General features: G+C 41.5%; 4 protein-coding genes across 7 annotated transcripts in view; all 4 read left to right on the forward strand.

Annotated features, from left to right (window-relative positions):
- The window catches only part of lpgat1 (lysophosphatidylglycerol acyltransferase 1), an 80,280-nt gene extending 73,968 nt beyond the window's left edge, over positions 1-6,312 (forward strand). For 2 of the 3 annotated variants that reach the window (XM_050058099.1, XM_050058100.1), the window contains exons 7-8: positions 699-805; positions 3,505-6,312. In XM_050058099.1, the coding sequence (XP_049914056.1) occupies positions 699-805; positions 3,505-3,656 (259 nt within the window). In that variant the 3' untranslated portion in view covers positions 3,657-6,312. Of the gene's footprint in view, positions 1-358; positions 646-698; positions 806-3,504 lie in introns of those variants that run through there. The other variant, XM_050058101.1, reaches the window with a different exon arrangement.
- Positions 6,313-18,783: 12,471 nt separating this feature from the next.
- On the forward strand, positions 18,784-24,003 carry nek2 (NIMA-related kinase 2). The gene is made up of 9 exons (XM_050058139.1): positions 18,784-19,146; positions 20,887-21,104; positions 21,190-21,430; positions 21,524-21,606; positions 21,697-21,823; positions 21,923-22,157; positions 22,721-22,775; positions 22,904-22,974; positions 23,238-24,003. Exons 1-9 carry the CDS (start codon positions 19,051-19,053, stop codon positions 23,441-23,443), a joined length of 1,332 nt encoding a protein of 443 aa, XP_049914096.1. The 5' UTR covers positions 18,784-19,050; the 3' UTR covers positions 23,444-24,003.
- A 742-nt stretch (positions 24,004-24,745) lies between these two features.
- slc30a1a (solute carrier family 30 member 1a) lies at positions 24,746-30,755 on the forward strand. The gene is made up of 2 exons (XM_050058264.1): positions 24,746-25,801; positions 28,111-30,755. The coding sequence occupies exons 1-2, from the start codon at positions 25,228-25,230 to the stop codon at positions 29,010-29,012; spliced, it is 1,476 nt and encodes a 491-aa protein (XP_049914221.1). The 5' UTR covers positions 24,746-25,227; the 3' UTR covers positions 29,013-30,755.
- A 35,496-nt stretch (positions 30,756-66,251) lies between these two features.
- Positions 66,252-72,089, forward strand: part of rd3 (retinal degeneration 3, GUCY2D regulator) — a 13,659-nt gene continuing 7,821 nt past the window's right edge. The window contains exons 1-2 of one of the 2 annotated variants that reach the window (XM_050057762.1): positions 66,252-66,465; positions 69,646-70,045. In XM_050057762.1, the coding sequence (XP_049913719.1) occupies positions 69,699-70,045 (347 nt within the window). In that variant the 5' untranslated portion in view covers positions 66,252-66,465; positions 69,646-69,698. The remainder of the gene's footprint in view (positions 66,466-69,645; positions 70,046-72,089) is intronic. The other variant, XM_050057763.1, reaches the window with a different exon arrangement.

Genomic DNA, 72,089 nt, shown 5'->3' on the forward strand with positions numbered 1-72,089 from the left:
CATGTGACTGCAGTTGGTTCAGATCGAGGTCGGAACACATTCTCACCACAAACGCACCGCACCAGAGTTCATTTGTAACGGAACCGAGACCACCTCTTCAAGAAGGTCTCGGTCTGGTTGTTTTGGTGCGCACCTGAGTGTGACTACTGTGTTGACTCCTGCCCAAACGAACTTGAGTTTGATTGAACCGAACCAAACAGGGCAGGTGTGAAAGCAGCCTTAGATAGTGCATGTCTTCCTGTTTGCTGTCCCTACTTTTAAATATGCCTGGCTGTACCGCGACACAGATTGAAGATATTTAATAGCGCTGTATCTCTATGCCTTAGTGGCAAAACTGATTTTAACTTTTTCCCCTTAGATTTTTCCTCCCACACACTTCTAACCAAACCATTTTGTGGAGCTCCGTGACTTGTCTGTCTCCTGTCAGCCTCCCCTCAGCACTTCTGCCTCACTCTGATGAGCCCGCCGGCTAATGAATCCCTGAAACAAGCTGAAGCTACAGCAAACACACAGACCGCCGTAATAGATTCCAGGTTGAAATAGACCGCTCTGCTCAGGGACCACGGCTGACACCCCGGGTTTGGACTGCAGCTTCCACGACGGATCAATGCAGGCAGTTTCTGCTGAGTGAGACTTCAGTAATCCTTTTTTGTGTTTCATCTCTCTCCCTGTCTGCCTGTCTCTCCCGTTTCCATCAGGATGTATCCAATAAAAGAGGTTCCTGTGGAGGCAGAGGCACTGACTGACTGGCTGTATCAGAGGTTCGTGGAGAAGGAAGAGTTGCTGACCCACTTCTACGACACAGGTCTGTCTCACCATGTCACTTTGTTAAAGTTGAATTGAATTCTCCTCAATTCTGTGTAAAGAAACATAAACTATAATGATCCTTCAGCTATGGGACATATATCTTCTATTTAGCTAAAAAGGCTAAAAAATGCATTCAATAGAAAAAAAATTGAACCCTCTGAGTGGGCGTTTCATGTGGTAAAGGTTGACTGACATTTTAGGGTCATTGTTGCTAGGGGACACACTGTCATACAATATATCCAAAGAGTAGCGTGGGTAATGAACCACTGGGAGATTTTACGTTACAGCATTTGGTTCAATCCACTGTGCTGTTAATAGTAAATGGTAAATGGATTGCACTTGTAAAGCACCTTTCTAGTCTTCCGACCACTCAAAGCACATTCACCCATTCACACACACATTAACACACTGGTGGCCGAGGCTACCACACCTGGTGCCGCCTCCTACTCAGTAACCGCCCAATTTTCCACCTCGTAGGGTAGACATATTGGCAGAACCCTTTTAGTTTAAACAGACCAAGGCGTTGAAGACTTGTGGGAGGAGCTGTTGATGACTTGTGGGAGGAGCTGTTGATGACGCCACACGTGCGCCCCACTGGCAGTGGATAAACAGGAAACAGCTGATAGCAGGAATTAGCGAGCAGCTAGTAGCAAGAGGGAAACACAAACCTGACAGACACTGTAAAGATGAGCAACTGGGGAGACAAGGAATTACGCACCCTCCTTGCCCTCGCAAACGAAGAGGCCATTAACCGTCAGATCACGGGGACGGTAAAGAACGAGCCAACTTATGAGAGAATCGCTGTAGGACTGACCAGCTGTGGCTTTCCTTAGAGTACCTCACTGTTTACGTCACACGCTGAGCTACACGTTTTGTTACTTGCTCACGTCCCCCATTGCCCTGAAAAAGGCACATTCTGTATAAACAAAAGTAGGTAGGTGGCATTTTGCTGCACTCCCCGATTTTGTTTTTATACTGCCAATGCTGAAAGAATACTGATTGGGCTTTCCTGCAAATTTGCACAATTCCTGTCTAAAAAGGGCTTGAGATGCTCTGTTTTAGCTCCTGTCTCTTAAGCCCCCCTCCTGAAAAAGACAAGTCTGCTCTGATTGGTCAGTGTTTACGGGGCTTCTGTATCTCAATGTCTCGGCACCACGACAGTAAGGGAGAATAGTGGCATACCCATACCCTAAAAAATCACCAATAAAAGCCTCTAAACCAAAATCTTCACAACTGGACATGCTCCAGCAGAAATATGACCTGAAATCAGGGAGAAATTAACAGCAACAACCAATAGTCCATGTTTCAATGATGTTAGCTTGTGGCTAAATGTAGCAGTTTAGGCTACGTAATGTAAACACTTGAAGTAGCGTGCCTGGAGCAGACGACCATATAAGGAAATCAATCACAAGCTGATGTCATCTTGTAGCTGAACATATAGGCCCGTTTCCACCGCAGGAACTTCGGGGTAAATTTACGGGGCCGGGGCCGTTGGTGCGTGTCTCCACCGCAGGAACCACCCCCGAGGGACAGAGTTCCGGAACTTTTACAGGGGCTAAACAAGTCCCTGCCTCGGGGTAGGTACTCAGAATGGCTCCGAAAGACTCCTGGCTGGGGCTTGGGGATTACTTGGTGCTGACTGGATACACTCAAGGCGGGATGTGACGACAACAGAAAGCAACAAAATAGCTGGCATTTTTAAAATTCAGCAGACGAGGGTTAGCTCGTTAGATATAGCTTCCGCCGCCATGTAAAAAAAAAAACTCACTAAATGGCCCGTGAAAAAATTATTCTTTCCAGCGGATATCTTAGTTACAAAATGATTGAGCTAGCAAAGCAGTTTTGTGTTGATATGTGTGGTATTTATTCAGTTTTGGGAAATCACAATGTCTTGAAAGCATCAGCTAACAGGGACAGCTAACAGCAGCAGCAAAGCTAACATCAGGACGTCATCTGTTAAAAGCCTCCCGTTGTCGGATACGACATTTAACTACTCCAGTTAGCTCAATCATGTTGTAACTAAGACATCCGCTGGAAAAAATATTTTTTTTCACAGACCGTGACCAGAGTTATTACAGACACCGCTATCGGCTAACGGCGTCCCTACGTCGCCCCGGTCAAAATGGTTGCGCAACGATTACGTCACATCCAGAGCCCGTAACTTTACAGGAACCCTCCTCGTACTTCGCTCTCTCAGTGGAGACACGGCGGTTGAGAGGGCCGAGCAAGAGGACATTCCTGTAGTAGTTCGTGTCCCCCAAATAGTACCAGGAACTTCTTCAGTGGAAATGGGCCTTATGTTTACCTCATTATTTGGGCAGCAGTAGCTCAGTCCATAGGGACTTGGGTTGGCCACCAGTTCAAGCCCTCATCTGGATCAAGCATGTAGCGTGGACTGGTAGCTGGAGAGGTGTCAGCTCCCCTCCTGGGCACTGTTGAGGTGCCCCTGAACAAGGCACCAAACCCCCATCTGCTCAGGGCGCCTTTTCATTAGCAGCCCCCTCACGCTGACATCTCTCCATGTAATGCATGTTTACGTCCTGTTTGTGCATGTGTGTGTATTTCGGGTCTGTGTGTGTGTGACAACAGAGTAAAAGAATTGAATTTCCCTTCGATTAATAAAGTATATCTTCTTCTTCTTTCATCTTATTAGAAGCGTTTGATAATCTGACTGGTCTGTGTTTCTGTCCTCCACAGGATCATTCCCCGCTCAAGACGGACAGAAGGAGGCAGTGTCCCGGCAGATGACCCTCGACCCCGTGTGGCTGTGCTTTATCCAGACGTTTGCTTTCGCCTCCGGCTACATGTGGTACAGTGTCCTCCAGTACCTCTACTGCTGTTTATTTTGAGCACGCTGACGAGGCGAGCGTCTGTATCGGACCACTGGAAAAGCCTCAGGATCAGTTGGTGTGTGGCCCAGCGTCATACTTGCCCCCCCCTACGATGGATGAATGTACATTTGCAACAGTGGAGAGACTAAACAACAGGAAACTAAAAAGAAAAAAACATATGAGAAACACACAGACGACAGATACAATATGAAACTGGTCACAGGCATAGTTAACTGCACACAACCCTAACACCACACACTCGCTCCAGCGGCCTAGCAGAATAATCTCTCACACTCGTCACGACTCACATTTTGATGTTTACACGTCCTCATACACGTAGACGCTCACACGTACATTACTTTTTATTCGAAGTGAACGAAATGAGGCTCAGGACTCCTCCAGAGGACGCTCTGGACCGGACTCTCTCTTCCCCTCCTAGGCTTTAGCCGTAGTAGTTTTACAGAGTATAAAGTACGTATGGACGTGTGTGTGAGTGAATATATGTGACTAGAAGCATAATGTCTGCCCTTATTCCTGGCGAGAGTTGATGAAGCCCACTGGACCTCTCTTTTCAGCCCGATGACTCGCCGGCCGGCCACACCTTCCAGAGCGAGCGGCCGTATGAACGTTGAGGCCGCGCCGCCGGCTGCTCCTCTGGCCTTCATTGCACTAAGGATCCATACTGCCCTAACTGCTCCCTGTCCCAGGAAATATTCCTGCGTGGTAGCTGTCAATGTTTTAATTTCTTTTTGTTTTTCTTCCCCTTAAACCTGCATATCTCCACGACAACGGCCATTGTATTTGTTGTTGATGTCTTTTTGTTGACTTTTTGTTTCCGCCTGTCTGTCGAGGCAGTATTCTGAGCTCACTGAGAAAAAAGGGGGATCATGTTTACACTGGCGGCCCTGCTGAAAGCCTAAAGGGAAGGCGGCTATGATGCGGCGCTCGATTTAAGGATTTGGTGTCAGACGTTGAGGAGATGGTGCCGTTATTTTAAATAAAGGAAAAGGGGCACGCAGGGCGAGAATTGCAGTCTGATCACCTTAAAAAAAAAGTTCCTCTTTGTGGATTCACCCTCTGCTCTCTAACATGCATACACACACTTACACACACACACACACACATGTGCACACACCGCCATGTGCAGCTACACACAGCAGAGTGTCTCGAAAAGGATCATCTCAGCAAGCCAGACTGAGAAGGAAGGCAGAGACTCTTCTTCCCCCATCGGACTACATAGTTTTACAAATATTTAAGCCATATGCTTAGTGTCGTCGGGCGGGAAACAGACATGGGGGGGGAAACATGGTTTTTATAGGAAGCTACCCTAATGTTCAGCATTCTAAAATAGAGATTTTGGCTTACAGAACTATAGGTGTCATTACTGTAAATTTACAGCATAACCTGCCTAAGTGAGTGTGTGTGGTTGTCTCTCCCCCACCCTACCCCCCCTCCCCATTTTTGATATATATGATTCATGTCGTGTTGCTCTGTGACGTCAGAGTGTGGCGGCAAAAAATTTCACCTCGAGTGGTCGAATTTGAGTTCATTTTAAACCACATGAAACTGTCGTCCTCATGTCATGGTATGTTTAAATCTTGTACATAACAAAGCTGAGGAAGAGTTTTCATCGTTGGAAATGACGGCAGCGTTTTTGGTCCGTGATGATTTCAGAGGATTTTAGTTTGAAACATGAATGTTTTTTTTGTTTTTTTTAATTTAAGAAGAAAGCAAGGGTCGTCCCCTTCACTTCTCAGTGTTAACCCTGTTTAGTTTTTTTTGTTTTTTTGTTGTTGTTTTTTTGACCAGGAAGTTGTTTTGTGAGCTACTGTACGTCCGTGTGCTGGCTGACGCAACGTTTGCACAGTGACACATGGGCCCAAACTTGTACCATTGTACATTTTAAAATCATCAGGATCTTGTGGGAAAAACCTCGACAATCAAGCCTTACCTGATGTCCTGGTGGACCACAATCCCAAATAATGCTGTTTCCTCACACCCCCCTCTTAACCAACTTTTGTTTTTAAGATGGTTTCACGGTGTCGAGCGAGGAAAGGATCACTCTTCACTACGGAGGGAAACTGGCAGGGCCCTGCAATGACGCAGCTGTTCTCTCTCTCTCGAATGTACTTGTGTTGTGGTTTTAAGGTCAATTATATGTAATTTGCTTAGCCTGCTTTAATTAGGGAAATTCTAGAGGAGCAGCAATTATCATTGTCATAAAACTAATGCATTAAAGGTGCATTTTAGTAGTTTACAGCCCTCTCCGTGTGCCACTGTCAGTAGAAACTGTGTGAAACGCAACAACAAAAAAAGGGCTACCTTACTGGGTAGGTAAAAAGTTTTAAACCAGGCTGTAAATGTGATTCATCCAGCGGCCCTATCAGATTCCCCTCCATCGTGAGAGTGACTTGAAATAAAGCTTCATCTTTTTTCTTTTTTTATTTCACCTTTTTTTTTTTTTTTTAAATTTCTGACCATGTTTCCAAAGAAGGCAGGGAAATACTGTTTTCCTAGATGTGGTTTTAGGAAATAAACACAATAGGGATTTAAACAAATTATACTAGAGCTGTCTGTAATTTTCCATTTTGTACTTCTCCTTTAATTCCTAGCTACACAGCCATTTTACAACACAAAAGACTTGTGCTGGAATAAAACATCATAAAGATCCTAACGGTGTAATGCTTTTCTTTTTGACAAGTTTTATGTCCTTTACGTAAATCATCACAGTAAATGTTGACGTGTTGGATCGACATCATCTGTCATCGCAGGTTTTAATTTATGAACACACTGGATATAAAGAAAAATGAAGCTGTACACATTAGCTTGATATTTTGGGAATTATATGTATTGGTTTTCTTGTCAAGAGTTAAATGAGGAGATCAATACAGTTGTCATGTCTAAGACACCTGTGGGACCACCATTGATCTCAGCCGTCATGACAGTCTTTCAGAGGCTGTAGTGTGCTGAGTTATGAAGCTACAGTGAAGACACTGGTATCACATGAAAATTCAAGACCTGAGGAATACATTGGCACCAACCAGGGGTCTCATTTATAAACAATGCGTAGGATCCATGCAAAAAAATGTACACCAAAAAATATTCAACAATTTCTACAATCAGGCCTCCACCTCACTATCTGCATCGCCAATTCCTTGTCCCCAAATGTTCGTAAGCATGGGTCAAAGTTTCTCTCATCAAGTCTGTTTTTAATAGATCACAACTTGTGCGTGGGAAGTGGCGTCCGCCGTTTTCAGGCCTTGTTTTCTGTGTACGCAGTGTTTATGAATGAGACCCCAGGGGCTAAATATCGCTCCAAAGTTTGGCTAAATTTTGTCAAAGAACAAACAAGCATGGCCATTTTCATAGGGGCCCCTGACCTCTCACCTCAAGATGTCGAAATGAAAATGGCTTCTACAGGTACCCACAAATCTTCCTTTTACAGATGTGCCCACTTTATGCTAGTTCTATGCAGTGTTGGGCAAAAACATGCAGTACAGATGTGTTATTTTCATCTACTGTATGGAAATATTTCTGTGTACTTTACTCCTTGAACAGTCTTGGAATTGCACACATTGGGTATGAATGTAAAGCTGAGACTTGTGGATTCAGTAAGCCTAGTTTTATTCATGTGTGATGATGTTTGCCTTCATGGTGGCCATTTCATTTTTATGCCTCGGCGCTAGCGATAGTCGTGGCCAGAGGGGTTTTGTTTTCAGGTTGTCCTTACGTCTGACCATGTCATTCTCGTGAGAAGGATATCTCAAGAACACCTTGAGGGAATTTCTTTAAATGTAACACAAACTTTAACTTGGACTGAAGAATGATTAGATTAGAATTTGGTGGTTGAAGGTCAAAGGTTAAAGTCAGTCAAGACTTCATACACTAATTATGACAAAATCTCACACAAACGTTTAACAAGATAAAATGATGAAGTGATGACATTTTATATTCAACAGGTCAAATGTCAGCATCTCTGTGACATCATAATGTTCTGCATAAAAGACTTTTACTGGCCATTCTTTAACACCATATCTCAGGAACAGACGGGGAGACATCTGGTCACACACTTAACTGGTGACACTAATGTTGAAACTGCTGATTCTATACAGCGTCTGTGCTGCTGAGGGGAAAATGTGTGTTAAGCATCCATGTTTTCACAGACATGGCTGTTAACTCTAAGAGAAACTTGACTGTGGGGAGGCATACATCTGCAGGGGGCAGTAATTCTAGTTTTAAATGGACTTCACTGTATAAAATGACCGACTGTGACCTCTTGGATAATCACAGCCTCCTGAAACATGGAAAAAATGGCTCTACGGTGGGTCTGAGAATATGAAGCTGCAGCCTCGGCATTAAGACTGAAAGCAGGAGAAACAGCTTGCCTGATACACTTTAGGAAAACTGAAAATGTGTTAAAGAAAAATAAATATCGCATGGGGGGAAATTAAGGCCTGGAAAATAAAATGAAGAAGTGAAATATAAATAGAAGAGTAAAACTTTTTGGTTATTTTTACCAACTGATTGGAGATTAAAGGTTTGTAAGTATAACGATTTATATTTATTTTTACATTCCATTTTAATTATCTAATATTTAATGACTTATTCAGTCATATTTTTGACATGTCTGATAGCTTTTAATACATTCTGGCACCGTATTTCAAGGGGTCAGACAAGCAATAGGTAATACAGGACATTTGCACGTCATTAAATAGTCTTAAATTTGAATTTTTGAGCTCCTAATTACCACATTTTTATCTGATTTAAATTATCCATCTTTTAATTTCTTTTTGTCAAAATGAGTCAAGCTCTTCTGCATGAAAGTCCACATTTATAATGTTCCATATCTTTAAACCTGCTGCTGAACCTAATGCTGTCTATTTACTCGCACTTACTTCACTTTATTAACTGTATTCCTATATATAACCTTCCTCTGCACCAGACCACTCATATGCTATTTACCTTTATACCGAACTGCAGTGTTTGAATAAGAAAAATATGATTTGTTTTAAAAATCTGTCTTAAATTTAATTAAATATTATCTTGGAAATGTCTTAAAAAGCATTAAATTTAAGTGTCCGATACCTGTAGACACCCTGAGTTCAGTAATCCCAACTAGAAAAGTCACAACTTGTAGTTTTAACACTTTTTATAATGTAGATAGAGCCTTACAGGTGTTTATGGCTGGGTTATTTATTCATTTATACCTATAGACGGAGCCAGGCTAGCTGTTCGTATTTAAGCCGAGTAGCTTCATATTTACCATACAGTGTGGTATTGATAATCTCATCATCTGCAAGAATCCAGAATGTTTCCCTAAATGTCAAACTATTTGTTAATTATTCCCCCATCGTATGCAGGGATCCTAAAGGTCCTGTAGAAATTACAAAGCATCCTTTGTAACTGATTTTAAATGACGCTCTTGTGCGAGTCGTTCTCTTTTGTCTGCAGATGTAAATGTCAGCGTTCACATTTTTCTCCTCACTGAGGTACCGGGCTGAGAACGGTCTCCAGGTAACCAGAGCCAGTGTTTGCTCAGTCCTGTGCCCGTTGTTTAACTGTGGTGTCATTCACCAGCTGTTGAGAGTCACTGGTTTATATTACCGAGCTCTGATTTCAGCTGTGACGTCGGGTCTCTTGTCTGGGGGCCAGTGTGAGTGTGAACTCTCAGCACAAGACTGCAGAGATCTGTTTTTACCCTGGTGGAAGGTTCACTGGTGCATCACACATATACATTATTAGTGTTTCCTGTCTGGAACAAGCCTGATGTACATCTGTGTAGGAATGTAAGGAGTGTAGATACTAAGGTGTGGTTGGATGCCGGACAAACGAGGACACTCTAAGTTGGCTGATTCAGATAAATTAAAAGATAACAAGATGTTTCAGGGTCATCTGCCAGAATATTTTGAGTGTCAGACTCTTAATTTCCTGCATTCTGGTGAATTTTTAAACACCAATTTAAGGGGTCAATGTCTTTAAAGTCCTCTGCTACTGTCATGTTGATGTTGAGAGGGACATGTCCCTTGCGTCCCACCAAAGTCTATATCTGGCTATGGCCTGTAATATTTCCTTCTGAATTATTGTGGGTATGTGGTACCATGAAATGTTAAGTAAAGTAATAGTAGGCATACAACAACACTGTACTAAAGAAATTGTTTGGCGACATGGGAAATATTATAACTTCATGTCAAGAGCTGAAAAGAATGACCAGATTGATACCACTTTTATGTCTGTATGGTCAATATGAAGCTGCAGCCAGCAGTGGGCTAGCTTAGTATAGCCTAGCTTAGCTTAGCTTAGCTTAGTGAGGTAATTTAGGGGTTCTGAATGGGTCAAAGAAATTGTTGGATATGGTGGGTAATACTCTTACTCTTTCTTGCAGAAACTTATAGGATACATATGATGCTAAAGTAGGCAGCTAGTTAGCTTAGCCTAGCATAAAGGCTGGGTACAGGGGGAAATGGCTAGCGTGGCTCTGTCAAAAGAATATTAGCCTACCAGCACCTCTAAAGTTCACCAACAAACACATTATAGTTAGTTTACCTGAACAAAGACAGAACTGTAAAAACAACAACTTATGGGGTTTTTTTCCGAACTACCTCTTAGCAGGGACCAGTTGCCCACCAACCAGTGGGGACTCCAGGAAGTCACTTGACTTAACCAATAAATCATTTCTTAACCACCGTTACACTTCTGTTTTTGTTTGTATTTTAGAGAATAGATATAAAATGTTAGTCACAGAGCTTTGAGTAAGTTACAGGGGGCTGTGATCTGTTTGTAGACGATGTTTGTAGACCGAAAGAATGAGGTCACGGGTGCAAGCGGCCGAAATTAGTTTCCTTGGAAGGGCGGCTGGGCTCAGCCTTAGAGATAGGGTAAGAAGCTCGGACATCTGGAGGGAGCTCGGAGTAGAGCTGCTGGTCCTTTGCAGCAAAAGGGATCAGTTGAGGTGGTAAAGGCATGTGATCAGGATGGGCGTTCCGGGCATGTCCCATTGATAGGAGGCCCTGGAGCAGACCCAGAACACACTGGAGGGATTATATATCTCCTCTGGGAGAGAGACATTTGAGGGGCTTTGCTCGGCCTGCTGCCCCCACAGCACGACTTTGGATAAGCAGTTGAAAATTGTTTATGTATCATTTTGTCGGCTAACGTTAGCTGTCTTGGACCAAACAGGGGTTTTAGACAGATCTGTGATCTGTTTGGAGACCAATAGCAAGAAAAACAAACACGCAAATGTACACTAAAAAATGTCAGTCGACATCACGTAATGTGTTTTTTTAATCTGATTTATGGATTTTTCAGTCGAAGGTGAAACAGCAAAGATATGATGGGTGATAGTGTGATTTGTCGCCCCATTGACTCTAATAGCAGTGGCACCAAAGTCTGGCTCTTCGAAGGCTGTCAAAGTCTGCCATGCTTGTTGAAAAAGGGGGTGTGGCTCTACAGCAGTCAACTTTAGATGATGTGTAACACTGTGATTGGTTCATAGACATCAGAACAAATAAGTCTGTGCATTTGGGTGGAGTCAGACGACAGTAATCACAGATCTAGACATCCTAGAAAAGTTATCTCCATCACAGTGGTCAGAGAATGTGAAGAGGTAAATACATGTAGTTACGTCACACTGCTCACACTATGAGCCTCCATGCCTCCTTACAGGACTCATTACCACTCAATTACAGTTTGAGAGATGCTCAAGCTACAGCATATCCCTGGCAAGTGTAGCGTGCCGTCGACTTCATTTTCATAGCAGCTGTGGTGATATGTGGAGGGTCAAGTCTGCAGCACAGCCACACGCTTCAGGTAGCCAATGGCAACTGGGGGGAAAACAGCGGGAAGTGAACTGGAAAATAGGATTAAATATGCACGAAGCTTCACCAACATACCAAAGGGCTAACAGTCAGGAGCCAGGGCGGCTGTTGCTCAGCGTGGTGTCCAGATGGAGGAGGAGTAGTTGCACCCCACATTGAGACGTATACTCCTCAGTGCAGCTCCTCCTAAGGTCACCCACATTACACAGACAAATTAGTCTCCAGAGGAACTTTTGTGTCCTCTGCAGAAGCGCCGGCCTTCCTTCTCGGACACCTGCAATGAACTATTTCACGGGTACCGCTCCCCAAGGTCCTCAATGTCACGCTTTGATGCCTGCTCCCTAGTGAATGCCACGGTGGTGGCAGCGTCCCTTGAGTCAGCAAGCACTAAAACATCCAGCTGTGGAGACGAGGGCCGGGCTGAATGTCACTGCAGCAGCCGCCGGCATCACTGTGTCTCTCTGGCCCCTCCTGCTGTCACAGGAGAGCATGATGATGCCTGGTCTGACCCTCAGTGTTGTTAGGATCACATGTTTCTCATGCAGATACTTGTGTCCTCACATCCCGTAACTCAACAGGATGTGTCCCAGGAGTGCAGCAGTGAGGAAACACGTGCTTTGATGTAAAATAAAACTTAACAATCAACAGCAGGAAAATAGATTTAAGAGTCTGTTGATCCAAATCACACAAATTTCCTGCCTCTGTGGTGTCTAACCATGCAGAGAGTTTCAGTGTCTGACATTTCTGCCTCCATCTCAAGACAGTGAAGGTAAGGGGTAATATCTCAACACATTCTTTTGAATAAGAAGTTCATATATAGAATAGGCTATAACATTCACTCTGTTGCTTTGCATCTTTTCACCATGCAAGAATGTCGTCTTTTGGCATATTTCTGGACAATGTGGTTCGGCAAAGCCTTTGGAGCAAATTTGAGTGCAACATTTATGCACCTGTGTTTTTGGGAGTATTCAGCTTTATAGACCTTTTTAGGGCCGAAATCACAATGACATCATTTCTTAAAATGTCGTCTTGTTGTGTTATTGGGAACCAGAATAGAAGGATTCATGGATAAAAACTTCAATTTTATCACATACCATTCAACAAAAATGAAGACAGCTAGGATTAAATGCGATAAAACAAAGGGACTGGACGGAGGTGATCATCAAAAATGCTCACATGTGCAGTGCACACTTCATATCACGTTAAGGAAAAGGTATTTACTATTGTAGGGATGAATAACGTGTGTATTAAGGGTTATCATGTCCACTTCAGCAGATATTGGGGAGATATTAAGAGGAATATTGGATTTTATCCGTAATGCTAACTTTATAGCGCATTGGCTAACGTTAGCTTCGATGGCAAAACAAACTGGAATGAGTCTTTCTGAACGCATCACTTGCATCATCTTCCTCTACTGTCTAAAACGAGTCAACGGAACTTGCTAGCTAGCTTAGCTAATGTCTGTGGAGAATTGTTTTGCTTCCGGCTAAGCCCCGCCCACCAAAAAACAGTCATACTGTTAACGAACAGTAAAAGGGTCCAATTTAAAACATTTCTCAGATAAAGTAATCAAATGCAATAAGTTACACTACTTTGATAAAGCAATTGAAATAGTTACTAATTACATTTTAAGTATGGTAACTAGTAATCTGTAACGAATAACATTTCAAAATTAACCTTACCAACACTTTAATTGGCTTTAACATACAGCCAGCAAATGAATCTGGTGAATGGAGCGCAAGAAAAGTGTCCACATATGGTGACGACAACATTCAGGCAGTTGGGAGAACTTTTCGTCAAGGGCTTTCTACCAGAAAGCGATCACACTGTTGCTTTTCCCCCATGAAGTACAACAGCAATAGGGGAGAGGCAAGGTGGGGGACACCCCTTTATAGGGGGAACCCCTAAAGGTGAGCGTACATGTACAGAAACTGAGTGTATGTGTACGGAGGCCTAACGGTGTCAGGTAATAACACCTGAAACAAGTTTTGTGTAATTATAATACTTAAAATGTACATTTGACTTTGTTGCACATATTACTGCTGTATAACTGACCCTGTTACATCTTGTTATGAACTAACATTGGAAGACATTGATAAGGGCTATCTTTGCAGTTCAGATTGCAAAATAAATTTACATAGACGAACGCTTCCAGTGCAGTTTGAATGGTAAAAATCTGTTCAGCCACTCTGGAGATGTCGATTGAACTGCATTAAAGAGTGTAGGCTAAAAGCTGTAGGTTGGTGAGTTCAATACGTTGACCCAGGGAGACATACGTTAAACATTTGACCTATCTGCAATAACATTGCTTTGAACTTAAAGGTCTCTGTAATGTGTCATATAAGAGGATACTGAGCTGGGGAACACCTGCAGAGCACAGACAGGCTCCACATATCATTCAAAGGTCAAAGAAAAGAGAGCACCCAGGTGAGTGTGATTAAAAATGAGTCACCTTTATATGTGTTATCTTGTTTTGAGAGGGCTCTTTGGCTGAAACTGCACCCGAAAAACGGCAGAGTCAGAGGTGACATGAGCACCATAAGCCCGCTGTAACCCCCATTACAGCATCAGAGTCACTCCAGCAGAGGTGAAGAGGTTATCATGTGATGTAGCTGTCTGTCGCTCCCTCTCAACTCCTGGCCTTTAACAGGGGCAGCTGACGTTAGAGCGGCCTCAGGCACCCGACTGTCTCTGTTGTTTTTAGCTGTCAGTTTTCCGCTCTACCCCCCTCCCTCTCTCCCGCCCTCCTCTGACTGTTCCTGGCTGATGTCCAAACTCCTCCAGCTCTTTGTAGGAGTGACCTTTGCAGAGGCAGACTGACAGACCGGCTCGGGCGCTCTCTCTCTTGGTGGTGTGAGTGGTGTCAGTGTGTGGTACTGGCAGCGGAGAGAGCAGAAAGAGGGCTGAACGGATAATTTGAACACAACTGTTACTGAGGCTTCCCCACCGAGAGGGATGTAACTGACAGAAGACTGCGTTTATCTCAGGCAGGGATCACACATCAAAGTTTACTGAGAAAAATAATCTTTTATCTGTCACATGTGGGATTTACTGCAGTCATGCTTTGATAACGCACGCTTAAACTGAAACCAATCTTCTTTAGTCCTTTTTTTTAATCTGTCAGAGACTCAGAACTGAGATAAAGAAAAAATATGTACAGTATATTTCAACTATATGATCCTTATGTAAATGCAGCTTAGACCTGTCATTGATCAAATATAATCTATGTGAAACCACCAAAAGGCTAATATGCTCAGCACAGAGGAGACAAAAGTAGAAAGTTGTTGTTTGTAAAACTGTAAATTGATGTCTGGACATATTTGAATATTTAAAAAGGGCTATATATAAAAAATTAAATACACAATAAATTTGGGTATGGCTGCAGCTTACAATTTTTTTTGCAATAAAATAATCTGTCAGTTACTTTTTCAATTAACTGTTAAGTTCAAGTGTCGGAAATCAGTGAATATTGGCAACGTCTTAAAGGTCCAGTATGTAGGATTTAGTGACATCTAGTGGTGAGGTTGCAGAACTGAAACTTCTCCTGTGTGCTAAGCATGTAGGAAAACTGGTGGCTGTCGCGAGGATGTAAATGGGCCTGTCTAGAGTGTCTAGAGCCATGTTAGCCCCGTCTGGGCTACTGTAGAACAACATGGCAGAGACTGTGGAAAAGGACCTGCCCCACATGTAGCATAGACTGTAGAAAATAATGGATCTAGCTACCATGAGGCCATCCACTGGTTTGTGGTCTCCTGTTTTAAAGCCTCACATTTGGGATTTTGGCTGTCTCCATCTTTGGTTTTTGGAGCCAGAATTGACCATATTTGGACAAGAGGGTGGAGCTGTGGGGGCGCAAGGGGTGGATCGAGCCCAGTCTCACTACGAAGTTGTCGAAATCAAGTGCTTGGGCAGTGACGTGGCATCAGAAACCAACGAAAAAGGGGTCTTTCGACAAGGACGAAAGTTGAGGTGGCGAAAGTCCAAGTTGGGCGGATGGGTCCAACAACACTGACTTTCACCCCAGAGACCGGTGTTTGTGTCCCTTAGGATTCTAAAGCTAAACCCTGTTCTTTTATCTTTAACCTAACCACATTTTTGTTGCCTAAACCCAACCATGTATGTTTGTTGAAGGAAAAAAAAAGTAAATTTGCGGTATTGTACTGACCCAGTGCGTTTATTTTGAAAGACACTGTATGTAAACGTTAGACGTTATTTCCTGTGAAAACAGAAGTGTATTTTGAAAGAAGGCAATGCACAGGCAGAACTTGACACGGTGTTCCAGAACATCAACTCACCCAGGGTACCTTTCACGTCATATCTGGACGTGGAAGGTCCATGACCGAACGTCAATATGTGATGACAAATGTTGAAATTGGCTATAAAGACAGAATCCATTTTTGGTACCAGGCTGTAAACATGTTTATTTCTGCTGTAAAGTTGGGCATTTTAACATGGAGGTCTGTGGGGATTGACTCGTTTCTGTAGCCAGCCTCAGGTGGCCATTCGATGAACTGCACTTTTTGGCACCTCCACCTTGGATTATTTTTCAGCCTTCGAGGTTGCCACTTGTCAACGACTCATTCTAAGGTAACAAAAACACGATTTTTAGTTTCAGGTGATTATAAACCAATGAAAATGTAGTTATGAATATTATATAAAATTTCTTCTGATAGATTCCCCTAAATCCTACAGCTTTAAAACTGATTCCTTTCTCCAACAAACAATTCAAAACCCAAAACTGACCAGTTTACAAAGATGTACAACAAAGTAAAGTAGAACATCCTCACATTTGAGAAACTGAAACCAACAATTCTTTGGCATTCTTGCTTAATTCGTGACAGAAACAATGAATTGATTATGAAAATTAATCAATTGCTGGTCAAAGCAAATGACAACTGACAACAAGCTGCCCATCAGCCTCCCCTGTGTCTCTCATATGCAGCCATGGAAACAGCTCTGATGACAGCCTGCAGCCTTTCCCTGTATAATAACTTGAGGATTACACAGTGAGGTGAACAAAATCCTGGGGATCAAGTCAGTCAGTGTCACAGACTTCTGTTTGCAGTAAAGAAAAAAAGTGTTCATTGTTGCTATTTATGGTCCATTAATAAGTTCGCAAGGACAAACGGTCTTTTAGAGCACACACAAAACTGTATATGCTCAAATGTTACTTGGTCTCTGGATATTTTTAGGGAGCTATTCTTACCTTTGCTTGATTAATTTTCTAGACAGCTACTTTTACTCTGCCTTGAGAAAAACTGAAGTCCCACTGCTTCGGCTGGAAGAAAATGTTCCCACTTAAGGCTCTCCAGCATTAAAGGCAAAGCGGGATGTGTTTGAAGAGGTGGACCTCAAACTCAACCATTATAGGTGTGCGTCACATTTGACACACTGTGCTAATGTTTTATGAAAAAAAATAAAGGACTGTCAGTGATCATTGCTCAAAATGTCTGTATTTCAAATATTAAATTGTTAGAGATGCAGGTTTACTGTTTATTATCTTTTACCATCATTTATTAGGCTAGTCTTTACCTTGCCCAGGGTCCATATTAAAATATACAGTATAATCATCAAATTAACATCTAAATAAAAACATATACTATCGTCAGTTCACCTTAAAAACAAACATATTACCGCAAAACTTCAATTAATAGCTATTAATTGGGCTATTATTTGCTTAAATCACTGAACTCAACAGGCCTATATTTGGCACAAACGTCCATACAGGACAGGCCTTTAATTCCTTTTAGACAAAACTGTTTCTCAGCTAAAATGGGAAATACAATCAAATTGTGTATATAAACCAGTATGAATAATGCTTGTATGAAAATTAGGCTTCAAATAACACATTAATTATGAATCATTCATTTGCTCAAGCTCTGACAAACAGTGCATCAGAGAGACAGAGAGTTATGACAGTCGTTTCATGTCACTCGAAGGTTACGGCACCTGACATACCAACCCAACATCACTTTATCCTGTTAAAACAATACTCACAACTTGGATAATATTTTATGAAAAACCCTTTTGATTCTTTTAATTGGTTGAGAATGTACGGAATATGAATAACTACGCGGGTAATCGACTTCCTCTCTAGTTTACCATGCTGATAAATCTGAATTAATTACTCTTTGGTGCTCATGGATATATTTGCATGTACGATCAAATTAGCTAACTAACATTATCTCAAGTGGGTAGCCAACAGCCTGGTTTTATACATCCAACTCCTATAAGAACTGCTTGGCAACCAGACCAGGCTTCTAACTGAGACAGGCCTTTACTTGTCAGAATGTGTAGCTACACCAGGCTAGTAACAGGTAACAGGACTGGACGTTAAATTGGGACTAGGCTTTAAATTGAAGTTTTACGGTAGTTTAGTTTATTAGGATTCCCATGAACACCCTGACATAGTCTTCCTGGAATCTGACACATAAATTATATAAAAATTACATTACATATGGGAAAAAATTCCCTATCAAATGATAGACCCTTAAAGCAAAAATCAGCAAGTAAGATTTCCAAATTTACATAATTTCATTTACTGTTTGTTCATACAGTTAATTGCAGGAAGTATTCCTTTAATGTTCTCATGAACGCAGCTCTGGGATTTATTTAATGACTTACAAACACTGAATAGAACAATTTACAGTAAACCTAAAAATAGAGAAAGTAATAGAATAGGTTTTGCTTTTTGTGGGCCTGTCTTGGCCCGCCTTAATGAAAATGAAATATGAAGTTTCTTGGCAGACTATTTCAACAAGATTTGACTTTGCACATAACTACTTTGCAGCTACTTTTGCAAAACATTTTTTACCTTTTGTATTAACTCAGTGTAATAGAAAATGCTGTTGATCTTGGCAAACAAAAAAAAAGCAGTCTCAAAAATGCTAAATATAGTCAGCTGCTAGGTGCCATTCACATACAGAGGAGTGGTCAGACAGGACTAAACCCCATTGGTCTTATCAGCATAAAAGTTTGATTAACTGTCCAAATACTGCCACAGGTTACACTCTAGTGAGACCTTGATAAATCTATCAAAGATAAATAGGAAAATTACCCATAATCCGTCTTGTTTTAATCAAACCATCTTCGAAATCTCTTTTCAATTTTCCTAAATAATTCAATTATCCTAACTTTGTTTTCTGGAACATTGCTCTGATCTGACTGTGACTTTTTGGCGCCACCCTGTGGAGAACTGGGCATGCGTCATCTACCCGCTCTAGTCTCGCGGGTTTCAGGCGCTTAGCAACCTCACAACTTGTATCCCCGCACCGGCCAGTCAGGAGGCACCGAGCGGAGAGCGCGGACCAATCAGGATCGAGGATTTCGGCACCGATTTAAACCGAGAGCAAACGCTTCTTGTTTTGTTAACTGCAATACACACGAGTGAAGGAGAACCCAAAAGCCAAACATTTGGTCTGTTTAAGTATCTTTATCGGGAACAAAAACATCCTCAGCACGAGAGGAAAGTTATTAACTAATACGGAAGTCGCTGGTTTAACTTTATGTTTAGCCGAGTTTAACGTTAACCGAGCGTTAAAGCCAAGTTAACGTTAGGTCAGGTAACTTTAACCGTTAGCTTCGGTTGGAAAGGTAAGATGCCGTCCCGTGTTGAGGACTACGAGGTGCTGTTGACTATAGGCTCAGGGTCCTATGGAAGATGCCAGAAAATAAGACGGAAATCTGATGGGAAAGTGAGTAATGTTTACACGGTTTGTCCGTACAACCACCGCCCACCGGTAAAGTAACGTAACGCTTACTCAAGGAGTGTTTGTTGCAGTCACGCGAGAGTTTGTTATCGTTAGCAAGATGTAAACCTGAACTGACGTTGTTAAATGTTGATTTCGATGCTGAACTACCGGGTGTGAACATCAGTGATTGTGTGACATGTTCAGGGACTTCAACAGGAAAATATTAAACCCATGTTAGTGTTGTCAGCACAGACCTAAAGCAAAAAACGTCCAGCAACAACTCCCATCCAGTCACAGAACAATGAATGAAAATCATCAGGTGTTGGACTCTTTATGGCACTTAACGCCAATATTTTAGGGCAATAGGTGCTGACATATAAAATGATATTTCTTGCATGTTAACCGAAATGAACAAATGAACCAAAAATCTTGAGAAAGGTCCAACTGGTTTGTCAGCAGGAGACACACAGGTGTAACGTTAGTGAGTTACACTAGTTAGTTATAAGCATTATATGAGCTTCTTTCCATTCAGGTGTATGAGTCAACCTTTGGCATTAACACACCTGTAATGTAGCCATTTACACCTGAAAACATAAGTCTAATATGTTACCTTAGGCTCTGGGGAATTATGTGTCTCACAAGTAAAAATGTAGATGCTGAAGGGCAGCAGTGGAATATGGTTACAACACGAATACGTTGTTCTATTTCAACATAGGCTGCATTTTCAGTTTTCAGCTGTGGTAACATCTGTCCAAGTTTAAGACGAGTATGGTGAAGTGTTCAAGTGCAGTAAGATGTACCTGAGATTCAAACTTGTGAGGAAAAAGAAAGGAAATGAGATACCAATATTTGTGACAAATAAACAAATATGTAGAGAAGAAAAGCAAGTGAAGAGAAAAAAATGTAAATAAAAAATAGAATAAACGTAAAAAAATATATATAAATTGGAATTGAATAGAAGGGGGATATGGATTTTAGAGTTCCCTTGCTGCATTAATAAAAAACTTATTACAGGACTCCACCTCTATACATTTCGGTCCTTGCAACCTCGATGCATATGTGATTTGTTCCATCTCATACAGTTCCCATATTTTTGTTAATCCAGATGTTGTACGTTGGAGCTTCAAGATTCAACCATCTTATTGTGATACATTTAATCGCAGCCCCCAAGAGGGTTTGTAATAGATACAGTTTTCCCCTCCCCTCAAACCCTTCAGGGAACGCTCCGAGGAGAATCACCCTTGGATCTTTGGGGATATTTTAAAGGAACACGGCTCTCAGGGCATCTAACACATCCATCCTCCTGCCCCAAGTTAACTTCAGATAAATATGAATGTGATTTCCAGTTTGTGGGCCACATTTTCTCCAACAAGAAGTTACTTTTGAAACAAGAAATGACCAATCTTCATCTTACTTAAAGATAAACTTTTACGCAATTAAACCCACACTGCTCCATTCAGTGTACTCAGAGGTTTTGCAGTTGGCGCTTTACTCTGTCTGGTGTGACCTTTAGCCTATAATAGCTATCGTTTGTGAACTTTAGATAGATATTGTTTTGCAGCTGACTTTATTGAGTCAGTTTGCTGACTTTATGATTCTTCTTGTGCTTTTTTTTTTTTTACAATACATTTTATCATTAAGCATAAGCCCGTAATTGCCCATTTTTTCCACTGTTCAGCAGCAACCTCGTAAAAAGGAGTTTTAAGCTTCATCCTAGTTAATTAAACCACTTCTGTTTTGTAGATTCTGGTGTGGAAGGAGCTGGACTATGGCACCATGGCAGAGAGTGAAAAGCAGATGCTGGTGTCAGAGGTGAATCTCCTGAGAGAGCTCAAGCACCCGAACATAGTGCGGTACTACGACCGCATCATAGACCGCACTAACACCACACTGTATATTGTCATGGAGTACTGCGAGGGTGGGGACCTGTCCAGCCTCATCACACGATGCATCAAGGAAAGGTAGGTTGTGTGTTTGTGGGCATTGTAAAGTCGTGACCCTCCACTCTACATCTGTACTTCCTGTGTGTGTGTTTTATCATGGCAGGCGTTATTTGGAGGAGCAGTTTGTCCTGCGAGTCATGGCGCAGCTCATGTTAGCCCTGAAGGAGTGCCACAGACGCAGTGATGGCAGGGCCACGGTTCTCCATCGAGACCTGAAGCCAGCCAACATCTTCCTCGACATCAAACAGAATGTGAAGCTTGGAGACTTCGGCCTTGCAAGGATCTTGAACCATGACACCAGTTTTGCAAAGACATTTGTTGGGACACCTTACTACATGTCTCCAGTGAGTTGTTCGATCCTGCTGTGTCTGAGGATTTTCTTCTCTTGACCCTCCTAATTATAGCCTAATTATCTGCCAATGTTTTTTTTCTTTCAGGAGCAAATAGACCGGATGTCATACAACGAGAAATCAGATATTTGGTCCCTGGGGTGTTTGCTCTATGAACTCTGTGCATTGTCGTAAGTTTACTAACTTCTGCAGGAGCTGATTTTCCAGCAGGAGGTTTGTTGATTGTGAGTCTGACCTTTTCCCTGGATTTATCTGTTTAGCCCTCCGTTTACTGCTTACAACCAAAAAGAACTGGCAGAGAGGATCAGAGAGGGGAAGTTCAGAAGAATCCCGTACCGATACTCTGAGGAACTGAACACCTTACTCTGCAAAATGCTCAACCTGAAGGTTAGAAATAAATTATGTTGTTATAAACTTTACTTGGTCTACCAGCTGGTCGGTTTGCATGTACGTGAGGTTCAATAATCCGTCTTGCTCTGTTGTCAGGACTATCTTAGACCCTCTGTGGAGGCTATTCTCCAGAGCAGCCTGTTGGCCGACGCTGTTGCTGAGGAGCAGAGGAGGGCACAGGTGCGACTCAGGAGGAGGTCGACGGAATCTGACGGTCCTGCTCACAAGCCAGCTGAACTGACACCCACCTCTGCCACAGAGCTCCGACTCCGAGAACAGGCGCTGCGGGACAGAGAAAATGCGCTGAAGGAACGCGAGGAGAGGCTGGAGAGTAAGACTTTTATTTCTTCTGTCCTTTGTGCCACAGAGACCCATGTATGTGTGACAGTGTGGCACCAAGTGGCAACCTGATGGGCTGACAAATTAAGTCAGCGCTGAAGTGCCAAGAAATGGTCCATTTTACACTCCTTGATTAAAGCGGGAATATTGTTCTGTTTTCCACTTTGTCGTTATGTGTAAACGGTACGTTAAGCCCACAGAGGAGGTAGTAACGGTGTCAAATTGACGTCTGTGTAAAAGGGAAAGCTGGCAGGACTGGATGGGTGTGACGTTTTGATGACTTGTTTTGTGTGCAGCCTACTGCAGCTAATTTTAAGAGGAAGAACAACTAGAAATGTCCACAAACTGGGGAGACAATGAGGTCTGCGAGTTCCTTACCCTCCGAACAGAGAACGAGATGAGCCGCCATGTGACAGGGACCATTAATGATTGTTACTGCCTTGTTATTATTATTATGCCATTGATATTGTTTAGAACGCACTGCCTGTTTCAAAGTCAAGTAAGTGCTACATATTCCAAAAAAAAGGTGTCTTGTTTTTTTACCTTTCATTGCAGAGAGGGAGCAGGAGCTTTGTGTTCGTGAGCGACTGTCAAATGAGAAGCTTGCAAGGTAAAACTTTTTTAACACGGCTACAAATGAAACAATCAACATTGTCATTTCTCCTCATTGTCTGATACTTCCCTGTCAGTCTTACCCACTGATTGGTTCAAACTCTTTATCCCGATCTACTGTTACAGAGCAGAGAGTTTACTGAAAAACTACAGCCGTCAGCAGAGGGACCTGGCACTGTGCTGTGGCAAGGACATAGGTATGGGGATTGGACGAAGACCTCTGGACTTACTGAACCGTGACAAGACCTGAGAGTGTTTTTATGGGTTTATGCTTCTGTTTGGAATGTGGATGACTAATATGTTTATTTATTACTTTTTATAACCTGTAAATAGTGTTTTTATGCACCAATAAAGAATTATTACACACATGACAATTTGAAATCTTGCTGTCATGTCGGATTGCAGAGAGTGTTACAAGTCAATCTTTGTTAATCAGTGACTCCTTGCTGTTTGGTCCTAGACGGAGAGAACGTCTCCCCCGGCAAGAAGAAGGTCCACTTTGCTGGTGAGAGCAAAGAGAACCAGCGGCCCGGCGGTCGTCAGAGTGTGATGTCTCAGGAGCTGATTTTGAGGAGGCTGCAGGCGGCCAATCTGCGTGCTCAGACACTGAATGAAGTGGAGAAGACCTGTCAGTTCAAGAGCAGGCAGATACTCGGCATCCGCTGATCACAGATATCACCGACGTGTGACTGATATGTGTCATGATGACTGGATGTAAATTATGATTAATTTATATGATACTTTAGAAGCTGTGAAGGTAGTGAAGCCAAATGATTGAATCCAGTGTATTGTGTGTGCTGTTGCAAGGTTTGTGGTGTGGATTTTATGTAGTTTGACAATTTCATGTGTGAATGTGTTCATTTTATTTGCAGCTATTTTGATTGTACTGTATATTCGTGATAAGTATATGTACATTTTCTGTTACAAACTCCTTAGATACGGATATAAAAGGGCAGCTTGTTTAATGACTTATCTACAAGAAAATGTAAAAACGTGTGGTTTAGACAAGAGTGACAGTAGTTTGTGAACCTGAACATTTGAACTATGCGGAATGAATGATTCAAATCATTAATTGTAGTTATAAATAAGATACAGTAACATTATTCATGCTGAAAGTCATTGTCAACACCATAGATTCTCACTATGCATAGTAAAATACGTATGTGCCTTTTATACAGGTATAGTAAAATAAATTATACATACATACTATATAACAATGTGTCGAATCAGTTACTCAAAGCTAATTTGTTCATTTCCATTACAATGAAATTACACACTTCTGAGTGCTTCATCAAGACAGATAACTCCCACAAGGGGTCATCAGTTTCCCATGAAAAGTCAGCCACTGATTGAAGAGACTGCAAGTGATCAAGAGCTACAAAGCATCAAGGCTTCACACCTGAGAGTCGTTTGTTCTTGATTAGCAGCAGATAAAAGGGTATAATCAAAAAACACATTAGCATTATATCATAGTTTTGTAAATTAACAAGCCTCCAGGTTATGGATTAAATAAAAAAGGTAAGAAAAATAATTGTAAGTCTAATTTTATATGTAAGATATAACCACATCTGGTTTTATTTCATTCAAAAAAAATATATATATATATTAAATGTTTTAAGCACATGTACACAACAACAATAAAATTGTAAATATTTTATTTAAGGCAGACTTGAGGCAAAACCCACATACAAACCTATGTTTCACACATTTAAATCAGGCTATACTAGGACACTTAAAAACGTTTTTATTGCATCATCTTCAGTGGTGATAAACATTTTAAATTAATCAATAACAAACAGTGAATGCGGTTGTTAATGGGGCTCCATTAACAAGCGTATCTGTTCAGTATCTTAGATGTTTTCTAGCTGACCGATACCCATAGATTTAGATATATTAATGTAGTCATCGCGAGATTACAGCTGCGGTAAGCGTGCGTAGCAACCGCTGTTGTCCACCTACTTGCAAAGAGCAGCAAAATTTCGACCAATCAGATTCAATCATGTGCCCTTTCCACCAATGGGGTTCGTCCTGGGCGTGTCCTCACGATGCCGTGTTCCGTGTGGAAAGTTTACCGGCTCGGGTGCAAAGTTTCAGCCGTCTGCAAACGAGAGCTCGTCGGCAAAGGTTTCTGGAATATGCTGGTGTCGATGACGGTGTGTTCACACGGCTATTAAAGATCGTCAGACGGATTCATTTTGTCTTTGGTGGTTTTCAGAAGTAGCCGAGTGATGCTGCCGTCGCTGGATAACAGCAGCGTGTGAAGACTCTGTTAGCATCGATCGTATTGTCTCAGGGAGCTCGCTAGCTTAACGTAAGTCGTTAGCTCGGAGCTGTTACACACCGGAGAGCTAGCTAGCTGGTGTCCTAGTGAGCTCGTGAGAAGACACAGGAAAACGTTATTAAACGTTAACTCGAAACTTGACTCAACGAAGGACCGTGAGGAAAGGAAAATGGCTTGCGAGCCTAACCGTGCCCGGCTGCTATGCATGCTCTTATTGACTTTTGGGTTTTTCATTGTGGAGGTGGTGGTCAGCCGGATGACTTCGTCTCTATCTATGCTGTCGGACTCCTTTCATATGCTGTCGGATGTCATAGCGCTGGTCGTTGCTTTGGTCGCGGTGCGTTTCGCCGAGAAAACCCACTCCACCAACAAAAACACCTTCGGGTGGATCCGGGCGGAAGTGATGGGGGCTCTGGTCAACGCCGTCTTCCTCACGGCGCTGTGCTTCACCATCGTCCTGGAGGCTATCGAGCGGTTCACTGAGCCCCATGAGATCGAGAGTCCGCTGGTGGTCGCAGGGGTCGGCGCCGCGGGGCTCCTGGTCAACCTGCTCGGGCTCTGCTTGTTCCACGGGCACGCCGGCGGAGGCCACGGACACTCTCATGGAGGTCACTCTCATGGAAATAAGCACAAGAAGGGTAAAGCCGGCAAGTGCCAGAAGGCTGGGAATGGGTCCTCAGGAGAGGAGACCAACAACTTAGTGGGAAATCACAACAGCCCTGGTGATGCAAGACCTAGAAATGGTAAGTAGGGACAGCATTCAGTAGTGTTTGTGCTTGAAAGTATTGACTCTAACCTGAATTTTCTTCTCTGTGTCAGTGTGTAATTTAAATTTAAAATATACAGTGCTTGTCATTATTAAGTGCCCCAAACCCTGAGTCCAGCCCCATTGTGCCCCACATTGAAGCTGACAGCATGTACCAGACTTTGTATCCATTGTTAGCAGTACAGATTGCGTAACAGTACATGCGTATATCTCCAGTGTACCCCGAGGACACCCAGTGTGAGAAACTAATCCTTATTGTTTCGTCTCTGACAGTGGCATTTAGACAGATATGTCTGTAATCAGATATGTATTGGTTTGTTATTCTATCCTTGGAAACGTGGCCACCCTCAGTGACATAAACGGGGAAAAGGTCGGGTCTCAAGCTTTGTAATACTCCCTACTATCAGATGGCTTCTAAATTAAGATATCCAGAAACTTCTCACAGACTCAGCCAAGAAGTTCCCGTTTTTGACAAGTTCAGACTTGTAAGTGTGTCTTGTGCCTTACTCTTTACTTGCACTTTATCAGACCTGGACCTGCAAGCATTACCAAAAACAACTCATCATTTTGTCTGTAAGCTGTTGTCAGTTGAGTTTGATGTCTTATTGTTGACAGTGATAACGGACCACCCCCAAAAAGCTTATTTGGGCTTGCCCCTGGTTATTCTATCAGATCACTCATCCATCCTCCTCCTCCTCCCTCAAGGGTTAAACCCATACAGAAGACCATTTGTACCCCCACACTGTAGGGCCCTGCCAGTTTCAATAAGTGGAGGCTACCCCCCCAAGTCCTCTGTGCACTGATGGCTGTTACTAGGTCATATATCAGTGTAACCGTGGAGTCGACAGCCACAGCCACACCATTAGCCGTTGATGAATGACCCGGCGCCGTCCTGGGATGGAGGAGAGCAGCCATTGCTCAGGTGCCATTCCCTCAGAGTTGCGCACGCTACCACGGCTTCTGCAATTACTAATTGAACATGCCTGATGTGAATTACTGCAGAGTGTTTTGCAGCGTTTAGGATCCCATCTGCTGGGAGTTTTCTCTTCTATAGTCCAGCATGGCTGTCTGGTATGTTTCTGTTGTTTGTAGCCCTGAGCAGTTTCACCACAGACTCCGTTATTCGTTATCTTCCATAGTGAAAGCTGGAGCATTGTTAGCACAAACAAAGTTCACTAATATGTCAACTGAATTGACTGAATTTAAATTGCGCTTCGACACCCTCCTCTCGACTCTGAATGGAGCAGATCCAACATGTGTCACCTGATGACAACGCTGGCTGAGTTGTGGCTTCTTTGTGTCATGTGTCATACGGACCTGTGCTTTGATCCCAAATGATGTAACAGAGCAATAAAGCAACTGGCTGCCACTGATAGCATCTTCTTGGAATCTCCTTATGGCTGGTGGCTAGTTTGTTGCAGCTTTGTTTTGGCACCATAATGAGCTTATTATCAGGGGTTTGGGGAGAGGGTAGGGGCATCCCCCCCGTTAGCTAAATGACTGTAATTTTTCTGATACCGATAACAGTATCGGAAATGTCTCAGACACGGCCGAAAATGCTGCATCGGTCATTGGCAAGTATGTGAGTCTATGCACCGATCAAGTACTGAGTAATTTATTAATAAATTTAAGTAGTTTTATACCCAAATATAAGAGGAATTGAGTTCTTGTGAATAACCTAGCAGTAGCTGATAGCAAAATGTCGCCTATTTGGCATATTTTACACTGTAAATCCCACCAGTGAAAAGGCAACATGTACACTATGCAAGGCTTTAGTTTCGTGGGGTGGCACTAGTGATGTCAGTCGTAACCTCAGCAATTTTATAAAGCATTTGAAGACGGAACACATGTATTTGCTTCTGTTTTACAGATGGTTTAATTTGAGCCATGCCATAAAACAATGATAGAAATCAGTCTACATCCATGATACAGGACTAGCAGTATTCCGTCTTTTTATTTTATTTTTGTTTTGTAACAGTGTAGTATGGGATTGGTACTTGGGATTGACTGAAATGCAAGTTCAGGTATCAGGGAGGAAAAATGCTCAACCCACCTTCTTAACCTGCCACCCACCTTTTTCGTCCCCCCTGTTAAGAATTAACAAATTGCCTCCTGCTTATTGTTGTTTTCTTGCTGTAAAAGCAATATTTGTATGTTTGTCACAGTCTCAGAACTGTGTCTGTATCTATTTTGATTGCTGTAGTATCTCAGAGTCAAAGTACAGCTGATTATTAAAGCTTGCTTAATGTTCCGGTAAATTAAAGTTACCTTTGTTTTTATCTCCAGAAATCAGTTGTAAAGACAGCACAGAGGTGCAGATGAATGGCAACACCCCCTACGAGGAGATGGACCATGACCACGACTCGTCGGCGCAGCTCAACATGCGCGGGGTCTTCCTGCACGTGTTGGGTGACGCCCTTGGCTCTGTCATTGTGGTGGTCAATGCTGTAATATTTACCTTTGTGTGGCAGCCCTGCATAAAAGGCGAGGCATGTGTGAACCCATGTATCAACAGCCACACCACGGATCACCAGCATGTCAATCACACACTGATCGACCTGCTGGAAGGCCCCACTATGTCGGCCATGAAGAGTGCTGGCCCCTGCTGGGTCCTCTACCTGGATCCCACCCTCTGCATCATCATGGTCTGTATCCTGCTGTATACTACTTACCCGCTGCTCAAAGAGTCAGCGCTCATCCTGCTGCAGACTGTGCCCAAGCAGATCAACATGCACCGGCTCAATGAGCGGCTACTAAGTCTGGATGGCGTCCTGGCCATCCACGAGCTGCACATCTGGCAGCTGGCTGGCAGTCGCATCATCGCAACGGCGCACATCAAGTGCCACGACCCCACATCTTACATGGAGGTGGCCAAGCGCATCAAGGACTTCTTCCACGACGAGGGCATCCACGCCACCACCATCCAGCCTGAGTTTGTCACATTCAGCTCAGAGTCTCGAGACTCCCTCTGCGAGCTCTCCTGTCGGACTCAGTGCGCTCCCAAGCTGTGCTGTGGCTCCGCGGACAAACAGAACGCTGATAAGAAGGCCGGCACTGACTGCAGGGCCGCTGCTGCCTCAGCCCTGGAGGTGATTAGTGAGACCCCAGAGCAGGCTGCAGGCGTTCAGGTGCTCCCTCGGTCAGAGGCTGCGGTTACTATCACTAGGGAGGTGGAGTCGTCTCTGTGAGATGGAGGGGATGGAGCGAAACCAAGGAGAAGCTGGAAAATCACCACATAAGGCTAAAATCATCATGGACGCTGTAATCGTTCTGACCCATGGTTCTGTCTGGCTGAAACAACCACCCCAACCTCCTCTTCTGTGTTCATGCATTTGAGCCATTTCTTTTCATCTTCCCTCTCTCTGTATACCCATCCCACCCCCTCCCTCCCTTCCAGCCTCCCCTCTGCCACCCGTCCTCTCTCTTGTTGTCTGTTGCCCTGGCAGTATGGTGGCGATGCATGTTGGGGTTCACTGACCTTATCAGCGTGAGCGAGGCCTGCATGTGTGTCCCTCATTAGCACCGTGATATGATGTGTCATCTCGTCCCATGGTGTTTCTGTGCCAAAGCTTCTCACTGCAGGACTAAAGGGATCTGAATGACGTCCTCTCCTCAAAAAAAAAGGACACAAACACAACACATGCAAGTCAGAGCACACATCACTAGGTTATGTTGTTTAGCCTTGGACCTGTTGGCAAAGAGTCTACCTTTTTTTTTTTTTTTGTTATTTTGCGTAGGCTTTGAGCAGATCTGTTTTCTTACCCTCTGGCCCCACATGGAAGAGTATTGTATTGCATAATAATTTAAGTATTTAAGTTATTAGAAATGATCTATTTCTCTCTGTAGATGCTGTTTGTAATATTTAGTTTGGATGATAGAAACATTTTTTGCAATTTTTCTGTCTTGAATTTTTCGACAGACTATCTATGCTGTAGTCAGTTTTTTTCAAATGTGACGTTTTATAACGATTTTATTTCTCAAGACTTTTCTCTGGCCTTGACTTTTACTTGCAGTCATTAGTTGGATACAGAAGCCGTATCAACACCTCTCTCACCTTGCCTTTTAAACACAAACACCTGCTGTGGGGTAAAGCACTAAGTATAGTAGACACAGTGTAACTGAACCTCTTGCATTGGCACAGTCACCTAATTAAATGTTCATTCATAAATTTGATGCCTTGCAAGCCAGAGAGTGGGGTCTGTCGTGAAGAACTGAGCACTGTACGCCATTAATGAAACACTATCCTCTGTATGAATCTGTACTGGAAAGCTTTCAGATGATGGCTGTTTATTCTCATTGAAAATCCTCATGAATGTGTTCGGCACCGTGTCACAAACCATGCTGAGGGAGTTTTTTATATTTCAAGGATGTTCTACTATTTGCATGACCAAACTGAGACCTGGTGTTCGACATTCAGGAGCTCGACCAAGAGCTCAAGTTGCTGCTTACCAGTACCTGCTGGTATCCCCCAACATTACTCATAACTGTGTAGGGAATGACTCATCCTATAGCTTTTCTGTCCGCCGCCTCGGGCAGCTGAGCAGGCTGTGTTTGCTGAATTGAAGTCCATATGGTGGCCTTTTAAATTGACACATTTTTCCTTCATCACCACAGATATCGTTTAAAGGTGACCTATCGATGTGTTTTCAGATTTCCACTCCTGAGTAAATGTGTATGCAATATAGAAATATGTGCTGGGAAATGTATTTTGATGCGTTCCTTCATTTGTAATGTTCGGTCACTTTTATTCAGTGTCTTTTAAGACTTGAGCTCTATGTGCAAAATTGAAAACAAAAGTGTTTTTTTAATTTTAGATATGACATGTCGACTGATGTGTTTTTGATATACTATATATCTACAGTACCTGTCCAGTGTGTCATTGTGAAATAAAAAACAATATATGGCTGTTTGGTACAGTTGATGAGCCCAAATTTGTCCTTTGCCTTATTCTTACTTTCTTTAACGTTCTTAGGCAAAATATGTGCTGTTTTTTTTTTTTTTAAGATAGAATTTAAAGACACATCTGGGTATGTGTCTGTACACATCTGTAGCCAGGGACCCATTGTGTCATAATCTGTCTATGGCTGTAGGATATTTGGAGTTACAAATAGCAGCTATTCACTGTTTATTTTTGTATTAATTCATCCCCCCAAAAATACCGTGGCTATTAATTATGTACAATTTGTTATTTTCACAAAGCTTTTTAAAGCTGCCGTGTCATGCTCTAAAGACCTGAGGTCCTCTGAAGGGTCAGAGGGTAACTACTCCTTTATATACAGACGTGCTGGACCATGTAGTGTCTTGTATGTTAGAAATTAAATTCTGAAATCAACCCCTAAAAGAGACAGGAAGCCAGTGGCGAGAAACTGAAACTGGGGCAACCTGCAATGTATTTCGTTTTTGAGTGATTCGAGGCACTAGTTTCTAATGGTGTCGATCCAAACTGTGATCTGAAGTTGACTTTTGCCTATTAAATCCACTTTAGCCGAAGAAGTGTGAAGGAAAGTGGAGATTTAGTTGTGAAGAAGCATAGGGTGTGAGGAGGTCGTCATAACTTATTTCACTTTCACTTCCTACGTTCCAGTTTGCTGTAAAAGTGCAACTGAAATTAAGATGCATGATTTTCTCTGTTGCAGCTTACGTACTGCTTTGTAAAACACGTCTAGTGAGCAAATATGGGAACTCTCAGAATAAATAAACAGGCAGAGGTGAAAGACGTTCAAGTAAAAGTAGTGATACAACACTAAAAATACTCCATTAGAGGTAGTCCCACATAAAAACTTCACTTAAGAAAAGTGCCCAAATATGATCAGCAAAACTCTTTTTATGCCAAATAGCTCCTGTCATAGTGTTTATATATTACTGTACTTTTGTTGTAGTTGTGTGCTTCTTTATTGTCGGCTGTTTAATCTACAGAATCCTTTATCTTACAAATACATCTCTATCAATGAATGAGTTAAACCTAAAAATTATTTTGCAGTGAAGGAAAAATATCTCAACCTGTTATTAATTTAATTTTAATTTAATTAAATTAATCATAATTTTCGAAATCTACTTTTTTTCTTGCATTCTGTGGGACATTTCTTACCAAGTTGCCCATGTTTTTGAAAGAAATCGCACCAATTTGCTCAAAGTTTAACGTTTAAATTATGAAAAGTGTCTGAAAGCAGCACAAGAAAAGTGATGACGCTCCTGGTTTCAAAGGGTTAAACCAACTTGTATTTTAAAAAATCAAGAAATTTGTTTCTATATCATGAAATAAGACAGCATAATGTACCGCTAGCCGCACTACAATTATGAAAAAGTTGAGTTTAGGAAATTATTTAACCAAGATTTGCACTGAAAATAGGTTAAAATATTCCTACTACATTAAGGGCTCAATTCCTGACAAGTTTTTTTCTCTGAAGAATGCATCATATTTTAGAGGCAAAATAATCTGCTTAATGCACAATGTACCTACAGATAAATGTAGTGGAGTTCAAAGTAAAAAAAATAGTGGAGTAGAAATGTAAAGTAACATAAAATGGATCTTAAATACTGACTTACCTACAGTACATAAGTAAATAGTTACTTTCCACCGCTGCGGGATTGTGGGAAGTTACCATGACAACCATAACAGTATTAATATGAGTTTTAAGGTATCTTTTTACTGTGTGTTGATAAGTGATAGCCTGCCTCCCAAACTTGCAGAGGGAGTTTAAATCTAATTGTCACTGAAACCACATGAACAAACAGACAGTATGTAACGCCACACACATGTTGATGTGTAAGACCAGCCGGATGTTTGTGGCTCATGTCCTCTGTCCGACAACGAAACCTCAGCCTATCTAAACAGTAATGATGGTTAGAGGTAAACCTGAAGTGTGAGTGAGTTGTGGAGTGTCGTGCTGCAATTACATAAGTCCATAATGACAGCGTTTCACAACTCTTCTCCGCGGTGTGAAGATGCAGATACTGGAAGCTGAATGTGTGGCTGAGGGATCAGTGTGGCTGCTGACTGTGTGGCCAATGGAGCGTCCGCCGTCGGCCTGACAGGGCTTATGTAAGAGGCCCCGGGGGCATTCCAAAGGCAACAAGCACGGGGCTCTACCCAGCATTCCTCAGTGCTGCCGGGACGCTCTCTCCTCAGCCTCTGACGCTTTTCATGTGGACAGAAAGAGGGTCAGGCGTGGGGCAGCGCTCTCTGTGTGCTCTTTGTTAAAGTCAGGTGTTCTTTGCACCTTTGCTGCAGCTCATTGTATGCAGGCGGTAAAGTGGGTCTGTGTGCATCCACTGCTGACCCAAGTGTGTACCACTCATCGATTATTGACCCTGGCTGCTAGAAATTAGAAATGCAAAAGCCCATAAACTGTGATCACACAGTTCCATGTGTGGTTTGTTTGTTGAAGCCGTGTTCCCGTAGCCCTGCCTTGCACATTCAGTACTCAGGTTGGGCAGCTCATCAGTAAAGACAGGTAGAGAGAAGAGGTCATCAGCAGGCTGTTGTATTTGGTGCTACTATGGCTACGGCAGCAGATTGAGATGAAGATTCCCCACCAGATCACCCATGACCATACCTCAAGTCCATATTTGAAGTTTGTGAGATGAAGAATGATTCGTATTGTTTTGAATGTTTACCGCCCACGTGCTTCATCACGGCCTGCAAAAAAATGCCATCCAACCTGAGAAAGCCTGTCGAGGAGTGTAAACATTGGCTTAGTTCCAGATGAATACTTTAAACAAAGTTGTCTCTGCTTGTATTGTTGCAGTTTTTGTGCTATGTTTGGTCAAAGGACTGTTTATGGACTTGCCCGCAAAGTTGTCATGCACTGTTAGAAATGTTTCTACTCAATGTTTTCACTGCTGCCTTGAGATAAACACAGTACTTTGAAAACAGTTTTTTTTAACAGCAAGTGCTCTAGTACTTAAACTCAAGTAATTATTTGACTCAGCAACTTTCACTTGTATTTGAGTAATATTTGACCAGGAATATCTATAGCTTGACTCACGTAATAAAGTCGTGTACTTTGTGCATCACTGCCACTGATAACAGCAACGGTTAAAGGAAAGTGACACTAAGCCCAGGATGCGGCAACGGGCCCCTTACAAAATGGTGTCCTGATGAACTTGTTTTGGTGATTTGCATGTGGGGAGGCCAGCACTGTCATTAAAATGGCTTCACAAAAGAATACAAAACAATCAGTCGTATGTCAACGTGTGATTCAACTTTTAGTGATAAAAAAGGCGATCAGTGTTGTGGCTCTGGAAGAGCTCAAGATGATTTGCTGGCTGTAGGTGGCTCTAGCAAGTCATTTAACAACTAGTGAAGTGGAACAGATTGGTACATGTCTGAAGTCAGTGTCACTGGGGCATGCCGCTGCCAGAGATAAAAAGATGTGGCAAATCAACTCCAACTGGCAGTGTCCCAAAATTTACAACACCGGGCATGAAAAGTCATGTGAGACGGAGTTTGGGCTATTCCAAGGTGTGTTCACAAGTTGGTTTATTTGTTGTTGACCTTTACAGCAATTCACAGAAAGCACAAAGCAGGAAGGCATTATTACACATACCAAATACTCACCAAAATGTGCCATTTTCAGCATTAAAGTTGTTAGCTTGGAGATTTTAATTGTCGTTTCCTGTGGTGAAGGGGATTTAGAAATGGTTATATGCAGATAACGGAAGGAAGTGAGAATGCTGGCTGAAATTAGCACCCCAATCCACCCCTAACCCTACATGACTGGCCCACCATACCTACACATCAGTTCACTCCTTGGACCGAAAGCATAAGTCCCACAAAACTGCTAGGTTAGCGGATAGCTAGCTATTAAGTATTAAGTTAAAATAGAGGCAGCTAAGGGTAGGGTAAGAGTAAGGGTAATGGGAAGACTACATCTTGTTACTCATGCTAATGCAAAGTTAGCAACTAAAGGCGGTTAAGGTGAGGATAAGGTTAATGTGAAGGCTACATCTTGTTACTTAAGTTAATTCTAAGTGAGCAATTAGAGGCCGTGGTTAAGGTTTGTTTCTTATGCTAATACTAAGTTAGCGATTAGCTACCATTAGCTATGAAGAATTATGTTAAATTAGAAGTGGTTAAGGTTAGCATAAGGGTAATGGGAAGGCTACATCTTGTTACTCATGCTAATGCTAAGTTAGCAATTAGCTACCATTAGCTATGAAAAATTACATTAAAATAGAGGTGGTTAAGTTTACAATAAGAGTAATGTTAAGGCTACACCTCGTTACTTATGCTTATGCTAAGTTAGCGATTAGCCAACATTAGCTATGTAGTATTACATTAAAAGAGAGGCAGTTAAGGTTAGGATAAGGGTAATGGGAAGGCTACATCTTGTTACTTATGCTAATGCTAAGTTAGCAATTAGCTATGAAGAATTACATTAAAATAGAGGCAGTTAAGGTGAGGATAAGGGTAGTGGGGAGGGTCACATCTCATTACTTACAAAGTGAACCATGTCTTAAAGTATTATGAATTTTAAAGTGGATTATTGTGACATTTTGTCTCATATCACTACAGTGTAGCATTGTAGCAGGGTTCAGATGACCACTACGTTGGTGGGTTTGTCTTGTACTAGTGGTGGACGCGGTTTGTAGGAGCTTATCATGTACGCCACAAATGGATTTTGTCTGCAGCTCTTCATGTCTCCCCCAGTGGCAGGCCTACAGCCACAGTCTACATCTGGTGAGTCAGACTAATGTGGCTTTGACTAATTCTTCGCTCTAAACAGTTGCCCGGCAACCAGCTGAGGTTCCAGTAAGTAGCTAGGTCTAATGGTTCCAGCCAAGAAACGGTCTGGCGCATAAACTGCTGTAAAACGTTTTTACACCTTCATAAACAAACAAGATTTAAGGTGTTAATTAGTCAGCGTTAGAGGTGCTGGTAGGATGATTCTGTTACCTGCAGACAGAGCCAGGTCAGCTGTTTCACCCTGTTTCATGTCTTTAAACTAAGCTAAGCTAAGCAAATATTATCATGGCTGTAGCTTTTTATTTAATGTACTGTCATGACGGTGATATATCTACAGTAACCTCTCATCTAAAACTCTGCCAGAAAGCAAATAAACACAAAAATGTTAAAAACTATTACTTTAATATTATTTTATCTGGATGGACCTAACAAATAAAAGTGTCGTCAGATTTTGCTGCGACAGTTGGACAGCCAGGAAGCCTCCATGACAGTAAAAGACCACATAACTGACAATGCACCAAGCCGATGTACTAGTCTAACCCCACTGTGTGTGTGTGTGTGTCTGTGTCTGTGTGGATGCACTGAGCCATCTGTCTCCCTGGCTTTGTCCCTGGGATTTTCAAACAGGGCGAGCAGGACATGAGGCTTCACGGGGGGGGGGGGGATTGGGGGTGAACACTGGACTTGAGGGTGAGAGGTCACTCTGCTGCTAAATAGATTCACCTTTGCTAGCACAGCATTTGTACACACAATGCCCCAAAAGAGGCATCCTGATGATACGTGAAGCTGAGCCACAGTATGTGCCTCTCACGTGTAACCCAGTTATCTATCTCTCTGAATAATAGTCATCAGGAGATCTCGTCATGAGATATAACGTGATCATTAGTGAGCTTTGGAAGTGCTGGATCGATTTTGTTGCCTTCACACAGAGCTAGGCTAGCTGTTTCTTCCTGTTTCCAGTCTTTATGCTAAGCTAACCTAATCGGCTGTATACTTACTGTGCAAATATAAAAGGTATCAATATTTTTATCCAACTCTTGGGGAAAAAAGACAGGAGGCTTATCTCCCAAAATGTCAAACTACTGCTTTAAAGAAGCTCAAAATATCGGAAACTTCCGAAGGCAGCACAGTATAATTTATTATCATTGTGTAATGTCTGCAACTGTGTGAAGATTGGTGGTTTGATCCCCTGCTCCTCCAATCTGCATGTCAGTATTCTTGGACAAGATGCTGAACCCCATCAGTGTGTGAATGTTCACTGTTGGGGACCTTGTATGGTAGCCTCGACCATACATGTCCCCACCTGCTACTCAGTTACAGTCATATGCATTCACACACCAATGTTCACACCGTGTTTGTCAGTGTGTTTTAAATGACTTTTGAGTGAAGACTATAAAGGTGCTACACCAGTGCAAGTCCATCCATTTACCATCAGTGTCCACATTAATGGTAAATGGATGGATGGTAGCCTTGTGGGTAACCTGTGAGGGTGTGACGTGTACACCAGTGTGTGTATGTAGGAAAGCAGCTCTCTCAGGGTGTGATGGCGAAGACGGCAGGTGGAAAAGAGTGATGATAGTCGGTAGAATTAAGTGTCTAGATAAGCTCAGGGCTACTGTTGAACCCCACAAGAAGGCCATGTCTATTGTGTTGTGGTGAAGACGGCAATAACGCCATTGTTGTGAATGGCCATCGCCATCCAGTTAAATTAAATAATTTCAACAGAAATAAGCACTGTCTTTTAACATTATTTTCAGTTTTGGGGATAATATACTTTATAATCTATTAATTTGAATGCTAAAATAAATGCATGAAAATAAATATAGTGAACTACAGTATGTATGAAATGGGGTGATTTCAGACACAGTTTGTCTGTTGTCCTGTTTAAAAGGGGGAGTGAAACAGTGACAGTGAGTGCTGTAGCTGCATCAGTGACCTCTGAGCTTTGTTTAAGAGAGAGTCCACTGTGTCATATAGTCCCATTTATAGACGACAGACTGGGGTTTCACTGCTGCTGAGGTCAATTCACTCTCACTGCTGTCAGTACAGGAGCCTAAACTCTTACATTGATCTACACCAACACCACAACCAAATGTAGGCTAGTTAAAACATGCTGGAATATGTTTTAGTTTGGATTTCTCTTGGTATATATTATGTAATATGTTATTGTCTGAATGACACGTGACCAGAAGCTTTGAGGTCTGACCAAATGCTGGCTGGTCCTTTTCAGGTTTTCTTTCAGCAAAACAAATACAGAAATACTGAACTGAAACACGGACTCGTGGGCCCAGAAGCAGAACTCTGACCTTTTAACCATCTAACGTGGAAAAAGCTCCACTGGACAATCTGGTTTTGTGTGCGTCAATCAGTGTGTAGGCTGAAAACATGAACTGATGTCTCAGATGATTTTAATGGATTTAAATGAGGACGAGGCACAAAGCTTGTTTCACTTCCTTTGTGCTGCACTTTCTCAACAGTACTTTCATTTCCGTTATTCAGTGTGGGGCTTTTTATTTCTCCACAGTAGAGTGGCTCTATGGATGGCAATCAGGCAACAACTATTAATTGAGTGGCCAGTTTTTTTTTTTTACAGGTGTTCATGTTCACCAGAGGATGAATGAATAAATAAAATGTCTCAGTGACTATTGAATGCATTGCCATAAATTCGAATACAAAAATGAATGTCCTTTTCAAGATGAATTACAATAACCTTGGTAATCCATGCATGATTAATAAATACCTGCAAAACTACCGATATTCCCATCAGCTTCAGCTGTACAAGGGAAACCTGAGGCAGTAGAGTAATGAGTAGGCTACATAGTTTAAAACAGGGAGATCCAAATTCCTGGCTCACAGAGTGAAAAATCGAGAATTTCCCCGGACTTTCCTACAGGACCATCCTCTCCCACACTCCTCTTAGAGACCTTAATCTGACCACATGGCAGTTTGTCGCCACAAAAGACCTGTCCGTCTCTGAGAGAGAGAGATTAGGAGGGCTGGAATGTTAACCAGCTCTCTGGTGATGGTAATGATAATGATTAGCGGTGGGGAAGTCCTCAAATCCTTTATGTAACTAAAATAGAAACACCATTATGGAGCCTTACTCCAATGCAAGTACATTTTAAAGACTTTGTTAAAGGTCCAGTGTGAAGGTTTTAGGGGGATTTATTGGCAGAAATGGAAAATGATATTCAACTGTTTTCATTAGTTTATAATCACCTGAAAATAAGAATAGTGTTTTCATGTCCGTAGAATGAGGCATATCTATATACAGAGAGGGTCCTTTTCCACAGAGTCCCCCATTTTGTTCTACAGTAGTCCAGAACAGACAAACCAAACCAAACACTAGCTCACCAATCACCAGAAGAAATGTTGGCACTTCTGCAAACCATGAATATGATAGATTATGTTGCGGATACACTGAAATGTTATGTTGAAAGTTTATGTTTCAACAATGCTGTAGTTAACATGTGGTTAGGCACAAAAACCACTTGGTTAGGAAAAGATCATATTTTGGCTTAAAAAACCCAGTTGTGGGGCACAATCCCCGCTGGAAAAATGGCAATGTCTCAGTAAAAAACAACCACTTTTTCATGGCACCACCCCCAGTGGAAAAATAGCAATGGGTCACTAACAACACCAACAATTGTTGTCTAAAAAGCCACTACAAACACAACCAATACTGTTGCTTGATGGTCTCAAACAGTGGTATGCAGTTGGGTGCAATGTAATCTATTCATGGTTTGCAGAAACATACAATGCTTACATTTTCTTCTAGTGACTGGGCTGACTGGCTCTAGATATGCACATTTGCATTTTTGCACTTTTGCATATTTGTGTTTTTGCGTCAACCACTGTTTTCCAAGTTTCAGCTGGTTACAATCTGCAACATCACAGCTAGATACCACTATATCCTACACACTAGACCTTTAAGTAGAAATCAGCAATTATCACCATCAAAATGTGTCAGTGTAGAACAGTTAAATGAACCATATTGTATCTGTAGATGTTAAAGCACCAGTCAGTAAAACTTGGAGGATGTAAGAACTTTGTGGGTATTGTAAAACTATAATACAGGAAGCTTAATACACTTTAGCTGGAGCTATATTTTTAATGAACACACTAGGTAGCATGGAAACAAGGCAAACAGTACACTCACGAGAACAAGCGAGATATCCTAGTCTCATAGGTTTCACTGCAAACTGCGTTACCGTATAACACTTAGCTGGCAGTAGTCCTTGCGGTATGTTCAACACAGGTGACATGAGGCGATGCAACAGTCCCTTATATGTCAGGCCCAGACAAACCAAACTGACACCAAAGAACTAGTGGGCACCAAGCCTGACTGTTGCGCCAACTCACATCGCCTGTGTCTCAGCCAAGAAATTGCACTTGAACACACCGCAAAGAGTCCAGCCAATGGCCAACTAGCACGTACATTCTGCTCCTGTGTGAGAGGAAATAACTCTCTACACCAGCAGGCGGCGGTAGTCTACCGGTATATTCATCATTTGAAAACAAGAAACTGGATGACCGACAGGACAGATTCAAGACGCTAGTTAGCACATTAACAACACAACCCAATGTTGAAAGAACAAAGCATATTTATTGTGTGCTAGGGAAGGATAAGACAAATAACTCCGAACTCTTTCTGTGTTAAAGAGCTCAGTGGCTAAAAAAAAATAATTTACCTCATATAACAAGTCTGTTATGATCTAATGCCCTCTTGACTTTAGCCATTTGTTTACTTTCCTCGCTTCTCTACCCACCCAAATCATCTCTACCCACCCAAATCAAAGACATACATACATACTCCACCTTCACTGCACACTTAGAAACCTGGTTCGCTGACAACTACACCTGCACACACTAGACTGGATTGGACATGACGTATGTGTTGCATGTAACATGATCATAGTGATAGATGTTGCCCGTGGGTTTTTGTGATTATATGTGCTGCTTCTGTGTTGTGAACATCGTGATGTGCTGCATGTGACTGTATGTGCTGTTGATGTTGCTGGGAATGCTCTGGGACATGTATGGTTGGGCATGCTGCCTGCGTATGTACATGTGATTTTATGTACCACCGGTGTGTTGTGTTTTAGTGAGTGCATTGATGCTGCTTTTTCAGCCCTGCATGTTCTGCACTGCTTCTGTATTGTATTTTAGTATTGATGTTATAACTGTATTGTATTTGTATTTTAGGTTGCCTATCATCATCTGGCCGGGGACTACAGCTGGAAATTAGCCACCTCGGCTAAAGCTGCCCTATTTACTGTTTTTTTTGCTACAGTCAATTAATGGGGATTGTCCATGAAACTATAAACTAAACTAAACTAAACTAAACTAAACTTCTGTTTTCTTCTCGTGCACTGAGCTGAACTGAATCAGAGTGATTTTACTCACTGCTGGCTCTGACGCTGATCCAATACCCTGAATTGGCAAAAAAAAAAAACAGCGGACAGGGCCAACTACTGCGGACAATGCAGGACATACTGCAAAACCTAGGGCAACAGATGCTCATCGAAGGCCCGATATTGACCAATGGCCGACCGTTGGCTTGGTGTGTTGTGAGATGTATTATAGATGCAGTGAGGAGCATGGAAAATAATGCTCTTAATGCAGTGGATTAAAAATAGAACATTGCCCAAAACAAAACAAAAATCAGCAACTTTACAAGTACCTCAATGGAATTTAGTGGGTCTGGCTTATTAAATGTCAACCTCTCATGATGCTGGTGGTCTGCTTTACTTTATTCTCCAAAGCAAACTTCAGTCACGATGGGGGAGGATGTGTGTTAATGTTGTGGTTTCCTGTCTGTGTGATAAAAAAACAAACAAGTGACAATCAAATGTTGTCGCTGTGAATGAGTCAAGGTGTCAGGGGGAAAAGACTTTGGGTTAATGTTTCACTGATCTGGCCGTACTGTACCGTCACTCACCAAACTCTCAGACTTTGATCACGGAGTTGAGTGGGTTCACCGAGCAATAATCAATTCCTCGCTGATAAAAGGAGTGCTAACAACTCCAGAAGAGAGGAGAGAAGATCAACACCAAACACACTCACTCTCTCCCCCTCTATGATTGTGCAATCTGCATACAGTAAAGATAAAAGACATCTTGTAACAGCCGTTATCAGCTGACTGAGCACTCAGAGTGTGAGGAGGACGGCAGCAGCTCATCACGTTAAAGACCACACAAAGACAGAGGAAGGTTAAATATTATCAGCATGGTTACATATGTAAGTGTGACTGATTTTTTTACAGGATTTTGCTGATTAATTTGTGTCTTTGTTCATCACCTTTTTGTTTAACAAAGTAGAAAGCGTCCAGGATGCCCTAAAAATGACACAAGCATTTGTGAAAATGTTCAAATCTTTGGGTGATTATCACTCAAGATATTATTTATATAGCAGTTCATGGATGTGAGAAATATTGATTGATACAAGTAAAAGTCCAGCATTTAATCTTATGTAAGTACATAAGTATTATTGACAAGCAGGATTCCAGGGTCATGTACTTAGTTACGCTCCACCTCGTCTCTTCTGACTCAGCTCAAACTCAAGAACAGATTGTCCACCAGTCTTTCTCAGTCTTTACTTGAGATTAACGTTGGGGTCAGGACCTCTCACTGGGTCCCAAGACAATCTTAAAATCCATCAGCTATCAGTCTGACCATGATTTAGCCTCTGTGGACAATGGCCAATATGCTGGTGGTTCCAGTGTTGTCAGCAGATATCCAGGTAACGGATATCTGTCTGGGCCAAGGCTTCCTCTACTGCGCGCCAGCTAGGTATTCTGATTAGCTTGAGAAACCCCATTCTGGTTTCTCAAGTTGCTAATCAGAATACCTAGCTAGTTGGAGTCTCGAGGCGACGTCTAAGACCGGAAGTAAAAAAGGCTAAATTGTGTCAGCCAATGTGGACGGCTGTGGCTCAGACGTAGAGCGGGTCGTCCACCAATCGAAAGATCAGCGGTTCAATCCCGGGCTCCTCCAGGCTGCATGTCGAAGTATCCTTGAATTTGACACCGTGTCCTAGTAGCAAGTGAGTGTCACTCTCTGTCCACAATGATTCTGTTATAATACACATATTTACATACATATTAATATACACTTCTGGTACCTCACGTAAATAGACTTGTAAAACAATCCGGTCATAGCTGTTGCCTCTAGAATCCAACTCCATTCTGGTTTCTCAGGTTGCTAATCGGAATACTGAGCTGGCGCATGGTAGATAAAGTCTTGGCCCAAATGGATATCCATTACCTGGATATCTGCTGACAACACTGAAACCTGCAGCACATTGGCTGTTGTCCACAGGCTAAATCCGAGATTGCATTTTGGCTAATGCGTTCCACCTCCTTTATTTTCCACTTGGACTGTTTACCTGCCGCTCAAACAGGATCTGGCAGTACTACTTGGAAAACGAAAACCAGCATGCCTCTGATACCAAAATCTAGTTCCGTTGCCTACAGACTGTCTGCATACATTTGCAGATATTAACTTTTACATTGCACAAAGGATTAAAATATTTGTATTTATATGTACTGAACAAAAATTTAAATACAATACTTTTGTTTTTGCTCCTGTTTTACACAGTCATGCTCCATAGATATATTTCTCCCGAATCTGGGTCGCAAATTTGTTAAAATTAGTTTAGTGAGCACTTCTCCTTTTCAATGTTGGATGTGGAGGTTCTGAAGTTGTGTTGTAAGGCTGGTTGGATGTACTGCCAAATTCTCAGAAAGAACTTTGGAGACGTCTTATTGTCGTGAAATGAACATTCAGTTCATGGGTTTGTCATCCCATGATGACATTCCTGCAGTCAAGTCTGGTCTCAGTCTGAAGTAGTTGAAATCTGGCGCTTGGGCAGTGACTTGCGGCATCAGCAACCAATGAAAAAAGGCGTCTTTTAATGTAGGCATGATACACGGCCAGTTGCCTTTATAGTTTAACGGCGCCCGGCAGCGTCAGGGAGAAACACAGAGGGACAAGGACAAAAAATTAAAACTGCAAAAGTCCAAGTCGGGAAGGTGACTTTCACCCGAGAGAGCAGTGTTTGCATGCCATAAGCCCAAACCCTGTTCTTTTTTCCTAAACCCATCCACCTGTTTTTGTTGTTGAAGGAACAAAAACGTCAATTCACGGTGTTGTACCGACGTAGTGTGTTTATTTTGAAAGAGACTGTATGTAAACGTTAAATTCCCTGTAAAAAAAGGAAGTGCATTTTGAAAGAAGACAATGCATGTACTTTACGCATGGTGTCCCAGAATTTCAACAACCAACGCACCCAGGGTACCTTGCAAGTCATATGTGGAAGTGGAAACCAAACATCAATATGTGATGAGGTTGGAGTGACAATGTGTTGTGCAGTCAGCATGCCAATGCTTCCCCAAAACTTGCGACATCTGTAGCGTTGTGTTGTGTCATCAAACTGCACATTTTAGAGTGTTTTTTTATTGTGACCATTGCGAGGCACACCTGTTTAGTACTGATGCTGCTTAATCAGCAGCCTGATATGCCACACCTGTCAGGTGGGTGGATTATCCTGAAAAAGAAGCACTCACTAGCACAGATTTTAACAAATTTGCGACCAAAAATTGAAAGAAGTATATCTGTTGAGTGCATACAAAAAGTCTTAACTTAAACCTTTGAAAATTGGGGCAAAAATTAAAGTGTTTATTATGTAACGGTGGGGTTTTAATATGTGCCTTCTAGGAACTCCTTCTTTACCGTAAAAACGCATGCGGCAGATGTTGGTCAATACTCGATCAATACAGTAAAGTGCGTAATGATTAGGAAATGGATTAAACAACTGGTTCAATTAGTAAATAAAAAAAATACAAATAAAAACACTTAAAGAACAAGAGAAAAATCAATGACCTGATAAATAAAATTATTGTATAATATATTTAATAATTGTATAATGATAATTATTTCATATTACTGTGTATTATAGTGATACTGATTTGTTGCTCAGACCAGATCAGTGACTACTCAGCTGTGATGCGTGTCGTCGTACGTAATCATCAGTTAATTTGGGCTGTTACACAATGTGTTTGCTGCTCTTCCTCTCAGCGATGTCCTCCTCCTCCAGCTCACAGATTTTTATGGCTCACATTTATCTTTGGAAACAAACAAATGCTGCTGTTGCACATATCTCATCCCTTCCCACACACACACACACACACACACACACACACACACACACACGCGCATTATCACAAGGACGTGTGTGATGACTGTCAGGAGGAATTCTGTGATAACAGCCGACTCACTGCTGAGAAGACGCTCCCTCTGAACCAACACAGCACATAACAGACTTATCTGGTTTTGATATGTTCCCCTCCTACACAGATATACACACACATTTGTATCACCCTCTGTATAACATATCCAGGTTGTCGTCATATTATCTGAATCACAGTTTGACAATTTTACACTTTCTGTCCACACTAATGCTGCACAGATTGAAATGTTAGTTTGTTGGTCCTCTACTTTGGTCCAGACTGAAATATCTCAACAACAATACTGAGCATTCCCATGAAATTTTACGCAGACATTCATGTTCCCGAGAGAATTAAACCTACTGACTTTGATGATCTCGTAACTTTTCCTCTGGCACCACCAACAGGTTGAGGTTTCTAGTTTTTATTTAAATGTCCAAACAACTGATGGACAATTTGCTGACATTCAGTGCAGATATTTATGTATCCCTTAGGATTCATTATAATCATTTTGGTTAATCCAGCATCATTGTGCCAAAACTTTAATGTCTCCAATCATATGACCTACAAACTGATGACATGATCATCCTCAGCTGCACTATGTGTTTAGTGCTAATTAGCAAAGGTTAATATGCTAGCATGCTAAAACTAAGATGTCTGCTAAAAAACCCTCATGTTAAAATTGTCTTTCATAGCATGTTAGCATACTGACGTGAGCATTTAGACTGACATAAGTGGCTGTTACCCACCTACTGTGATCTCATCACATAGTAGAGCAGGTTTTATCTTTACATAGAGGGAATGGTTGGCGCTATGCCACAGTCAATGCATTAGAGTGCCCCAGGGATGACGTTTTTCTGTAGGCTGATGCGGAAGTTAGCATTGCGCTGGTTCCCCTCGTCAAAAAGCCTCTGGGATTTTTCTGTTGGATTTTGGATTATTGCAGAAAATAAGCTCTGTGGCAAGCAAAGGTTTATGATGCTTACACTTTTTGTTCAGCAAGTTAATTTTCACAAATGAACACTACTTTTATGATTATTGAAGCCAGAATGCAATCGTCACAAGTAAAAAGCTAACGTTAGACTATAAACAAACCACACTAAAGTTGCATGACGTAACGTCACCACCATAACAAAACTGTAAATCTGTGTTTGCAGCTTGGTGTCATGGCGTTGTGTAGTTTCATTTAGCCACTTGTTAGCAACCACTGTTTTTGAGACACATAGAAGCTTCAGAGCTCATGAGTGGAGTATTTACTGACATATTATGTGTCCTAAGACAACTTTGAGACTTTGAGACGAGAGAACTGTGAGGGATAAAATGCAAACTCATTTGCGAGTCTTAGGACTCATTCCTGGCACACTCTATTAGTATCATAAACATTGTTTATTGTCCCAGATGGATAAGCAAACATTCAAGCTGAGGGTGCTTCAATTTCTTGTCACTGATTTGTTTGTTCTCCACTGATGAAGTGGTCTATAGAGCCAATTTAAAAATTTAAATCAACGTAGCAGGATGGTCAGAGCGGTGGCCATTTTTATGAGTATCGTTGCCATTGCAACCATTGCAGTGAAATATAAGTATAAGCTATGGAAGACAAACAAAAGGTACACAAAAATGTTTTCTACTATGAGTCAACAAAGCAGTTAAGCTAATGTTAGTTTTAGTGCGGTAAAAGAGAGAAACTTGGATTGGTATATGGTTGAATTTTCTGTTCAACAATCCCCATTTTCATTTGTCAAATGAGTCATTAGTCAAATGACCCCAGCCAACAGTTTAACGCCCTTCCTATTCCCATTCTATTTCTATGTAATTAACATTAAGTCTCAACATTTAAGCCAACATGGAAAACTGCACAATCCTGAATATAATGGAAATTTGATTTGATTTGATTTGATTTGATTTGATTTGATTTGATTTGATTTATTTTGAACATTTAAAAAAAAAAGTAAAATAGAATATATTGTAAGAATAAAACCCTACAAACAGACACACACAATAAATCATGAACAGACTTACAATGAGAAATATATATTAGCATTTCATGTTGTAAAAGGAGCAGGAAGAAGCAACATGCTGGTCTAGTCCTATCCCCAATCCCACACAATACTAATCCATCACTCATCAAACTATAACATAAATACACTCTCCTCACCATCGATCAACCACACAGTTACACCGCTGCACTTCTTAATACCTGATAACCAATTTTACCCCGTGTATAGCAAACATGAAAATATGAATTGACTATACAGATAACAGCATTACCCTTAGTGTGCTTTACATTCCCTCTAATCATTTCTGTTCTTGTGAAGATACTGTCTTTGTACCTGTTAATTTGACAATCTGCAACTATATGACAGCTGTGCAAACTCCATCTGTTGATGAGAATCATGTGAAATGATCGAAAGCTACAGAGCAGCTACTCATGGACGTTGTGGTAAGATTGTTTTGTCAAGTAATAGTTTCAGGGGTTAAGAATTAACTTTCAGTTTTAACATTAGACGGTGATTTTGGCCAATGTGCATCTTTTCAAAAATATTACCTATTACGCATATAAAGTGGAGTCTTTGCTTATTATTGATGGTAAACCTGGTCTCATTCCGAAGTTGTTTGAATACCGGTGCTTGAGCAGTGACTTCTGGTGTCAGACATTGACCAAAAAAAAAAGCCCTTTCATGTCGGCATGATATTTGGCCAGTCGTCATTATTGTGTAATGGCACCTGGCAGCATCAGGGGGTGATGTGGCAGGACGACAACATAAGTTAAAGGGGCGAAAGTACTAATAGGGTGGGTGGGTCCAACAACCACCGACATTTTAAGGCGCTGTATGTAAGAATGTGGCCAAAACGGTTACTGCACTCAAATTCAAAATACTGCCGCGAGTCGTGTCCGCCCCCGCCTCCCCTACAGATTCGAGGTTGCTGGACAACGGCACGCTGGAGACTGATTTGTTTGCCCACGGGCGGCTGCCGTGGCAGGGCTGCATCGCTGCGTCCTTGATCTTCGGTTTTCCAGCGGACCGTCCGAGCAAGTCCGACTTCTCTGCTGCTAACGTTGCTGCCGGGATACAGCTGAGGAGGAGCCGGCTGCTAATGCTATGTACCGGGACACTGCTAATGCTGCTTGCCGTGCTGCTGTAGCTCAGTCGTAACTGTAACTGATGCTGAGACTCTACTGACTGTGTGACTGGTAGACGGCAGTGGGTGGCGCAACAGGCCAAAACACAAATTCAAAACATAAACATGATTTGCGGAACGTAAAATATTTTTTTAAATGCGAATATTCTGGCCGTACTATTGTTGTTGGTGAGATCAGTATGTTATATGAACATTATTCCTTAGTCTCTGTGACATATTAGGAGGATTTTACGACTATTTGCTTTAGATTTCTTACATATAGCTCCTTTAACCTAGCCAAACCATGTTCTTTTTTCCTAAACCCAACCATGTGCTTTTGTTGCCTAAACATAACTTCATGTGTGTGTTGTTTAAGGGAGAAAAACGTCAATTCGCAGTGTTGTACCAACATAGTTTATTTTGAAAGAGGCTGTATGCAAATTGTACATTTCCTGGGAAAACAGAAGCGTATTTTGAAAAAGTGCAATGCATGTGACAAGCTGAAGTTGACACGGTGTCCCAGAACGTCAAGAACCAACACACCCAGGGTACCTTTCACGTCATATGTCGACATGGAAAGTCCACGACCAAACGTCAATATGTGACAAGGTGGGACTGAGAATGTGTTGTGATGGTAATGCACAAAGACGCAACGTGCCAACAAAGGCAGGAAAGAAGAAGGCCAACGTGGATGGAAACTCTCCAGGATTTTAAATATTTACTCACAATGAATTTGGTGAGAAACACTAACTGTAAACATAGCGTTTGTTTGGTTACAAGAACACGCCAAAGTGAGTGCACATTTAAGGCTGAGCTGAGCGAAGTGTTCTTGGTTTCCTCTGTGTTCATTCGGTACTTTTGATGGTTTGGCCAACTGGTTTAACAATTAACCGCCAGGGTAATCAGACTGACCTTAAAAATATAAATATTTATTTAGAACATGGTGAACAGGTTGTTTGTGTTTGTTAGTGTCAAAGGTGATTCTAGTTGAGCTAGTGGATTAATTATTAAAGAAAGATACTGTTGTAATCTCTGGCTGAACTTTTTACATGTTGTCAGATGTGTGAATTGTGTAACACACTGTTACTGAAACCTGTTTGATTTTTGAAGGTAAGAGGTGCATAGTAAGTTCACCAGTTATAACCCAGTTTAGTATGTTGCAGGCTTAACTTCATTTTTATCCCTTGCAAATTCCTTCATTCAGAAAATATATTACATTGACACAAGTATTCAGACCCTTTTCTATAATACTCAGGTGTCCTTCCTTTGTCTTGATCATCTTGATGTTTCTGCACCTTGATTAGAGTCCACCTGGGGTGAATTCAGTTGATTGGGACATGATTTGGAAAGGCACTCACCTGTCTATATAAGATCTCACAGGTGACAGTGCCCATCAAAGCATAAACCAAACCATGAGGTTGAAGGACCTGCTTGCAGAGCTCAGAGACAGTAACCTCTAGTGTCGAGGCATAGATCTGTGGAAGGCAACAAAAAGATTTCTGCTACATTGAAGGTCTCTAAGAACACAGTGGCCTCTGTAAGACACATGAAAGTTTGCTTTTGTACAATTTCCATTCAAAATGAGTTTGCAAAAAAAAAGCAACTAAAGGACTCAAAAAGAAACAAAGTGTAGCCGTCTTGCTACCCCTGTGAGTTCCCCAGCACAGACGCACAGATTCAGCACTCTGTACGTCTATATGCAGTAATTTTTTTGACTACTGCCCAGCACACAACAAAAAAATCAGTCCGCAACATGTGCCTATGGCTGCCCGGCTTCTCCGGCACATGACACCCAATCCATTCAGTTTTAAACCCAAAACTCAGGCAGTGTCCTTCTCCTTGGTCTGGGCCGCAGACCTCCGGGAGCCAGCACACTACTGCATGCAAAAGGGGGGGATGTAATCAGAGCAAACCAGCAGCAGCTGTGTCAATCAGCTCACCTGGTGCTACTCTCATGAGCCACCCCCCACACCTCTCCCCTGCAGCTGACTACTAACCACACTCTGGTTGGGTGGAGAAACAAGATCTTACTTACTTGTCTCTTGGGGTGCTGAGTAGCTCACCTGATAGAGCAGACACCCCATGTACAAAGGCAACGTCCTTGCTGCAGCGCCCGCAGGTTCAAATTTGACCTGCAGCCCTTTGCTGCATGTCATCCCCTCTCTCTCCCTCTTCATGCTACCGCCATTTTTTCCAAAATAACATCCCATGGGGTCCACAGGAAGGAGAGGGACTTTGCCTCTGTTGAGTCTACAGATTGATGACGGATAAATGTATTCAAACAATTTTATTATCAGGATATGAATGAAGAGTTTCTGAATGCACTCTTTGAACAAACTGCGTAAACACTTCATATTTGGAGAAAGTGTTTGCTTTTCAGCAACAAGAACATAGTTTAAATATTCCTTAAAATGCACTGTTTGGACTCACTCCTGACTTCTGCAGCTGCTGTCCCAGCATGCACTGGGTGGAGTCCATCAGAGGGAAAGTATAGATCAACACACAGTTTACACCCTCCATGCCTCCTGACTTGCATGTGTTTGAAATGTGACGGAGACATGCTGACATTGTTCAAGAAAGATGAAGTAAGAGAAATTCGGGAGCTTAATGCTGTCATGTGACGCAGTTCTACTGCAAAGTCCCAAGAAACATAAGCTACCTTTTCAGGACTTTTGGTGCTCTGAACTCTTTACTTGGTCACGAGGTCATAATGGGAGGACAAACTGGAGATCCTCAGGCAACTGCACCGCAAACATCAACTCACACTGCAGATGAGTTAAGACAGAAATGTTTGCAGTGTTATCTAAGACACACAGACTTTCAATACAGACCAAATCAATTAGCCACTAATTTGGCAATTCCCAGGCTTAAGAGGTAACATTCTGCACAGAAAGTAAACTGCAGTTTCAGAGAGTAATTTATTCATTCATTTCATCACATTTCCAGCCATCTGGCCCTGCAATATGGCCATGTAACAGGCAGAGAATCAGGCCTCGGGGTGTTTGTGCCAAACTCACTATCTGACTGAAAGCTGGCATGCGGATCTGCACCCAGTCGGGTGAGCAGGGGAAACTAGGATAAGTTTTATATAACGTGTTTTTACAAAGTATGTCATCACTCTTGTCGTTGCCTCGAGCTGCGCTGATTAAGACTTGAAATAACTATCTTTGATATGAGAGGAGTCTTTCATAGTGACAAAGACCAAAACAAAACTGAACGAAATGGATTTGTCATTGGTCAGGTAGGCATATTATTTTAACTTGAGGGTGATGATTAGAGATGGGAGGTTCGACTCTTTTTACTGACACAACTTTGTATGAGTTACTCTCTCTAAAGAGAGTTGGGTTTCACTCGAGTCACCAAGTCAGTTACCCAGAGCTTGATAAATCCTTCAATGACCCCAGTTCCCATAGAGTATTCGCACAAGAAACTTCTACCAGCTGCAGTCCAGTTTAGCCCTCCACCAACTTGAAAGAGGATAATATAATTTAATTGTGCAGCTCTTCTAAACTTTCCAGATGTCATTGGACAGAATGTATCAAATTCCAAGTCCTGATTGTGACGCTACAACAATTTGTCCAACATTTTACAGCTGCTCCTTTTCCCATGATTGTGTGTGGAATAAAATGCTTTTTTGGCCCCTGTCGGACCAGGAAGTTGTGATTACACAGCTCATTCATTCATGGATGGTCACTGACTGTGGCGTGGAACTTGTAAGTGAGTAAGTGATTCATGCAGCCCGAGTCAGAGTCAGAGAGGGAGTGGACGGCTGGCTGGGAGAGCGAGTACCAAGTTGAAACAAGCGCCAAAGTGGTTGCTTTTCTCACAAGGCTGGGTTAATATAGTACAAATACAGTTAAAGGAGCAGTGAGTAGGACTTAGTGGCATCTAGTGGTGACGATTACAGATTGCAACCGGCTGAAACTTCTTGGTCAGAATTTCTTCAGGGTCCATTGTTCGGGAGGTCTCTTCCTCTCCAAAACAGATGGACCAGATGATTTAAAACAGTGAACAAAATAAAATAGTTTCATGTTAAAAATAAGTGTTTTTCTGACACTGTGTAGCTCAGTGCAGAGGGACTGCCAACTATGGTGGCTAATGCGAATGGCCCTATCTGGAGCCAGTGTATGGTTTGTCCATTCTGGGCTACTGTACAAACATGGCGGTGCAACATCACAGACTCAGTGGACGAGAACCTGCTGCCTATGTAGATATAAACAGCTCATTCTAAGATAACGAAAACACAATGACTCTTACTTTTAGGTGATTTTATACTAAAGAAAACATTCATTATATTATTCTCCATTTCAGCCATTACATCCCCCGAAATCCAACACACTGGACCGCTAATATAAAAGTTGCACAACAGCGAGTGTCAGCAAAAAGAACAGCTCGTTCTGAACAATTGATTTATGATTCACACATCACTAGTGATGACGTGTCAATGCGTCATTTACTGCTCATTGGACTGGAATCAATTAATATCAGTTTAATAGTTTAACAAAGTAATCAGATCTACTTATTTGTCAGCAGTTAGACAAGAGGATCAAGGAGTTGGATATTAGCTTGGGTACAACAGCTTAGCTGTAGCCTATTAGCATCTGTGATGCTCATTAATAACATGTTTTATCTCTTTTGTTCAGTTGTACACAAAAAGCAATGTAACAACGACAAATTTGCAGTTTTATGAAAAGAGTTCCACGCTATTATCTCAGCAAATGAGTGTGTGCTGGCCATATCCATCCATCCATCCATCCATCCATCCATCCATCCATCCATTATTTGTAACTGCTCGTTTTTGACTGGGTCACAGGGGGCTGGACTCTTCCCAGCTGACATTAAGCAAGAGGTTTGGTACACCTCGGACAAGTCACAAGGCCAACCTTTCTTTAACAACCATTTACAATCACATTCACACCTACGGGCAATTAAGAGTCACCATTAACCTAGTCTGCATGTCTTTGGACTGTGGGAGGAAGCTGGAGAACCAAAGGAAAACCATGCTGACTCAGGAAGAACATGCAAACTCCATCCAAGCCCGGGTTCGACCCTTAGAACCCTCTGAAAATAGCTTCAACATCCATGTTTTAAATCACAGCCGGGAAGCTCAGATTTTATTGAAAGTTAAAATTTATCCAACTTGATGCTAAATGTTGTCGAAGTGACAGGAAAACAAACTAACATGGATGTCCAGCCCGGTCTCATTTCGAAGTCGGCGTATACTGGTGCTCAGGCAGCGACTTCCACATCAGACACTGACGAAAAAAGCTGCCCTTTCACGTCAGCATGATACACGGCTAGTTGCGGTCAGTGTGTAACGGTGCCTGATGGCATCGGGGGAAACACAACCGGACAACAATGTAAGTTAAGAGGGCGAAAAGTCCTGGTAAGGTTGGTGGATGGGTCCAACAGTCATCAACTACCAACTGGGTACCTTGCACATCATATGTAGACTTGAAAGTCCATGACCAACTGGCCATACGTTACAATGTCAGAGTGAGAGTGTGTTGGTCAGTCAGAGTCCACTGTATACCTACATTTAATGGATATAGCGCTATTTTTCCACACTGTTTCACAACCAACTCACAAGTCATAAACACAGCACTCTCTCCTGTCTCTACCATCACATATGATATGAAAGTGGTGTAAGCGTATTTCCCAAAATGTCACTGTTCCCTTAATTTAATGTTCCCATGTAGGGATCTGTGGCAGGAAAACAACTCACGGGTGATAAATTAAAAGCATTAAATATGAATTACTTTGACCTGTAAATACTAAACCTTCAGGCTGTTATTAAGCTTCATTTTGATTTACATTTGTTCATCCAACAGCTCAGGCCATTGTGAGAGAGCTCCCAGCACTGATTCCCTGACCTCAGTTCGCAGTCCACAGAGGCTTTTCTAGTAAAAATGGGACGCTGGACAAAGGCCAATGAAAAAGGGGATGTCAGCAAATCTGAGTTTTTTTTTCCCCCACTCATGTGATCTGCCCTGAACTTCCTTCCCTTTAGTCACAGCAGAGGGCAACGAGGTGATTTCAATACCAGTCAGAGAACATGTCTGTCATTTCATGGCTTTGGGATTACATAATAAAGTTTGAGCAAGGGGAAATTCTTCGTTGGATACTTACTGAGACAGACCAGAAAGAGTTGAGCCAGTTTGGGCCAGTTACAGTACAGTGAGTTAAATGTCACAATAGCAACAGCCTTTATACATTAGTGTATTCAGTTTTTACATCACAATCCTTCTGTTTACTTTTCTTCCCCACCGTTTCCAGGAACTCCCTCCTTATCACCCTCCTCACACCTCCTCTAAAAACCTCCAGCTTCTTTCCCTGTAATGTCTTCACACAGCAGCTGACAGCAGCTGGATTCAACATGTAGTCAGATCACTTACTGAAGTGAAAGTAGTGATATCACAGTGTAAAAGTAATCTGATTACAAGAGAGTCTTTCATTTAAACTTCTAAAGTATTACGAGCAAAATAAAACATAGAAAGAGGTCATTATGCAGAATGACTCAGAATGATATTATGTTTTTAATTCGTGTACGCAGCTTTTTAGTGTCGTATTTTAAATGCTTTACTATGGGATGGTTTAATCTCTTTCATTAACTCATCTGTTAAAGTATTTATGGTTGTCAGAGCTGAAAAAAATACAATATGTTTCTCAGAAATGTAAAATTGATATAAAGTAGCATGAAATGGAAATAGTAAAATACAAATGCCTCACAAGTGTACTTCAGTATACTATTTGAGTTAGTATACTTAACAATGCTGTAGTCAGTATTTAAAAAATACTGATGTCATAAGTGCAATCATAGGCATAGATTTTAGGCAGGACTGAATAATATTCAGAACATGAACATTTGTCTTCCCCCAATCAAAAATGAAAGTAGCAGTTTTATCTTGATGGGAAAAAAGCAATTTACAGCATAGTAAAGTGGTTCAGCATTTTGGGAAACTGATTATGCACTTTCTTGATTGATTGATTGATTGATTGATTGATTGATTGATTGATTGATTGATTGATTGATTGATTGGATTGATTGATTGATTGATTGATTGATTGATTGATTGATTGATGGATATAGAGGTCAAACAAAGTGAAGGATAACATGTAGTATAAGTATAATGGTCACTGGTGTCATAAAAACAGGACAGTCAATCACACATAACACACACAGAGACCATAAACATGCTGGTCTCACTCCCAGAGAGCATTAAAATTCACTGCTGGGGCCGTGTTTCCAGTTTCACTATGATGCCGGGAGCACTGGTTAGTCTCTGTATGAGTTGTACCGAGCTTTCCACCAACTCCAGTGTTTTATTAGAAACACTGGCAAAGTTGGACTTTGACCCAGAGGAGTGGTGTTCAAGACAAGGAAACAAAAACATCAGTTGTGGCGTTTGTGGCACTGTAAAGATGGGTGTCTTTTGGCAACATGGCAAATCTTTTACTTGCCTGAGCCTTACAGCCAACACCATCTTATCGGCACATTTGTGCCACAAGAAAGGTGTTTTTTAACAAAATCCGCAATCCTTTCCCAGCCATTTCGAAGTAGTTTTGTTGCCTATACCTAACCTACCTAACCACTGACCCCCTCTTACAGCTGACCCCTTCTGCATTGAGATACAAGGTAAAAGGCCACCCTCTGTGTCGTGTTAGTGACGCCCAAGGCTTGTGCCCAAGTGTTAAAATATGACGAGTAGGGATGACATCACGTTGCCCTAGAACAATAAGCAAAACATACACACACACAAAAGGAAATCCCACATATGATAAACAACATGTCCAAAAGCATTTACAATAAAAGCACCATAATAGAAGCAATAAATACACTTAAGAACAACTACAATAAAATGCTCTGGACCTGCCTGTCATAAGAAAGTGAGAAAAAGCTGGGCGTCGGTAGTGTAGTGGATAGTGCCAGGGCCCCACGTACAGAGGCATTGCCTTGCTGCAGCGGTTGCGGCTTCGAGTCCGGCCTGCAACCCTCTGCTGCGTGTCAGTCCCCACTCTCTCTCTGTCTCCCCATTTCACACGCTGTCCCTTTCTATTAAAGGCAAAAAGCCCACAAAAATAATCTTTAAAAAAGAAAGTAAGAAAAAGTGTCTCAACTTCCCAAAATGTAAAACTATTTCTTTCGATCAGGGGTCGACAACCTTTACAACCTTTATTAAAAGAGTAATTATTGGCCCAAAAAATTGTCTGGAGCCGCAAAATTCAAATTTAATGAAGGTAACAGCCTATTAAGTCTAAATTAGCCCATCAACATTATGAATAGGTCCAAATGAGCATTCATTAATATGATTTACTACAAGGTGGCTTCTCTGCAGTGGGATATTTATAATTATTTAGTACTTTAACCTTGCTGCGTTGGTGGTGAAAGCAAATGAATCTGCCCACACATTATTGAATCCTCTATTTCAAGACTTTTCCTTTTCTGGATTTGGAATCCATAGCTAACCTTGCGAGAGGGACTCCAGGTTATCCACCACTACTGAGGTTCGGTAAAATTTAGGTCGTAGACATATGATGCACATTTTAGTTGATTAAATGTTGAAATATGTTTTATAGGCTACACATATTAACAACTGTAGAATGCTATAATGACTTTAGGCCTGCAACAATGACAAATAAAAATCTGAATATTAGCCACAGGAAGCCACTGGAGAGGGTCTAAAGAACCGCAGGTTGCTGACCCCTGCTTTAGATATATTGAGTATAAAATATGCTTTTCTACTGAGTTACTTTCAAACACTGGATTCAAGTAAGTTATTCCCACTTTGTTATTTAGTTTAATAATCTTGAAATTTAGGCTGATAAGACATCTTCACACAAATATCTAAAATTATGTCTTCAGATCATATTAAGAGTTAAGAAGTCAGATCATTTCACTTAAATATATTTTATTGTTACACATAAGAGCAGTGAGATCGATCATTTCGCATCATAAAGTGAATAACACATTAAAACTGTTTACTTCTGAGAGTTAAAGCCTCAAACAACAGAGGGACATTTTCCACACTTGTTTTCAATGGAACAAACCTTTAACGTCAGTATCTGTGTTTTGTGCTCGGCTCCTCATGTGACTGTTGCTCAGTTCACTTCAGTGTGGAGTGCACAAAGCCCAGCAGAAGTGTATGGGAGCTCTATGTGAAGCTGCCTGACAATAAAACAAAGCTCACATTGAGCCGAGTCTGTGTCTGTACACGACACTTCGCCACTTGTTTCTTCGCTGGAGGAGCCAAAAGGCACGATTGTCTTTTAATGTGCTGCACAACAACCCCTAAAAGTTTATGTGGTGCCAGTGAAACATAGTCTTTAATTCACTCCACACTTTACTGCTAAATGTCTCCCCGCCTAACTTCTGTGCCAGGTACTCCTGTGAAGCCCCCGTCCCTCTCTTCCCTGTTGTTATGGTAGCTCAGTCAGGAATGTGTTCATGTACTTGGATTAATATTTGTTCAGGAGGTGTGGTGGCGTGCTGTTTGTTGTTCAAACTTTTTAGGTTTCTCATCTCAAGAATGTGAAGTATGAGTGAACAGTCAGAAGCTCCTTTTGCTCCACCCAAAGCAGTATAACACCACCTGTGATGATTATTATCCCAACAAACTCAGATGCTACAGCAGCGATGAAGAAATAATAATGAGGCCAGCAGCTTGTGTGAAGCCTCTCTGTGGCTAATGTGATGAGAACATACCCTCTAGTGGCGTGTTCGAGTGGAACAGGCTACTTTTAAATTCATCAAACATGTCGTAGAGTTTTCCAATCCCCCCAAAATCAAGTCAAGTTTTATCTATTCTTTATCATTATATAAGCATTTAATACAGATACTGAGCGAAGGAAGGTGAGGTTATTTTATAGCACCCTTCAAACAACAGAATGGATATTTTATATTATATTTCCATACTATAACAGGCACACATAGGCATTAAATCACATTTCTTAAAGTATAGACATTATTATAACAGTCCAGGAATGGTTGCCAAACTTGCCATACTTTATGGAAATCATTAACTCACTAAATCCTTGAGTGGGATGTCTGAGCTTTTCCAGCTTCAAGTGAGCCATGACATCATTGATCCAGTGTCCAAACAGAGGGGACAGGTTAGACTTCCAGTTGTACAGAATGAGACGACTTGCTAGCAGTGATGAAAAGGCCAAAGCATGGGTCTGGGCTTGGGAGAGACACAGATCTCTTTGGGCCACACTAATCTTTCAGCAGTCTGAGTCACATGTTCAATTTGACCTGGGAAAGAAGGGTCATGTAGCACCTAGTAATATAATAATTTCCTGATGACAATGTAATAAAATTTGCTCCTAACCAGTTGAAAATGGAAAAATCCCAATTATAACTTATAACTCGCAATAATATTTGTATTGTTATACCTCTCAGGTCGATCATTTTGTTTCAAAATGGAATCATTTTGACAGATAATGTAATCATAAAAAAGTATGCATTTTTTCTCGGTAATGTAGAGTATTAGAGTAATGTATAATACCGTAAGTGTCATGTTGGCCCACTGAAAACACTAACATCCCAGTCAACATTTGTATGTGGACTCCATGTGGTAAGTAAATGAGCTGAGAAATGGGCCCTATATGGGATTGTCCATGAGTTCCATAATGGCTCCATGCCACTTGCCCACATGAGTGGGTTTACCCAAGTGGGCCCCACATTGGTTATGCTACAGCTACCTGGACACCAAGTAGGTATGGGCCCAAAATGGGCATCTCTTCTTGGGCCCACTTGGGTAAAACCACCCATGAGGCCAACTGGCATGGGGCCATTATGGAACCCTTGGAGAAATACAATACAGGGCACATTTTTCACCTTACCCACATGGGCCCCACATACAAATATTGGCTGGGATTTGACACTAGCTATGTTTCCATCCAAAAGTGATTCGAATCATTGGGAAATGCACGTTAAAAGAAATACGAATCCTGTGTGTTTCCATTAAATGTACGGACTTTGGTAAAAACTATGAACTCGCGCGAGTTTTCCACAGAACCGGAACCAAAACAAGTCTCGCATTCTTCTTCTTCTACAATTTCTGGCGGTTGGCAACCAGCTTGTAAATGCATTACCGCCTTCCCGACCCGGAGTGTGGATTATCACCATGGAGGGAGGTGCGCTACATCAGACTTAATTCGGACATGTTTCCATTTTGCGAATCAACATTTTTTTGAATCAACCAAAACCCGGCTAAAGCGAACGTATTTTAGTTTGTGCGAATCAGGGGATTTTAATTCAGATTTTGGCGTTTCCATCATAATTTTCCAATGCAATACTTCTAGATGCGCATCTAAACAGGCTGATGGAAACATGGCTACTGATGCCATGTTTTGGAAATGTAAACTCTACATTGTTATAAGGCAAAGATGCATTTAACTAAAATCTTATCAATGGGACATTAACCCGCCCAAATCCATTCTGACTGGTCGTTGCGCAAGGATTGTCCACAGAGTGCCCTATGAATGATGTTTTTCTGTAGGCCGACATGGAAGTTAGCATCAAGCTGGTTCACTCATCAAAAAGCCTATGGGATTTTGCATTGGATTTTGGATTATTGACGAAAATAGGCTCTGTGGCCAACAAACATTTATGATACTTACACTTTTTGTTCAGCAAGACAGTCTTCACAAATAAACATCACTTTCATGATTACTGAATCCTAAATGCAATCGCCAGGAGTAAAAAGCTAATGTTAGGCTATAAATGAACTAGACTATCGTCACATTACCTAACGTCACCACCATAACAAGACTCTAAATCCATGTTCAGCGTGGCTCGGCTAGATGACGTTCTGTAGTCTCATTGAGCTTCTTGTTAGCGACTACCTTTTTTAAGACACATAGAAGCCTCAAAGTTCATGACTGAGGTATTTACTGACATATTTTATGTCGTAGAACAAAACAGAGTGTCTTCGTCTTGTGTTAACCACAGACCTCATTTAGGCATCTAACCAAAAACCCATTCAAAAAACCCACTGACTTTGAGACCAGGGAACAATGAGCGGTAATATGCTAACTCATTTCCAGCATATGACAAAAGTTGCAGAGGATGGCTAACACTACAAAAGTGACTGATGACAGCAAAACAGTCGATTATATTTCTGTTAAATGTTGTTTTCCATGTGGGTCAAAAATGATTCTTATTGAATGAAGTGTCTCCTTTGCATCACCTGATCTTATGAAATGTCTGCATTCAAAACGGGTTTTTAAATTAAATTAGAAACTGAGGAAAAAAGTTGAATTTAATACTTAACTGCACCCTGATGGATTATGATGGGAGATCCAGTAACACATTTTATAATTTTAAAAAGGGACCTGACCAAAAACGTTTGAGAACCCCTTCTAAACTTATTTCTGGGTACTATTTACACCCCTGTTATTCTATGGCAGTATCAGTCAGGACATTTAATTACATTTTTTTTTTTATCAGATTAGGTGCAAATTTTATTGAATTCTTCAGCTGTTATTACATTTGCAGGAAATGACTACCTTATTTTGAGGCTACAGGTCATACTGTTCTACTTTAAAAAAATAAAAGCTGGATAATGTTGTATTTTTTAACCACCAGATAGAGACAAGAGCAAAACTATTTGGTGTCTATATTAGCTTAAAACCAAAATAGGTTGATGTAAAATGACTAAAATCACATTCAGTGTGTTAGCAAACTGATTCTAGTGTTACTGTCTGAACCAGATGTACGGTTTTCTTATTTCTTCTTTTTTGAATCACTAGCCTACTGTTAAAATCACCAGAACCATTATAAGACAAATGAATGAATCAATGAATTAGGCTCACTGTCTCTTCAGGCCCAAATAATTCAATCTGAAACCAGCCACATTGCAGGAACATGATGTAGGCTGTTGTTCACACCAGTATCGGCGGTGTTGTTCAGGCTCTTGTTACCAAGCTGTGCTTCCCCTTGAGTCAGAATGACTCACTGTCTATATAAGACATGTCCTGATCACCTCTCGCAGATTATGAGGTTTATATATCTGAATCAGCTTAGGAGTGTGTGTTTGACACATTACAGGACAGAGGGACCTATAGTGCAGTTCTCTATATAAAATCTGTTCATCTTTGATAACACTAATTCAGTAACAAGGAAAATGTAACTTTATCCATTTTACTGTAAAGAATACCCTTTATGCTCATTTTCTGGTTCATACTATTAGAACATGTTTACATGTTTTAATGTTGTAAAAACACTTTATTTTCCTCACACTGTCTGTGCTGAAACACCTGTACTCACCGTCCGTCTGTCTTTAGCACCTGTCCCTTTGATACCCCCCAAAAAGCCCAGTCTGCTCTGATTGGTCAGCTCCCCCAAGTCTTCCATATCTCAGCAAAGATACTCTGTAACAGAAGACACCCCAATACAAGTAGAGCCAGTGTAACGGAATGGTACATACTTCCGGTCAGTGTTAATTTTGACAGCTATTTTCGGTTTAGTCTTAGTCTTGAGACGAACATGCTAATTAGTTTTAGTCACATTTAAGTCATTTTTATCCTGCGCAGTTTGAGTCTAGTTTTAGTCAACGAAAACTCAAAACGTTTTAGTCGACGAAACTTTTAGTCAATATGTTTTCTGTCTTTTAATCTTTAAACTAATCCAGTGAGGCTAATTCATGTTTCAGAAATAAGACACATGAATTAGATACAAAGTGTTTTTGCTTGCTAGCGAAACATCCTGGCACAGACTATTTACTGGAGTTTACCAGTCTGTAGCTCAGGCGGCATTTGAAGATAATTACAAGTATGGCCGTTTTCGACTTTCAATGTCCGCTGGTCAACCACGAACATTTTCATCATGTCTCGTCACGTCTCGTCACTTCTCGTCACTTCTCGTCACTTCTCACCATCGAAAATGAAGCATAGATTTCGTCTTAGTTTTTATTATCAATATCTCCTTTTAGCTTGTCATCGTCTTGTTTCCATCATGGAAAAAAGGTCTTTGACGAAACATTTTCGTCATAGTTTTCGTCGATGAAATTAACACTGCTTCCAGTCTCCTAAATCGGGCGTGATCGTCTCTCTGAATGTAATTGAAATTACCCAGATCTTCTGCATCATGGGGTCCGTAGAGCAAGCGCAATTGAGACTAACAGCTGCTAACTTCCAGTTTAGCCCTCCGCTAACGTGAATGGGGCTCTTCTAGACTTTCCAAATGTTATCAGACCAAATGGATTTAATCTTGAAAGTGAATGGAATCATTTCAGGGGGGTTGTGATGCTCAAAAAACGTCCACTGACGTCTCTTTCTCAATGTAAGTCTATGGGGAAAAGTCTTTTTGGGCCAAATGGCATAACATGACAGGCCCATTGTAATTCCATGTTTGGCCTCTACATCAAACTGGCTTCTACTTCAGCCATGTTCAGACAGTCAGGGCAACACATCTGACCTTTGTCAGATCTATTGGATTTTTCTGTAAATAACAAACTGAGCACCCACTGAATGAGCCCCAGTGCAGCAGACTCCACCCATCTGTTAATCCACTGTGGGATCAATACAAACACAAACACTTGGTGTGACTCTGCTGTGTTGTCACCCATAATGCACGGGACTGGGCTGTTGTCACGAGTCAGGACACATACTGTAGGTGTCTCTCTGCCATTCACAGCAAATCTGACTTCCCAAACAAACATCGGTGTCCAGCGTCAGAGGGGTTTACATGGGGTTGATGGAGGGAATCACTTTAGAGGATTAACACTGTCATCTGTTTAGATTATAGAGAGAGCTTACCTTCCCATCTGTCACCTTCAGGCTGAGGTAGACACACTGGCTGTACTGTAAATGACGGAGACCTCAGTCTGACTCACTCTGTCTGCTTATTCATTTATTCAGATTAAAAACATGACACCATGTCCCTAAATGGGAGCAGTGTCTGGATTGTTATGTGTTGTATATTAACACTGCCTGATTTCCAGAGTGGGCCTCTCGCTTTTAGGTCCATGATACATATTAAGATCCTGTGACCCGGTCTGAACCTCGCAGACTTCTGAGGTCGGCTGATTCTGGATTACTGGCTGTTGCCAGAGTTAAAACTAAACGTAGTGAAACGTGCCTTTTGCTTCTGCGCTGGTCAAATGTGGAACTAAATGCAAGAAGGGCTAAGACTTGAGACAATACTGACCCCCTAAAATCAAGACCTACCTGTTTACCATTGCCTTTGATTACATAAATCACATGTATTTGTTAGTTTAATTTGTGTGCCTTTACTTGCATTTGTATCTTGGGCTTTAACTTGTGTAATCTGTAAAGCACTTTTGGTTGCCTTGTGCTATATAAATAAATTTGCCTTGTCTTTAGATGACTCTGTTGATATGAGCTAAGATGACAGAATTCAGATTTACAGTGCTAGAGCGATCAAACCTCTTTCTATCAAGGTATATGTATGAAAGGTTCATGAAGTCTATATATTTCTATCTGAAGAGTCCTCATTATAAATAACAGACATACAGCAGCCCTATAAAGCAGCCTCTTACCCTATAATATGTCCTTAGAAATTGCCTATTAGTGCTCTAAAAAGCTGTATTTGTTGCAGTATCTGAAAGTACAAAGAAAGCCCAGGGCATGGGCGGATTATGAGACAATAGGCCCCTGGGTACATTTTGCAAAAGGCCTCACCACCTTTCCTACACAGGAGCAAGACACACAGAAGCCCCTTTTAAACTGCCAGATTTTTTGCGAATGTTGGGCCGTTTTGCTGGCCAGCTGTGAGTGTTTATACACACAGAGGCGGAATGGCGAGTTGATCCGAGGCGCCCAATTTTCCGCCTTATAGGGTAGTCATATTGGCGGAACCCTTTTAGTTTAAACAGACAGAGGCGGCCTTTAGGTCTGTTTAAACTAAAAGGGTTCCGCCAATATGACTACCCTACGAGGCGGAAAACAGGAGGGGCTGTTGAAGACTTGTGGGAGGAGCCGTTGATGACACCGCACGTGCGACCCACTGGCGGTAGATTAACAGGAAACAGCTGATAGCAGGAATTAGCGAGCAGCTAGTAGCAAGAGGGAAACACAAACCTGACAGACACTGTAAAGATGAGCAACTGGGGAGACAAGGAATTGCGCGCCCTCCTTGCCCTCGCAAACGAAGAGGCCATTAACCGTCAGATGACGGGGAAGAACGGGTCGATTTACGAAAGAATCGCCACCTGACTAGCCGTGGCTTCCCTCCCACGTCACTGTTTACGTCACACGCTGAGCTACACGTTTTGTTACTTGCTCACGCCCCCCATTGCCCCGAAAAAGGCGCATTTTGTATAAACAAAAGTAGGTAGGCAGCATTTCGCTGCACTCCCCAATTTTGTTTTTATACTGCCAATGCTGAAAAAAGACTGATTGGGCTTTCCTGCAAATTTGCACAATTCCTGTCTAAAAAGGGCTAGACTTTGTGGTGGTTTTGCCTCTTTTTTTGGCTCCCTCTGGTTGTTTTGTGTCCTTTGTGTTCACTTTGAATTTATTTAGTTTCTCTTTAAGATAATTTTGTTTCCCTTTGAGGTCATTTTCTTTCTAATACCCCCATTCCACCAAAATTAGTACGATTACGCAATTATTATTATTATTATTATTATTATTATTTTTACTGTTGTGTCACGTTCAATGTCACAAACAGGCCAGAAAATAATAAACACTAGAAAGCAGCATGGAGGCCAGCAAGTGCTGTTTGGGCAGAGACGGATGGTATTTTGTCATGGTTCGTCATTACATCTCGCTGGTAAAGGGGCTGAAATTTGTGTGTTCACTTGGTTGTCCTATTTTCATCATTGCCGATCGGAGCCGGAGCTGATAAATGCAGGTGACTACAGCAGAGACATTTGACCCAGGAGTTAATGCTGATTGTTACCTTTCCAAATAAATACAAAAGCCAAATGTTAGCAGGTGTAATTGATTGTTTTTTTTTTGTGCAGTAGCAAAGGGACTTATTTATATTGATTATGGTTTGATTTTTAGTTTTGACCGTCCTTATTTTATCTTTTACTTTGACAACATTTTATGACATGTCGTTTGTTTTATGCTCCTTGTGTTTTAAATGTGTTTAATTTTATTGTACAGCACTTTGTTACTGTGTTTTGAAAAGTTCTATTTAAATAAAGTTCATTATATTATAAAAATAGGTAATAAATAGTAATAAAATAGTCATAGAAATAAATAAATGCCTCCAATCTACTTACATTTTACACAGTTGTAGATACCAAACACTCATTGCTGGTGTATGCAGTTAAAATGGGATTTAAGAAATTGCTCATGCATAATATTGCACATAAAATAGTTATTGCACTAAAGAAAATGAACTGTAATGTGTTTTAGTGAGTTCAGAGTTCAGTATGGTAAAGGCTTTGGGGTAGAGACTGTTAATGAGTCTTGTGGTGTGTGTTTTGATGCACCTGTTGTTGCATTAATATTCATTGAGATGTATGAAAAAGACCTCTTATATACTATTTGAATTACTTGTTTTGCTTTTACGTGCATCATGGTTTGATGGTTTAAACATCATGAATTTAAAATACTTGAAATAGTGTGTTTTTCATTCAGGAACACAAGAGCTCAGCTGAAGCTCTGCAGGAATCACACTGCTTTTCTGTTTATACCGTGGGACGTTGGTGTTTCTGCACCAACTTAATAGAGTTCAGAGTTCACCCAGCATTTTATTTAGCTGTAACACCGGGAAGAGGAGGAGGAGGCTGGTGGTGGTGTTGTGTTGGCGGAGGTGTGATGGAGATTTTCAAGGTTACTGTGAATATGTGTGCAGAAGCAAGCCGTCTGAGGTTAGCTGCTCACACCTACACACGGAATAAGCCAACAAACCTTGATATCCACCTACACAACTACTGCACATTCAGTTTTACCTTCCTGCCTCTCTATCATCTGCATCACACACACACACACACAAACATTTCCTCCTGCAATTAGCACTTTTCCTCCTATAATTCATGCACGCCTGTTCTGGGGCCAGCGGGACTCATTATCCACGGGAAGTTAATTTACACAGGCTGACCTGTTGCAGATGTTGCACCACTCGCTGCTTAACTAAGCCGCACACTGCACTAACCCTATCCTCAAAACAACATCCTTTGATTTATCTCCCTCTTTCCATCTCGCCGCTCAACCCACTGTGTCCTCTTTATCTGCCTCTTCATCGCTCTCCAGCTCCCTTTCAGCTGATGGAGCTTATTGTGGACAAATAGGCTTAGGAGCATCACTATGGCAACGGCGAATCGTAAAAAGCTACATAAGCACTTCATCAGGGGCCGTGATCCAATGGCTCCTGTTGGAGATGGTGCCCCCAACCTCCTGCAACAAGTAAAGGCAGGCCGGAGAGGCTCATGGGAGGAGGAGGAGGAGGAGGGGGGGAGGCGGGAGACAGAGGGAGAGAGGTGGAGATAATGCTGTGGGACTGTGAGAGGACGAGAGAATCCATTTCTCTTCTCTCTGTCTCTCTCCGCTTTTCATTCAGCCAGTCTCCTCGGTATCCGTCCACCCATCTGTTGCCTGAGGACTTTTATTATTCTGCTCTGCAGTGATTTGGTTTCTCGGGGAGTGACAGAAAAACTTGAAAAGAAGAAGAACAGAAGAAGAAGAAGAGGTAGGAACATTTTGAATAAACAAATTGGAACAAATGATGTGATGCTTCAGCATGTTCAGAAGCTGTGTTTAAATCTGTAAAAGTAGGCAGCCGTCGAAGTGTGAAAAATCTTAGTTGTAATACTGAGCAGAGGGAATAATCTTGGAAAGAAGAAAGTTCAGGCCAGCCAATTTCTCTTGCAATTAGTTTTTTATTATTCATGGGAGGCAGGTCAAATGTAAATGAAACAAAAGCAGATAAACATAAAAGAGAAAAATGCCTATTTAGAGACACAAACATTTTTTTTACATTTTATTTATTTATTTAAATATTTTTTCAAGCAAAAATGCCCCAAATCTGTTTGTTACAGGTTCTCAAATGTGAATCCTTTTTTGGCCTTGTTTAAAAGGAACTGAATATTTTTGGACCCTTGGGCAGACAAAACAAGACAACATGAGGAAAAGACAACTAGAAGACAACACATTTGGCTCTATGGAATCATGTTGCACATCCTATTTTATCATTACTGTTGTCTTATAGAGATTAAAAGAGCAAAGAATTGGCTGATTAATCAATACACCCTACTCGTGTGTATTTCTTCTGTGAAATAATCTTCATTAAAACAATGTAGAAGTACATATAATAAGCTACAGAGCAATCACTGTTCTAATATACTGTAGCTGTATTGGCTGCATGTGTTTGATTCCATGTTGAAAGGTGAGTCAGTCCACTATTAGGGTCCACAGGTAATGCTGAGTCCTGTCTCACTCTGTCATTTTGATGTCAGAGCTTTTCTCTGTACAGTCACCTACAGCACTAAAAACAGCCCCGCTACATGGAAGCAGAGTCGTATAAAGCATTTACATCACCTGAGGATTGGACGACAACTTCAGCATCTGAACAGATTAACTCAAGATTAAAAGAGGACACTTACAAAACTAAATGGACTCCTAAAATGAAGACAGGATGAGGTACAACAATATATGTGTACAACTGTTAAATACACAGTGTATGCTTTATAAAACTACCTCTGAAGCAGTTTTGAGGAGATCACAGGCATGGATGGATTACTGAACAGGCCTACTGGCAGTGGTGTAGTGGTAGTTGATGAGGTGGGTGTACTACTAGGTAGATAAGGAGACTACCGAGGAGGAATTGGGTACACTCTCCTTTATATTCCAATGGTTCTTTGACTGATAGCTGGGTATACTGTTAACGGCTAGAAAGAAGAGGTGGATTTACTCTGTATACCTGCGTATACCTTCCACTACACCACTGCCTACTGGGCACAGGCCTAGCGATCCAAAGTGTCAGGGCTCTGCAAAATGTTGTTTAAATTAACACGTACTGACCAGGAAGAAACACAAAACAACGAAAAGATGCACAACAACTTCAAAAAATGCAAAACAACAACGAAAAAGGAGGCAAACATCTTAAAGTCTGTGTGTCTTGGTCCTGTGTAGGAGAGGCCTTTAACATATCTGTGCCCAGATGCCTACAGTCTTATAATCCACCCATTATTACACCTTGGGCTGCAATTAAGGATTTTTTTATTTTCTCAATTAATTGATCAGTCATGTGATATTTAAAATATCAGAAGGGTGCAAAATGTTTGTCCAGCCCATTCTCATTCCGAAGTCATCGAATACTGACGCTTTGTCAGTGATTCCAGCCTCAGACACCTGACGCCAAAAGCTACTTTTCTCAGTAGTATGATAAGCCACTGGACAGCGTCCAATTTAAATACTGATGGCAACGACGTTACATAAGGAGCTTGAAAGTCCCCATTGGATTGGCAGGAGGGGTGGTGGAATGGTCCAACAGACCCTGGACTTTCACCTGGGAGTCTGGTGTTTGCTTCACATTTGAATGTAGAGCCAAACCATGAGGTTTTTCTTCTAAACCACACAAAGACACTAAGACACAAAGCGTGTAGTATGTAGACATGAAAGACCACTGACAAAGCGGCGATATTTGACGACGGGATGAGAACATGTTGGCTTGTCACCATATCCTGAAGCTCAGTGGGTCCAATTCTTCAACTTATTTTGTCTGACCAGTTCAGACCCCCACAATATAATAATATAATAATAATAATAGTTTACGACTGCAGCTACTGGTGATATTCATTGTTGATTAAACAAACAATCAAACAAACAAACAAAACTGCAAAAGCTGAAGGTAACATCTTGAAAAGTCTTGTTTTGTTCAACCAACAGTCAAAAACCCAAAGATTTTTACTTTACTATTTAATATGGCAAAGAAAAGCAGCAAGTCCTCACATTTAAGAGGTTGGGACCAGACACTGTTTGTCATTTTTTGTTTGTTTTTTTTCTTGAAAAATTAAAGTAAATTGATCAATCATCTAGCAAAATAGTTGGTTAACTGATTTGGAGACTAATCATTTCAGGTTTGATTCAGTTTACAATCACAAAAACCAAAGAAAAGCAGCAAATCCTCACATTTAAGAGGCTGGAACTGAAGAACATTTAGCATCTTTACTTTAAAAATGGCAAACGATTATTTGAATATTGAAATTGTAGCCAATTAATTTTCTGTCGATCGACGAAACATTGATGTCTCCATAGAGTCCTTAAAGCTTTTTATTCTGAATTAAAGACCAACCTTCATTAGTGGCCTTCTCTGTTATGTTTTACTTTCATCACCAAAAGCAACGCAAACAAAAGACTGTTGAATTGAATACGGCAGCTGTGGGAGCAGATATGCACCTGTTGAACAAAGAGCCGGTGGATGGGAGAGACGGGGATCGTTGTCTTTTGGGAATTTGCCCAGATGTGGAAACATTATTCAGATCTGGAGATATAAATTATGCAAACTACCTCTTTTCTGTGTGGTAAAAATAGTATAAAAACTATAAAAAGGATTTAATGTGTTCTCTACGACTGCTGCATTTTCAGACAGTTTTGAAAAGTGACAAAACAAAACAATCAACTTAATTAGACGATCAATTAAATGTTCGATATCGAACAGCAACAGCTGCAACTGTTTTATTGGTTTCACATTTCAAGCTCTGCAAAGCACAAAGATTTCAGTTACTGTATAACCTTTCCAAAATGTCTCGTTAACTTTTAATAAAAGCAGCAGATCTAATCTGTAGGCCTGTATGCGTTCTCCTTTTATTCTCCTGTCACACACAGCTTTGAAATTAATTCAGCTCAGCACACACTTCTGTCTTGGCAGGATTTGTTTGTGATCTCATTTACTTTGAGGTCACGTCCAATCATGTCAGCGTGATGATGACTACCTCTGATTGCCTCTGTCATCAGGGGGCTGTGAAGGAGGACAGGGCCATGGCCTCCTGGTTCAGCTGGAATGAGCCGCCTCACAGGAGCCCCCAGCGGGACCCGGCAGACGTGGTCACCGACACCCTGATGCTGGAGTTCAGTTGGCAGCTGAAGGAGGCGGAGAGGCTACAGAGAGAGAGAGAGAACGAATACAGGCGCCTCAAGACCGGAGTGGACTACAGCTGGCTGGCCAACACACCTCGGTCCTCCTACAACATCAGCACCGGGGAGAGGCTCGGTCTGGAGGAGCTTTGCTCCAAGTTGCCACCTCCCTGCTGCGGCCTGGTCATACTCAAGTAAGGAGACACAGACACTGAGCATGAGCATTAAAGGATATTACTTTGATTTTTTGACCATGAAACTCCACTCTGAGGAACAATAATCTCTTTTAATTTTAGAGTTATGGACAAAAAAATAACCATTTGATGAAAGAAATATCACACCCACATCACCACTAAACCTTTATCTGCTCCTTAGCTGAAGTCAAAGGTGTGCTTGAAGGAATACTTCACCCCCCAAATGATCATTTGTATATTAATTTCTCACCCTGTGCTGCATTGAATTGGTGAATATAACTTGTTTTCTTCACTTGCCTCCACGATAGACGAGGAATCCAAAAACAGAGAAAATTCTTGATGAATTGAAGTCATAGGGGGCCATGTTTAACAACAGCAAAACTGTATCAAAACATCAGTTTACAAACACTCACACAACTCCTGCAGTATAATTTAAGTCTCATTTATCCAGTCACATGCTCAGTACTTCCAGAATACGTTGTCTTTTAGCTAAAACCTTACCAACTAAAAACACTTCCACATAAACAGTAGAGAAAAGCACCTGGGCAAGAAGGTGCATTTGTATTCCAAACTGATAGCAGAGCTCTAACAGAGGTGTGTCTAAGAGGTGTTTTAAATGGTAAGGTTTTAGCAAAACTGTTTGCCTGTGTTTTCTTCACAAATTTAATGTAACATGCGATGAATAATTGATATACAAATCATCATTTTAGGGTGAAGTGTTTCTTTAATTTATAATTATGGCTGAGAAAGTAATCATTTAATGGACCCAAATCAAGTGGCGCCCCAGATGCTGTTGAAGTATATCCTCCCGAGACCTGAACTTTTGTTTAGTATGCATTTTTAAAATCTCCTAGCTATGTGGGATCAGTAGGACCTGCTAAGAATAAAAAACTAAACATTGTCAACAATAATAAAGTCCCAGTGTCCTCAAACGGGAAGATACGGAAGTTCCAATGTCTTCTAAAATTGGTCAACTTTGTTGCCATATCAGACTACAAACATTATTTATCATATGTGAATAAGTTCCAACCATATAATGTGATCAGGTTTTGGACCTTGTCCACTTTTGTGTCGGGATCGGCTGCAGACTGACTTGGCAGAGATGGCTGCCATCTTGTTTTTACATGGATTAGTGTATTGTGCTCTAACTACCACTAGATGGCATAAAAAGTGTCCACAAATGAGGACAACAGGTCTAAGTTAAGAAAAATGAAATATAAGGTCAAGTAAACCCAAAATGTGATGTCTTCATATGAGGACACAGGGTTTCAGGAGGATATAGGCTACAGTAGTTTAAATCTATGTCAATATGATAGTTAAGGAATCGCATAGTAATATACTTTGGTTTCTTATTTTACAGTTAATATTACTAATTATCTGATGTGCAAAGACTAATAGGCCCACTGCAGTTCACATTTTGAGCTCTTCAACAATCCTGTTTCAGTGTTATGTATCTGTATGTTAGAAGATTCATCGTTCTTTAAACAGACCTGTTGTCCTTTCCCTTAAAAGACAAATATACAGCTTTAATTTGAAGGAGTACACTGAACATGTATGGCTAAACCTTCTTAAAAACATCACACAGAGGCCTCCAATTATTATTGATTATTTTCACAAGGGGGGGCGGTTGTCTCAGGACGGCTGTAGACACCACCAAAACCCTAATCAATCAACCCTCGGCTCAAGACCAAGATGCTCTCTAAAATCCATTAAAGTCAGCTGACAACTTGCCCGTGGTCCCTCACATGACCACACAGACGTCCTGAGCTGGTTTGAGCATCTGTTCTCAGAAAGCTGCCGAGGTCTCAGGTGTCTCGTTAGAGATCGACAGTTTTTTGGGAAGCAGTTTGACTGCTGGCTGGTGTTAATGTGAGTGAGCAGTGAGGTGCTAAATGCTGAGTGGAAGTCACACACACACACACACACACACACACACACACACACACACACACACACAGGGACCCATTGCATCATATTTGTGTGACTTCAATTAGCTGCACACGCAGAGCAGGAGTACTCAGTTGTAATTAACTGGTGCTTTCCG

The sequence above is a fragment of the Epinephelus moara genome, chromosome 12 (assembly GCF_006386435.1).
Source record: "Epinephelus moara isolate mb chromosome 12, YSFRI_EMoa_1.0, whole genome shotgun sequence".
Lineage (NCBI taxonomy): Eukaryota > Metazoa > Chordata > Actinopteri > Perciformes > Serranidae > Epinephelus > Epinephelus moara.

Bases quoted from the DNA above. Each gene is read 5' to 3' on its own strand.
- nek2 (XM_050058139.1), top strand. From the start codon at position 19,051: ATGCCGTCCCGTGTTGAGGACTACGAGGTGCTGTTGACTATAGGCTCA. The intron at 19,147-20,886 runs GTGAGTAATGTT...TCTGTTTTGTAG, and splicing joins GACGGAAATCTGATGGGAAA to ATTCTGGTGTGGAAGGAGCT. The intron at 21,105-21,189 runs GTAGGTTGTGTG...TTATCATGGCAG, and splicing joins ACACGATGCATCAAGGAAAG to GCGTTATTTGGAGGAGCAGT.
- slc30a1a (XM_050058264.1), top strand. From the start codon at position 25,228: ATGGCTTGCGAGCCTAACCGTGCCCGGCTGCTATGCATGCTCTTATTG. The intron at 25,802-28,110 runs GTAAGTAGGGAC...TTTTATCTCCAG, and splicing joins TGATGCAAGACCTAGAAATG to AAATCAGTTGTAAAGACAGC.